This window comes from Sitophilus oryzae, unplaced genomic scaffold (assembly GCF_002938485.1).
Source record: "Sitophilus oryzae breed Bouriz unplaced genomic scaffold, Soryzae_2.0 scaffold_1431_pilon_pilon, whole genome shotgun sequence".
NCBI classification, from domain to species: Eukaryota; Metazoa; Arthropoda; class Insecta; order Coleoptera; family Curculionidae; genus Sitophilus; species Sitophilus oryzae.
In genome coordinates this window covers 323,085-395,173 of record NW_022146095.1, presented here as the reverse complement: position 1 = coordinate 395,173, position 72,089 = coordinate 323,085, and the positions used below count along the sequence as shown (strand labels likewise).

The 72,089-nt window shown below is 32.8% G+C and overlaps 1 protein-coding gene across 2 annotated transcripts; it reads left to right on the top strand.

The window, feature by feature from the left end:
* Nucleotides 1-34,624: 34,624 nt before the first annotated feature.
* Nucleotides 34,625-57,173, top strand: LOC115876337. 2 transcript variants are annotated; one of them, XM_030892070.1, is made up of 4 exons: nt 34,625-34,726; nt 50,793-50,941; nt 51,096-51,288; nt 56,861-57,173. In XM_030892070.1, coding segments are annotated over exons 1-4 (546 nt in total). In that variant the 5' UTR covers nt 34,625-34,724; the 3' UTR covers nt 57,063-57,173. The 2 variants fall into 2 exon arrangements, with proteins under 2 accessions (XP_030747930.1, XP_030747931.1); XM_030892071.1 differs by lacking the exon at nt 34,625-34,726 and adding an exon at nt 49,331-49,456.
* The last annotated feature ends 14,916 nt before the right edge of the window (nt 57,174-72,089 follow it).

Below are 72,089 nucleotides of genomic sequence, written 5' to 3'. Positions count from 1 at the left end.
TCACAACATCTTATTCATATTCAATATACAGGGTCGCTGTTACTTATGGAAACGGTTGATTATTAGGATAGGAGGTACCGCAAAAAGTAAATACAAAAGTTATAATATTTTTAAATATGTATTAGCAAGTAATACATTTAAGTATACAGGGTCGGTCATAAAGTCGTAGCATATCAAAGTTTTTTTTTTAATAGAACCCCCTGTATATTATTACATATCTCAATTCTTCCTTCAATTCTAAGTAAGAATCAAAATACACACAATGTACCTCAAACCAACCAAAAGGTTGGTCAATAACTCGGAAACCCGAGTTATTGACTTTTGAACATCACTTAAACAGTTTGATTTAATTAATTTCGATATGTTCAGTTTCATTTAATGATGCCATTCTGCCGAAACTGTGATAATGTTATAATGAGTTTTTAAATGCCTATTAGCTACTAGTAAATTTAAATATACAGAAAAGTTTTGATTGAAACGAAGATTTTGTAATTTCCACACTTGATATAATCTCATTTTATACATGTGCTATTTTGTCAATAGTCAAATATTATTAAGCTAACCTAACCTAACCAACTTTTGTATTTAACTTTTTGAGGTATCTCCTATATTTTACCCAATAATCGACCGTTTCAGTACATAACAGCGACCTTGAAATTAAAAATAAAATGTAAAGCATTATGCCAGGACAAAAACATTTTCTGATAAAGAATCTAGTGGGCTGCTGTAATTTTTTTAGGAAAAAATCTAGTCGGCCGCTGTTACTTTTTAGGATGTTCCTAATATTATTTTATTTGACATTACTCTACTGCAATACGTTATTATCTAGATGATTATTATTATCGTTATTATCACTAGATTCTTAATCCAAAAATGTTTTTTGTCCTGACATGTAATGCTTTACATTTTTTTTTTAAATTTCAAATCGGTGAGTTTTATCAAAAAAATACAAGAGATAAAAAAGTTTCTAAACAAACTAAACTATCCAAATTAATTTTTTTGTATGTGTTTGATAAGATTTTTCTTTAAATTTCGTTAACAAGAATGATAGGGGTAGTTTATTTCAACCCCTTCCACTCATTTTAAAAAAGTGAAAAAAATACCAGAAAGTGTGTTTTCATAACAGTAATGCTTCCATAAAATTTCATTAGTCTATCTCTTTTCGTTTTCAAGTTAAAAAATAAAAACATTATTTTTCCGCCATCTTTGTACCGCGATATCTCCCTAATGGTTGACTTTTGACCCAACGTTTATAAAGCAAACTACCCTTTATTTTGAACAAGGAATCACCCCCTAAAGTTTTTCGCATTTGTTTTGAAACACCCTGTATAGGACCGCACACTAGCTCCAAGCCAGAAATTTCAATTACAAGATAGATGCCGTTAGGTCGAGAAGTTGCACTCTTGTTTTTGAACAAAAGTACCACTCTCACCTGTCACAGTCACCTCTCCAGATACCGACATAGTCTAAGGTTGCTTAACTTAAGTGATCGTTCTAGAACAGGCGCTTCAATGTAGTTGGAGCATTACCTCGACAAAAAAAAATTAATATACGTTGGATTTCGCTTCAGGTATTAAGCAGATTTCTGCTATGATTATTATTTACAGCATTATACCAATTTTCAAAATATAAAAAGCAAAATATGTTGATATATGCATTAATTAGAGATAAGTGCTGTAAAGCTGATAATAACAGAACTACAACTAATTAAAATATATATTATAATATTTAATTTTATGTCTTATAGGATTAATTTTAACTATTTCCATTAACTCAAAACTGCAACCCATTATAATCCGCCGATAATTAGTATCAATATTACACCATTAGCCAGGGATTAATTCAAGCTGCAAAACTAATTAAAATGTTCATTTCGAAATTATTCAACATATATTTTGAAATAACATTCATTCTGATCTTTTCATTACATGGAAAGCCTCAAAATGCGTTCCACTTTTGACGTAACGTACGATTAAATTATGTTATACCGTAATTAAATATTGGTAATGAAATTGAACACGATCCTTCACAAAATTTAGTATTATGTTCATATGACAAATTATTTATATATCATAATATTTTTTTTCCACCAGTGTATTACTACACAGCATGACATATTCTTTCAAACATATTCTTACTAATAATATACAGGGCTGAGTCTTAAATAATTGCAAATATATTTAGGGGTAGTATATTTCGACACCAGAAACACGTTTATGAGGTTTTTTACGAGAAATAAAAATTTGAAAATTTTGAATTTTTTAAAACATTTTTTGGATATTCTTTTAATGTTTAGTTAAAAAACATACTACCTTCATAATATGGCAACATATATTTTTTTAAATTTAATCTAATATATATATTAGATTAAATTTACAAGAAAGAACATCCAGAAAAAATATTTTTTTTACATTTTCGAAGTAAAATATCTCGGTTATTTTGGATTTATTTGAAAAACGGTAAAGAGAAAATATGCTTTTCTTATTGAGATCTACCAGCTCTGAAAATATTTGCACTTATTTAAGACTCGCCCTGTATAGTTATAATTATACAGGGTCTGAACTGTATTCCGGAAACTTCGGCAGCATATTCTGAGGATAAAAATAAGTAAAAAAGTTCGTATAAATGTATGTCCTAAAATGCTTAATTTGGGAGATGCAAAGTGTAGAAGTAACGTCAATATTTGGATGAAAATTGGTATCTGAGAGTTTTTTGACATGAGAAATTAGATTTTGATGTCAATATGACGCCTACTTGTAAAGGGCGTCACCTACATATTTTCTAACTGGTTTGGAGACTAATAACTTTTCGTCCTTTTTACGTAAAAACCCTTCTAAATGTATATTTATCTCAGCTTGAATGGGTACACCTTACTCCAGTCTTCCCTTCCTGGTATGGTTATATTAAATTTGTTGTTGAAGCTATACCTAGTAGCTGTTGCATCAATTGGTAATCCCAATACTTTGTCTGCTTTTAGCTCTTCGATTAGCTTCTGGTTTGCAGCACTATGCGTTTGGCTTATGTGCTGCTGACCGTGAATTAACCTGTGCATGACAGATCTGGCTTCGCCTTGTATGAAAATATGTAGTGGTGGTAAGTTCAACAAGACTTCCATCGCATTTGTAGGAGTGGTTTTTATGGCCCCAGTTACACACAGGCACGCAAGCCTTTGTGTGGAACTTAACAGCCTTACCGCACCCACTTGCGATATGTTTGTCCACCACGCCACCGACCCGTAGGTTATCATGGGTCTTACTGCCCTTGTGTATAGCCATAGAGTCATTTTAGGGTTAAGTCCCCAGTTTTTTCCACACATCCTTCTGCACCTACCTAAAGAGATGGCAGCCTTCTGTGTTGACTTTGCTATGTGAGTATTCTATGTAAGCCCTTGATCAAAAAATATCCCAAGATACTTTGTTTCTTTGGCAAATGAAATCTCCGTTTCTCCTAGCACTGGTGGTTTTAGGCCTTTTGGTGCTATCTTTTTTGTAAAATTGACAATTTGTGTTTTCTGAGCATTGACTATCAGTCTCTCTTGTTTGCACCACTTGTCAACTTTGTTTAGGGCTGTCTGCATTCTTTCTGATATCATACCAGCAAACTTGCCCCTGACCACAGAGACTCCTTGAGAGATACTTTCAAATGAGATTTTCTCTAAAACAGCCGCTACACTATCCCGGAAATGTTTAACGAAATATTTCTGGAGATATTTCGTTAAAAGATTTCGCAAAATATTTCTGAAAATAGTACGTATATAAGCCCGTGTTATAAAAACTAGATCCCACCTTTTCTGAAATTGACCAGACCCGTCGTGATTTGTTGTTTGTTTTGGGGGGAACGTGGGAGCAAATTTTTATAACACGGGTTTTTATTCATCGTACTATTTTCAGAAATGTTTTGTGAAATATTTTAGAGATATGCTCATTTGAAAGTATCTCTCAAGGACTTAGATAGCACTTAAATAGTACAAGGCAATCAAGATCAACCGTTGAGGTGGCTTCAGAAAAATAAATAAACATGGAAAAACTGATATGAAAACAGTTGATCTAACCTAACCCTACCGATGGTAAATTAAATTGGCTATTCCTCGAAGGTTTCACAAGAATATTTAGTTTTAATCATTGTCTAATATAAACTACAATATAGTAAAAAAATATAAAACAGTGACTAACTAGCGGTCTATCATTTATCGGATTAGAATCCACTGTACTCACTGAATCCTCATGAACAAAATATATATATAAAATTATTTAGAAAATCGTCTAGTTATTTATTATTATTTCTGGTTATGGTAAAGTAACATTTATACTGTAGTCTGTAGCAAAGTTTAGTTTACGAATTTGGTTTTGTTTTTCTAGTTTTAATTTTCTAATTCCCTGAAGCATAATAAATACTAGTTGAATGGATTTATATCAAACCATGCTGGGTATTAATAAAAGTATTATTTTACTGTAGTCTGTAGCAAAGTTTAGTTTACGAATTTGGTTTTGTTTTTCTAGTTTTAATTTTCTAATTTCCTGAAGCATAATAAATACTAGTTGAATGGATTTATATCAAACCATGCTGGGTACTAATAAAAGTATTGTTTATCGTATAGATTTCTCTTAAGAACAATAAAAGAACTCACTTGCTCTTAAATAATGTCCGTGGACCATACTTTTGTCGACACCGGGTCAATTAATAATTTTCCCAAGCGGATATATTGATAATAATATCAGTATTACTCGTCAGGCAATACTCATCATCATGATGAGTACATGACTGAGTACCAGTATTACTCATCAAGCAATACTACTCTTATATTAATCAATTAAGGCCGTAAACAAACATATCATATACAATTTTATATACTAATTCATTATAATTAAAATTAAATCATAAAAATATAGTAATTATATTTCTGCAGTTTCAATGAAAAGTTTTGTTTTTAAATATCTACTATACATATAATAAACGCGTGCTCAAATATTAATTCTGTGGAATCAATATCAATATAACATAAAACGAGATGTAATTAACGAAATATCATCGTAACAACAGCTATTTTAGAAACATCTAGGTTTACTTATTTCACTGAGATGCATGAAAAAAAATCCTTTGCCTTGGATACAGATACCGCCACGTTTTGGAAACAGCTCAAACCAAAACCAAATTGAACGAGACAACAAAAAACGCCAAAAAAAATCCCCCCTCGCTCTCCTCACGAGTAATTTTCAGGCGCTTTTAAGAATCGAAAGTAGGTCGAGGCAAACCGAAGTGGGTCAAGATAACTGAAAATAAATCAAAATGCATCAAAATTGGGCGACGAAATGCGACCTTGACATGTTTCGAATTGTTTCTCGCATAGTGTATACGCAGTTTAATATTCACTACTGTTAACAAACTTTTTTAATAAATAAATGGCAATCAAGTATTTTTCTGTCTACATGTAGTTTATATATCTCTGGGTAGTCTGTGTATCTTGGTTTTAAACAGGAAGGCATTTGTCAGGTTATAATATTTGTCTGGTAAAACTACATCATCGTCAAAGACTCATCGGATCTTCTACTCTTAAATACCAACTCTATAGTTTTGTTAGAATAAAATCATTTCACAAACCAGAAATTTAACCTAATTTATATTTGACGATGAATGGTCGAAATTATTAACGACATAGAATCGAACACACTCCAACCCTATCTCACGACGATAATTCACGAGACAAAAGCGGCTTTAGCCGGTCCACCGCGAAACAAAGATATTCGAAGCGTGTCCATTACCGCCCGGACTTGTATCTCTGCCGTTACAATTTCTACCGTGTCGGCCTCCCTGAATTACCAATGAGCAGTAATGGCTGCCAGGCTGGAAAGTTTAAGGCTAATAGGCGACTCACACGTGGAAACTTTAAACAAAACTAGCTTTTTGGGTTGGCGTCTGTGATGCTATCGCTAATTTTAGGCGGTGTTTTCATTCTTGTAATTAGGGTGGCTTTCTTTGTTTTAGGAAACCAGAATAAATTAAATAAAATAAGTTTAATATTAGTTACGTACTTTGAAACATTAAAATGCCATTTTCTGAAACCGTCATCAAAACATGCATTAATTATACTGACCGGCTAGAAAAAATATTGTGGTGCATTTTTGTAGCTCACATAATAAAAATCTTAGGAAGTGCCAACCACACCTATGTGTTAGGATGTATTTCAGAAAAATATTTTAACTTCTACAGGGTGGCTCAAAAAACTGTGAGTCAATCGGGCTGTTTTTTTTTAAACGGAACAATTAAAGGAGTATTTTTGGAATTTAAAATATTTCAAAATTTTTAACGCTTTCGCAAATATTCGCATTTTTATTACATATGTCTCTTTCAATAGTAAAATACCAGACTGATATTGACACAAGATACAAATTTTGAAATACTTCTATCTTTAGACGATTATACTAAATAAATACGTATAATCGTATAAAGATAGAAAGTTTAATATTTATACAGGTTAGTTAATGTAAAACATGTATAATTACACTTAATTTTGTACACTTACTGATCTATCTTAAAAGTTTGAGTGTCTTAACACATACGTTAAAGAACTTGCACAGAAACAACATCACGTACCAAAGAGTAATGCAGAAACGAATTATGACACTTATCATATGTTGCAAAAGCGATGAAATATTATTTAAAATACGAAATACATTTTGATTTATTAAGATGCGTTTAAACTTGAGCACGCACTAGCTGAGCGTACGCGAACGGCATTCGTTCGCGCTCTCGGCAGTGTTTAATTAAGAACTTACATTTCGACGAATGAAGTGATCCACTTATGCGCGAACAGCAGAGTTGTGTTGGTGAATTTACGCACGCATGCACACATAACAAATTGTCGATGCAAACTGAGTGTTCGCGAACGCATAAAATCCCTTTGAGCACCGACCAAAAAACGACACCAGACGGCTCGCGTTCGTGGCTGCTCGCGCACAGACAGATTCAGGGTGAGCGTGCGCACACAGCCGTTTACACTTGAGCATTCGCGAAGGATCAGTGCGTGCGAGCTGAAGTCTAAACGCACCTTTATATAGGCTTGGTGCATTCTCCGCCGGTGCTGCCACCGTCGGAGAAAATCGTGAACAACTGGATATATAAATACACGGGTTGAAATGGCGAGTATATGAAACATTTATTATATAATTATTCTTAAAGTGTTAGGAAGTACCTATAATTTTTGAAAATTCTAAAAATAAAAAGTAAATATTTTGATATCTTCAGAAAGTCTAACTTATATTATAATTTATTATTGAAGCTAACAAAACTCTTTAGGTAAGTTCAACTACGGCAGTATCATAGTTTTACGCATCGATTTTGCCAGCGAAGACATAACTGGGGCTATTTCGGTTATAACGAATTTTTTTAAAGGTACATAATTATAATTTTAGAAGATGTTCATAAAAAATTAAGCGCTAGTTGATTAAAACAAGTATACCATTAATATTGTAGATTATAATATATCCTCTCAGATTCAATGCGATCAAAATCGGAACTGTGTGAAATACAAATCAAAAAGTTCTGATTTCTACCTATCGAGCGCTGCGGTCGGAATTTTTAAAATCAACTGAATTGCACCAAGTAAGTGAAAGAAGACTGGTACACACTGGCCGATTACTGGTACAGTTTTTCTTTTAGAATTTAGAATGAGTGAGAGGGGGGTTAATCACTGCGACCTTACAGATCCATTGTGTCCCCCTTTCTTGAGTCATAACTCATCATACAGTCCCAGGGCTTTGACAAAAGCCAGTATCTGGGACGGTTTTATAGAGGGTAGTTCTCCATCTCCAATATCAGTCGTACCAAAATAAATTCATGGCACGTATGGTTGTCGTCTCGGCGCACTCAGTGATGAGGTGTACTGGTGTTTCCCCATCTTCCCCACAGAATCTGCATTCGCCGTTTCTTCTTAGTTTCAATCTACTGAGGTGTTCATTGAGGAGACAGTGTCCTGTTAAAAACCCCGTGACAATCCGAAGATTGTTCTTACTTAAACCCAGGAAGATCTGTGATTTTTCTTGATCATAAGCCCTCAGAAACTTCTTCGAGTGTCTTAGACCGTTGCAAGATTTCCATTCCAGGTTGCGGATGGAATCTTCCAAGTTCTTGAGTTCCGCCTTGAGTTGGTTACCACTTGGAAAGCAGAACGGTTCTGGTCCAGTTAGTGGAGTGTTCGCTCCTTTCCTAGCTAGATTATTTGCTTTTTCATTGCCTTCTATCCCTTGGTGAGCAGGCACCCAGAGTAGGAGGACTTTGTTTTCTTTGCCTATTTTATTCAGCTTCTCTATGCATTCTTTGACCAGTTTCGAATTGATTGATACTGAGTTGATCGCTTTTAACGCTGCTTGACTATCAGACAAGATGGCTATTTCTTGTTTCCGATAGTTCCTATCTACGATAAGTTGTACGCATCTTTCGATAGCGTAGATTTCTGCCTGTAGGATACTAGGGTAAGTGCCCATTGGTTCGGAGTATTTAGCTCTCGGCTCAAACACTCCGATCCCTGTTCTCCTATTGGTTTTGGAAGCATCAGTACTGGTACAGTTACCTTACGCCGAATACCGTGGCAAGTAACCGGAAATTCGTAGCATCTCTAATAGTTTCAAACTTCCACGAAAATAAAATTGTCTTCCCTCGTGTAATAAGTAGATGAGAACCTTAATTTGTAACTTAAGATGAGTCTAAAAGTCAAATAATTTAGTTACAAACTGCTTAAAAATCATTAAAATCGGCCCCCTAAAACAAAATACTATTCTTCTTCTCCATGTTGGGTACTGATAGGTGATAGAAAAGAACGTGTCTATATATTTATGGTCTAAGCGGTGCAAAGAGTGCAAAGCGAATGTCGAGACTGTATCCAGGTTATTGACATGTCTATTATTTATTTTACTGCGGTTGAAATTCCGAATAGCGATCCATATATCATAAAATCTATCTCTGGCAAGCAAGTCGAAAAATATTAAATTTTCTTTTTATTTCAAAATTTATTTTAACGCCAAAGTCAAACCGTCTCCAACTCTAAGCCGATATATAGTGGTGTGCTTCAGAACAAATGAAAAAAACTTTAATGGGTAATTAAAAATTATCTAGGGTGGTCCAAAGTGTATTCCGGAAACTTCGGCAGCATATGCTGCACATAAAAATAAGTAAAAAGTTTGTAGAAACGTATATCTTAAAATGCTTTTCATAGATACAGGATGTAGAAGTTTCATTTTTATTTCGTTTTTTTCGAAATAGTTTTGGAACTAATGTCGATATTTGGTTAGGTAAGAACATTGGTATCTGTTTTTTTTTAACATGAGAAATTGATTTTGATCTTGATATGACTCCTACTTGTAGAGGGCGTCACCTCAAAGTTTTTTTTAACTATTTTGAAGAGCAACAGCTTTTCGTCCGCACCTGTATAAAATTACTGAGTGAAAAAATCTACATTTTCGTAATTTTTTACGTAAAAAATATCTCCTGGTAAAAATTGCTACGAGCAACAGTTTTCAAGATATTTGGAATGGAAATAGTCAATATATGTCATCAATGACAAAAATAAACATGTTGATTAGATTGTTATTTGACTGAAATAATAAATTTGGGAACTTTTTATTTCTTTAAGGTAATCATGAATTTTTCTTGAAAAAAAAAACGACAAAACAGTTTCTGTTGAATCTTGGTCACAAAAATATTTCAAATTTATTATTTCAGACTAATTGCTATCCAGTCAACATATATTATTTTTGTCAATAAATATGATTTTTTTTTTCATAATATTATTATATTATGAATATTGACTATTTCCACTCCAAATATCTTGAGAACCTTTATTCGTAGCAATTATTACCAAGATACGTTTTTTATATAAAAAATTATGAAAATGTATATTTTTTCACAACAAACATGTAGTTGGCGCCTCCTAGAAGTAGGAGTCATATTGAATCCAAATAAAATTTTCATCCACATACCTACATGATTTCAAAAAATTTACTTCTACACCCTCTATCTCCGAAACGAAACATATTAGGGATAAGTTTATACGAACTTTTTTACTTATTTGCTATTATTGAATAATATGCTGCCGAAGTTTCCGGAATACAGTTCGGACCACCTTATATATCATATTATTTTTGTCTTATATTCACTAAAACTATAGGCAGATCATCCCTACTCTGATTTGCTTTTACGTAACGATTTGATTCGGCATTGATTGGATGCGTAGGTTTCTAAGACAGGTCTTTTTGTTGTTTTTTCATCCTATTCAAAACGATGTTTCAATTTTCTACAAACCAATAGACCATATGTTCAAGCATCTTCTTGTTTACTTATTTTTATAATGCATCAATAGGAACGCTGTCGAATTCTTCAGGACCCGTTGGCTTTATACCTCAATGGAGAATCAAAACAAAGTTTTTCTACTGTTGCGGTTTGACCCAGTTAAGCTCGCTCCTACGAAAACAAACAAATAAATAAAATTATGTCTGCGATTTCAGAAATGAATTGTACATCGACCGAGGAACGTTTTCGGGATCGATGAGTCCCCCCTATATGAATAATGGCTTGTTGGCTTGTTAAAAATAGTGGGTTATAAATAAAACAAGCGCTGTAATGATAAATCGTAGTTGTACTTTACCGAATGATTTATTTGTTTGCTTATTTAATAATTAATAAGGAAAGCCTTGGATGTATGACGCTAGAAGCTAGGAAATTTCTATAATAATTAGGAATTGTGTGACATAATTGATAGATTATTATCAGAGATTTATGGTAAAAACTAAAATGTAGAATTTTCTGATTTGTTTAACTAAATCAATTTTAATAAAAAATATGTTGTCTAAAATATTATACAGGGTGTCAAAATATAGTATATCTAACTTCGGTGGGTGATTCTACAGATAAAAATAAAACAAAAACTTCCTATGAACATATGCCCCAAAAATGATTGTCGAAGAAGTTACAACCCCCCCCCCTCAAAAGGTTAAATAAAAATAATATATTTTGTTTATTTTCAAGAATATTAAACCGTTTTCCAAAAATTTGATACCCTTACACATATTTTAATTTTAATGCCAAAGTGAATAGCGATTGTGAAAAAATCCGTAACAGTCCTGAATTATTCCATTAGGGTAGAGAGTACTACTAGTGGTACTTCTTTTATTATTATAGATTCAGTAATTTCAACAAATACATACATACATACCGCCATTACTCGCTGACGAGTATTTGACACGCATCAGAAGATGGTCACGCAAGGCGTTTTCTTTCATGAGCTTTTCTGTGACTGAAAAGCCCAATACGTGATGTTATTTGTCTACCGCACTCCGGACATTCAAAAAATCTCATTGCTTTGTCGCCTCTTAACTTTTTGGTTCTCGCTGTTAACTGAGTTTACAATTCTTCTCCATTGAGTTCTATTGTGAGCTGCTACTTCCCACTCGTTCTGCACGTTAATCCCCTTTAAGTTTTCGTGGAAAATGTCCTCTTGCCTTTTGAGTTGTCCACCTGGCCTCCTCTTACCGTCTACAAGCTCACCGTGAAGCAGTGATTTTGGTATGCGGTTTTCTTGCATTCTGCATACGTGACCAGCCCATCTTAGTCGGGATTTCGTAACCAGGACTTCAATACTCTCGCAGTTAGCTTTTTCAAGAACCGATACGTTTGAGACATGATGGAACCATTTGATTCTTAAGAGTTGTCTAAGGTGTCTCTGTTGCAACTTGTTTAATGCGTTCATGTGTCGGCGGTACGGCATCGGCACCCAGGTTTCGCTCCCATATAACATGGTGGGAATTATTATTGCTCGGTACACTGCAAGTTTCGTTTTTGTGCTCAGGTCATGGTTGTAGAAAACCCTGTCTTTTAATTTCCAGAATGCTCTTGAGGCGCTGCTAATCCTGTGCTGAATTTCAGAGTCGATATTGGCCTTTTCCGAAATCAAACTGCCGAGATAATTGAATTCCGCTACATATTCCAGTAGTTCTTCTCCGATTTTTATAGCATTGTTGTGATCTTCCGGGGGGGTGCACATGATTTTAGTTTTGTCGATGTTTAGCTTAAGGCCCAAAGCCTCGTATGCCCAGGTATATGTGTTCAACATTTCTTGTAATTGCTGTACAGTTTTTGCAACTAGAGAGCAGTCATCAGCGTATTGCAGTTCTGTGATGAATTTTGTACGTGTTTTTGCCCTGAGTCTTTTTATGTTGAACAGACCGCCATCATATCTGTATCTAATGCCCAATCCTCTCTCCTGCAGTTTGCTGTCCACTATAATTGAGAGCGCTGCCATGAATATGTTGAATAGGAGAGGCGCTAAGATACATTCCTGCCTAACTCCTGTGTTTGTCAGGAAGGGATCGCTCAGTGATCCATGATGTGACACTCTTGACTGGTTGTTGTTATGGAGGCTTTTACACACTGTAAGAAATTTGTTGGGAACTCCGAACTTTTTCATAATTTCCCAAAGTGCATCTCTGTTCACAGAGTCGAAGGCTTTTGTTAGGTCGATGAATGCAAGATAAAGTTTAAACTGCTGTTCTTTTACTTTTTCCTGTAGTTGACGGATGGAAAATATGGAATCGACGGTGCCGCGGTTAGTGCGAAAACCTGTTTGCGATTCTGGAAGGATTTTTTTCTATATGTGGGTGCAGGCGGTTTGACATAATTTTTGGAAGAATTTTTCCGCCGATAGCCAAGAGTGAAATTCCCCGGTAGTTTCCGCAGTCTGATGCACTTCCTTTGTTCTTAAATATATTCACTATATTTGCGTTACAAAAGTCCTGAGGTACCTCTCCGCTTTCCCATATGACACCGAAGAGAGCCTTAAGATGACCAATAAGTTCTTTACTTGCACACTTATAGATTTCCGCCGGAATCGCGTCACAGCCAGCTGATTTGTTGTTTTTAAGCTGTTTTATGGAAGCCTTTATTTCCTGTTCTGTTATTGGGATATCTAATACATCGAGGCTGTTATACTGAGGTATTGTGTTTAGCGCTTCCATATTGGGGTTATTTTCTTGGTTAAGGATATTTGCTCTTCCTCTCTAAGGATTTGCTCTTCCTCTTTTAGAAGTTCGCCATTTTGTGCCATGATTGGGCAGCTTGCCTTCTTGGTTGGGTCGTAAACTTCTTTTACAGCCTCGAAGAATTTACGGTAATCGTGATGCGTGGCGTACTCTTGAATCTCATTAGCTTTTTGTGACCACCAGTTATCTTTTAGTTGGCGTAGTTTTCTCCGTAGCGTGTTGTTGGCTGCTTTAAAGTTGTCTACCAGCCTTGGGTTGTGTGGATTTGCAGTGACTGCTTGATGTGCTCTATGCTTTTGTTCCAACAAAGCCTGTATATGAGGTTGATTTTCATTAAACCAGTCTGGTTGTTTCTTTTTGTTGGACTTTCCCAGAACAGCTTCGCTGGTTTTATGAATCGCATCTCTTAATTGTGTCCAGACTTGTTCAGCTTCCAAGATTGAGATTGAAGTTATCGGTGGAAGTGATTCTTTGATGGCTTCCCGGAGGGCGTCGGTGGTATCGTTGTTCTATAGACCCCGTACGTTCAATCTGGTCATGTTGTTTTGTTTTTTACAGTGTGGATGTTTGGGTTTTAAGTGGATTTTCACTTTTGAAATTAAAAGTCGGTGGTCAGTACCGCATTCGGCATCTATCCTGGCTTTTGTGAGTCTAACATCTTTTAGATGCGTTTAGTTCGAAAGGGTGAACGGTTTTCAAGATATTTGCGTTTAAAGATTACAATGATAAAAAAATTAAATAAATTAATCAAACAAGCATTGCCATTCTCATTTTCTACATTTAGATGGATTAGGCAATATGCGCTTTCTGCGGGAAGATATACAAGTGATGATTGATGATAGATGTTAAAATATTAATATAGTGTTAAACTATTATATATAAATTAAGCGTTTATACAGGGATCGGCATAAGTCAGGCAACGCTCTGGAAAAATCGGCATATGTCCGGCAACGCTCATAAGTCTGGCAATGCTGTCGAAAAATATTGCCACTTAAGATTGCCGCATGTTCGTGCGTCAGACAGTTGTGTCTACAGTAACCCTTTTTCGAATACGTTTTGTAATTTCTTTTAATAAATATATTTTGACGCTGCATTTTTTTCTCTTAATGCAAATTGGTTGCCTGACGTATCCCGACCACTCGTTTGATACTGATCAACATAACAAATAATTACCGAGGCTAGAGCAATAGGAACAGAGAACTGGAAGACATTGAATTGAATTTTATTTATTTTGACACCCTCATATCCAATTGCCTGTAATTTGAGAACTGTTTAATTTATTTTTACTTATTAACATCTATCCGATGATCTTTAATCAAAAATATGTTAGGCAACACAAGATTTATCTTCTCTATCATATCTTAATTGAACCCTATGATCTTTAAATGTAGCTATTATTGATCTTCTAATTCACCGAACATAATTTAATTACAATTCTTACATGAAATTTCATAAAAACCCGACCTTTCCAGTGGAGGTGTTTTATCTTTAGGATTACCTAATTGTTGTTCTAATTTTAATTAGTGCTATACACTAAACACAACTTTAGTATTGAAATTCTCAAAAATTATTTTAAAACTACTGGCTCTATCAAACTGTATTGAAACATAATTCGATATATCTTTATCCGCTTAAACTTCAGCTACATTCCTAAAATGATTTCTTTCTATTTCATATCCTTCATGAGCAAGTGGAAAGCTAAGTAGCCTATAAACTAAGAACTTTAAAAGAAGAAATAAAACGCGTGCCCATTATTAAGTAAAATATATGATCGAAAAAACGGCGTCAGCGATGGCTATGAAGATCGCTGTCATTTTACACGTAAAATTATGTTTAACTGTTTACTTTTACGTAAAATTATATGGGGAATGTCATCTATCGCATCATTTCTAAGTTAACTGGACGGCGCGCGTTTTTTACGAACATATATTATCTTGATGTATTGTAGTGAATTAGAGCTTTATTCAGCAGCTTTGGTGCTTTTGGATTAGCTTAATGCCCTATTGGTTTGAACAAAGTGAAACCGCCATGTCTCGAACGTATCAGTCCTTGAAAAAGCTAGCTGCGAGAGCACTGAAGTCATGATTACTAAATCCCGCTTAAGATGAGCTGGTTACGTATGCAGGATGCAAGAAAACCGCCTACTAAAATCTCTTCTTTACGGCGCACAGTGGTGTGAAACTGATAATATAACGAAAAAACCCTATATTTCCTAAACCGTTAATCCAATCGCATTGGGACGAATTTTATTCGATTCAGCTTAATAAAATACATCAAATAACATAGTTTAATAAATTTATTTAAAAGTAAACTGAGCACCAATTGAAACGTAAAGTGAAAATTTTTGCATCAAGTTGAACTTCTTGTATTTTCTAAACTATTGGAGGCATTTTGAATTGCTAGCCAGATTCTGAAACACTTTTTTATCGACTGTCGAACCGTTCTTTGCAGTTTATTTAATTATTAGCCAATACCCATAATACAGGGTAAAACAAAAATGCGTGCATTTTTTACAAAATTTTAAGTGACCTCCATTTTGTGGGGGGATGGAGGATTTCCATTATTTGTGGGTATTTTAAAAGAGCTGTTTTATACCTCGGGACGTTTTTGAGTTTTTTTGGGGTATCGCTCTCCATTGCGATGTTTTCCTTTTTTTATGATTTTCGGTAAGGTTTTAATTCTAATAAATTTATCTCATTATGAAATTAATATATTGTATTTTTGAGTATTATGCGTATTAACTATTGATTATACTAAGTGATTATACTGTATCGTTAATGAAAAAGTGTTAAATGCTTCTTTTGTTATGCCAAAATACATAATAAAACCTGTTCATATAATTTAAATATACCAGCTAGATAAATTTTTAACGTCCTGTATAACTGTAACACTTTTTAGTTTTATAAAATTATTTGTTTGCTTTATTTAATTGTACATTAAAATGTATAATGCTTAAAAATACGATATCTTCATTTCACAATGAGATAAAATTATTAGTATTAAAACTCTACCGACAATCATAAGAATATCGAAAACATCGCAATGGAGAGCGATAGCCAAAAAAACTCATAAACGTCCTGAGGTATAAAAACACCTCCTTCAAACTACCCACAAAAATGGATTTCCATCCCCACAAAATGAAGCTCACTTTAAATTTTGTTAAAAATGTGCGAATTTTTGTTTTACCCTGTATTATGGGTCCTGACCAATAATTGAAAAAAACTGCAAAGAACGGTTCGATAGTCGATAAAACAATGTTTTAGAATCTGGCTGGCAAATTCAAAATTCCTTCAAAAGTTTAAAAAATAGAAGAAGTTGTAATAAGAAAATATTACAGCCTACTTCCTTAACACATTTTCTTAATATTTCATATTGATATTTTGTTAAAGATGCGTCAAGAATTAAACCCAAGGCTTTTTTAGAGTCAATATACCTCATAGGATCAGATTGTTTTTCTTTTTTTATTTGTTCTGCTGCTGCGATTATCAATTCATCCGAAAAATCCTCTCGAAGTTTTTTTATTTTATTTTGCTTACTTCTTTTACACAAATCTTCAAAAGGTTTCTCTGGGTGACCTCCGACAGACTTAAGGGATGACTCGTTTTCGGATTCATGATCAGATTCAGGAAAATTAACCAAAAACTCGCCCTGCAACCACTCACTATACTTCCGAAAAAAAATTCGTTTCACATGATGCACTTCTCTCAATTTTTTGGCAAAGTTGGGTTCAAATCTTTTTTTTATGGCTCCAGTTACCAGCAAGAACTGCTCTCCTTGTAATTCTGGATACTGTTCCCTTAAACCTTGCTCTAAAGGGTACTCGCGGTTAAAGAGTAACTCGCACACAACACTGTATGGTATCACAAATTGCGATGTTTATTTTCCAGCTAATAAGACAAATCCAACAACAATACTGATAAAGTTTCATATCAAAATTTATCTAAAATCGGTTTTCGGCATCCGCAAAAATGAAGAAAGTAGTTTTAATTTTTTTTCACACTGTTTATCTTTTATTTTAAATTTTTAACAAACTTGGCCGAATCTGGCGATAAAATTTATAGAATCACTACTTTAACAGTTGCTTTTTAGTCAAATTAATCCGAGACCAAAGCTCGGTAAAGCTTTTTTTTAGTCTTTCTTCTGATTTTAAAGTAAGAAGTAAAAGTAATTTTATTAGAAATAGATTCAAACTAAACTGCACCAAAGGCACGGTATATTTTGGCAAAATGATTTTTACTTTTAATGCCCATGGATAAACCAAACAGTTCCTGGGTAATACCGATTTTTAGGAATTAAAAGAAGGGCTGTAAAATATTACTTGTTTTCGCTTTATTTTTGCGCGTTTCGTATATTAAGAAAATTGTCAAAAAGTAGGTGCTGTAAATTCAAAACTAATAATTAAATTAAAAAAGTAATATTATTATATTGTCTTTGAACTAACTCGATGTAAGATGGGATAATTTAAACCCGATTTAACACCCTCTATTTTGAGGGTTTTTTTCCATTGCCGAAACCACTGTGGCGGCGTACTTACGTAGAATTATAAACTCAATTAACAATAACAACCAAAAAGTAAAAAGGCAACAAATTAATGAGATTTTTGAATGCCCGGAGTGCGGAAGAGAAAACATCAGGTATTAGGCTATTCAGTCACAGAAAAGGTCATGAAAAAAAAACGCCTTGCGTAATCATTTTCTGATGCGTGTCAAATACACGTCAGAGAGTAATGGCAGTAAGTAAGTGGTGTGAGGAGAAAATATTAAGTGAAGTTAAGTTAAAAAAGTACAACTAAAACACCAAAATTATACAAAAAAGACAATAAAGCCATACATCTAAACAAATTAACTAAGTCAATATTCAGTGACTTTCTCAAAACACTCAAAGTGTCGCGTGTGCCACCGTCATTTGTCGCGCTTTCTAACTTTCAAATGTCTTCCAAAGGCCACTCGATATGTCGATTATTGTATATTCAAGGGATTATACCACCGCCGTCTTTTGTTTTCGCTCGATGGGTCTCGGCACCTCGCGACAATGGGCTTAATGGGTCGTAGACGCCTTAGGCGACGTTTCTTCTTCTTTTTGTCCTCAGTCGCCTGGCGTGAAATTGGATTAGGACACGAGACAAAACGGTTTAATCGCAAGACGGACAATTTAAGGTTATGCTGTGGATAATTGGAAGGTATCAGATTAAAAGCGGGTCCTACAGCTTTAATTTAGAATATGGAGACTATTACAGTCTGTGATTTCAGTATCAGTTTTTTGGCAGTCATTACAGTAGCAAGAAATATTATTATTGATTTGATTTTTTTGAGACAAAAATTTGATTCATATTCCCTAAATTATACAGAGTTAGTCTATATATAAGTGCAAATATTTTCAGCGCTGGTAGATCTTGATAAAAGAAACATATTTCCTCTTTACAGTTTTTCAAATAAGTCTAAAATAACCGAGTTCTTTTGAATAATAAAAAAATAAAAATGTTTTTTTTTAATTTTGAGGGTCACCGTTTTTGTTCTGTAATTTGTTTCTGTAATTTTAATCTACTACCGATGTTGTCACGTTGGTGTGAGGTTTAAGTTAACGTCTCCTTTCTGCTGCAATGGCTAAACTAGATGGGACCTACTTTGTTTACGCGGAATCCGAACCGCGGTCCTCGGCCATATCATGGTCAATGGCCTACCGACTTAGGAAGTGTCTAAATTATCTCTTACTCACGAGATATCCGATCTCATCCGGCCTCAAACCGGCGTGAATGAGCAGTGTGTATCAATAGATTTTACACTTTTCCCTTGGACAACAGCACGATGCAAAGTTTTGAACCAGTAACCCGTCCATCCACTAGAATCGCATTATGTCGCTTAACTTCGGTGTTCTAATGGGAACCGGTGTTTCGACGAAGCTGGGCCGTTGCCCTTTGTCAAGTTTGTAAGATATTATATTTTTTAATTGAAAATTTCAAAACTTCACCAAAATGTGTTATTTATTACATGCCACCCAAAGGGTATTACAAGGGCGCGTTTCTTGTTTAATGGTGTTTACCAGTAACCATTAGCCCATTACCCTTATCCCATACAATAAACAGAAAAAACTTTATCTGTCCACAACACAGAACATGGAAAACCAATATCTTTCCACTTTCTTAATTCACGAGACGTACGCATTTACTAACAAAATCTATCTTTGCAAAAACGCCTTCATTAAGATATTGCACCTTTTTTATGTCGGTATATGATATGGGTAGAAGTGTGCTTTTGTTGGATTATTATTTTAGAGACTTGACTCTTGACTGATATGTTTAATTGGGAAGGCAATTTTCACTAAAGCTATTTTTTTCTTTAAATTATAAATAAAAATAAACTGTATCAACTTAAAAACACTTTGAAACTAGCAAACACACCCACTCTAATTTTCAAAACCGTTTGAACAATCTGTTGTTTTAGCTGTTTTACGGGTTTTATTTGCTCTACGGTAGTGACGCTGTTAGGCACAGAAATTGTTAAATCAAAATACCTGTCGATAACCCTTTATAGTTTGAAAACGTGTAAATGAAATAATTGTTGATACAGTTTCTATATACTTACTTATGATTTTTATATTGTTACAGGTTTTTAAAATGCAGTTTTTATAATATTGTACGCAAGAATCATAATTATCGATCTCTAATAAGATTTGTTCTTCTCTAATAAGATATTACATATTGCGTCAAAACTGACAAGCAACAAATTATTCAGTACCTATAACAAAACAATAACAAAACAATGTCAAAACTATTTTAATTTTAAAATAAACGAAAAATAGTTTTTAATTTTGTTAAACTCATTATTTTCTGATTTGAAAAATTGCAATACCACAAGGAGATGTATAGGTAGGAAATGTTTAATTCCAACCACATTATTCGAATAGACGCAAACCTGCAAAAAAATATACATTGGATAGAGATTGGCTTGTGTCTTCAAATTTTATCTGACAAGGTAAGATACTTAAAATCGAACAAAAACAATTTATTACACTCAAAACACACGTTTTATGTGTTAGTTATTAGAGGTATTAAGTAGAGATGCAATAATGTATGCTATAGTACCAAAGCCATAAGGTGAAATTATTGCAGAAGATAGTTCTCGTTATTTCTAATTAAACTTGAAGACGGTTAAAGGGGTGTGTTTTTTCTAGATTTATTTATTATGCGAATACTGAAATAGATAAATTAATCATAATGGAACAATTATTATTACTGTACTTTAAAATACAGGGTATTTTATTCATACATATTCAGCAATTTTTACTTGTTAGTTGCATTTTCTCCTATTAATAATTAGAAACACAGGTTATGTAGGAAATGGCAGTGTTGCACCCATTTTAGTATCGTAACCATGGTAATATCAGATGCGGAAATGTGTTGGTCCAAAAACGAAAAAGGATCTGGCGCAGGAATTTACTGCAGCAGTCCAAAGACTGAGATCTGCCACAGTCTTGGAAAACACCACAATTTTCCAAGCTGAGCTATATGCTATTGAAACCTGTGTGCAACTGCTGGTAGAACAGCAATACACCGGGAAAACAATATGCATATTTTCGGATAGTCAAGATGAAAGCACTTGAGGCAATAAAAAGCACATCTATGACGATTCTTCATTGTAAGAAACTACTCAATATATTAGGAGATAGGAACAAAGTGTCGCTAATATGGATACCGGGACATGTCGGCCTAGAGGGAAACGAACGTGCTGATTCCCTTGCCAAAATTGGTGCAGGCTCGCCATTCGTGGGCCCAGAACCGACACTTAGCGTTCCAAAAAATCTCGTTTGCGACGGGGTGCGACGTTCCGGGACTGGAATGAGAGTCCCGGAATGGAACATGCCAACAAAATTCTAGCAGGGCCATCCAAACATAGAACCGGAGAACTCCTAAAGACCGGTAGGAATGGAGCGCGTACACTCACTGCAGTGTACACGAGCCACTGCCGGCTGAGATCTCATCTACACAGGATGGGACTGGTGGAAGACGCCGAATGCCGACTCTGTATGGAAGATGACGAAACAATGAAGCACGTTATGTGTACCTGCCCCGCTGGGGGCCGGACCAGGTTTGAGATGTTTGGCAAACCCATGCTAGATCTATCAGACCTATAAGAGACATATAACCCTCGGACATAACGACCTATGTTAAAAGGCTAGGTCTTGAGGGTGAACTTTAACGCTCTTTGTATATTAGAGCTTGTAGAAACTGAGCCACAATAGGCCCTCGCGGCCGCAGTGGAGGGTCTCATGGGTCCCTTAGTCAATACAAATACAATGATAATATCAGAGATTAAAAAATTATACCATGGGAAAAGTTGCGGTGAATAAGCAGTAAGTTTCCTAAAATATACAAGAAAATTTAAAAGAAAATGCACAATTTTCAACATCTTTTGTTTGCGAAAAAAATCTCATAGACGTGTTCCTGAGTTCGAAATATACCAGCCCTGAAAATAAACTAGAAATAAAGACTAACCCTGTATAATGGTAGAGTAATCCTCCTGTACTTCATACTCGTATGTAAAAGAGTTTGATTTTAGAATTTACATATTTTTAATCAAAAGCATACAAAAAGTCAAGTCATCAACTAGTCTAACTGATATTAGTTACAAAATTAACATAAATATTACAACTAGCCATGTCTATCGATTTAATAAGTCCTTCAAAAATTTGAAATTCTTTCTTTTATCCAAAGCATTTTATCGACCCCATTTTGCATACGCTACTGCTGATTGCCACTTGTTGTGCTCCAGAGCCACTGTCAATATTTTTCAAACAAGTGCCTGGAAAAATGCTTTATCCATAATTTCGTTTTAGCTTTAATAAGTTTCACCTGTTGATATCCCTTTTAATAGAGAACAGGAAGATGCCGCCAAAGATTATTTCGTTTTATTTTTAATTTTTGAGGTAAAATTTTCAAGATTTTTAAACGGATTTTTTATTGTTTTAATTAAAATCTGTTATGGAAGTAGAGATTAATAAATGATTTAACAAGCATTTGTCTTGTTTTTTTTTGTAAATTTATTAAGATAACTGTAAGAGATTTTTGAACTTGTTTGAAAACTGTTATGCCAAACTTCCGTTGTCTAAAATTGAGTTTTTTGAGTGTCTTTCTTTTTTTTCTCTTTTTTAATTTCTTTGCCCAATACAGAAGCTATGTTAGCATGGAGTACTTATGAAAGAAACTCAATCGTATTCAAATCTAGAATGTCACTTTATCTAAACAAGAAAACATTTGACCAATGTGTACTACCAGTGATGACCTATGCATGCGAAACCTGAACACTCAAAACGAACATCATAAGGATTGATGCAGCTCGCAAAACGCTCAATGGCACGAAATATGCTGGAAATAACTAAAAGAGACTGTAAAAGAACAGAGTGGATACGACAAAAGACCCAGGTAACAGATGTCCTCCAGAGAGTCAAATCCCTCAAGTGGCAATGGAGAGAACACCTAGCAAGAAGGACGGACAACAGATAGACCACAGAAACTACAGCTTGGTACCCACGAAGAATTAAGAGACCTAGAGGAAGACCAAACCTGAGATGGGACTATGATATTAGGAAATTATCGGGAATAACTTAGGCCCGCATAGCCAAAAATAGACAACAATGGGCTCAACTACAAAGAGAGTATCTAAATATGTGAGGAGGACACATCATAATTGGAAATGTTTGAATAAGCTGAAAATGATGATGATGATGATGATATAAATATTAACACCATCAGCAGATGATTAAGACTCAAATGAGTTTTAATCATCTGCTAAAAATGCTACGTCCAGTATTTAAAAGTAAAGTATTTTGGTGTATTGTGGTAAATCTGTGTTTTATATTGATATTGTAAAAAGAAAGATTTCCACTCCCAACTGTACTCTATTTTTTTATGATCTTGTTGTACCAATTGGAGTTTCCTTACGCCTTCTTGTTTCACAGTCGTATCTCATGACTTGCATGAATTGCAATGTAGACTTAGCGAAGACGGAATTTAGCTCAAATAATTTTATTTATTATATTACAGAAAATACTTACGAAAGAAACGAATTTCGACAATATTAAAAGCAACTACCTGTCGATATAAACACTTTCGTCTCTTTTTCCTTTTATTTACGATGCTAATGGAAAAAAGCCCATTTTCCGAGCTTCGGTCCCTAAAACGCTTTTCCTTTAGTCATCATCGTTCGAAAACACGAACTTCCCTCGGCAAATTTCACATCCACGGCTACGAGAAAACTATCAACTCAATGACGGCGTAATTCCCGCTCAAAAACGGTCTCGTATATATTCCTCGCCGAGTATTTTGCCGTAAGATCTGCGAAAATGTAACTGAAATGTACTCCTAGACTAGGTCTGCGAAAGTATCCTCACGGTTTATATACCCGAAAATTAACTGTGTCTGTTTATAGCTGACGTATTTCAGTTTATATGCCGTTTGGAATAGAAATAAATTAAGATTCTTCAATAATATGTTACATTGTATTCTAATAAGTGTTATGTTATTGATGCATAATATTACAAATTAACTCTATAAAAATATTGATAATACATGCTCGTATACAGGGTGATTCACGGCCATGGTACGTTCGACGATTATATATAGAGAACCGGTAATTTTTTATGATTTTTTTTTTAAAATGAACTCTTTCACAAAAAATAAAATACCCAATTCAAGGACAAAATTTGAAATAGAAGACTATTTTCAGTATATTTATAAAAAAAATAGTTCCATGACATGTTCTAAGTTCTAAATTGTTAATTTTTGATAATTTGTTCCATCATGGTCGTACCAGAACCTGGTTTACTACCTGGAACCTATAGCGATGAAAGTGGTAGAATTTTTGTTACTTTGTAGCATTTTGTTAGCATCTTTGTTACATTTTTCGAAACTACTTTCATATCCCATTATTTTTCTATTATACTGACCTATACCTATCTCTGATAGTCCTCGAGGTAAAAAATAAAACATGTGTAAAATTAACAAAACATGATATTGAATAAGCATTGGTTAAATCATAAATTCGTCATATTGAAAACTGAAGTCGAAATATTCGATCTGTCTAAATCAACCGATTGGATAACAAACAGGGAGATTAAAAACAATTTCTCTTTGTTATAGAATCGCTCAAATAATTATTGTTATTTTAAATTCAAGCCTATAATATACCAGGTGCGTCTCAAAAGTGGCTCACCCCCTATAACTTTTTTATTTTTTCAGATAAAACAACGACATTTATATGTTAGTATATGACATAAATTGAGATTGATTGAAGTATTCAATTGTTTTCGGTTTGGTTTGGTCACTTCAGGTTTCACCGGAAATGCCTACAACTTTTGATTTTTAAATGGCACCCTCGGTATTTTTTTACTTTATTCGATAGAAAATGACACTCTGAATCGAATGACATATCATATGTCAATTTTTGACATAGTCACTCAAAACCAAATTTTATTTTAAATTTCAATCTAGAGTGCCATGGCTGTGTTAAAAACACTAATTTTTAATCAAGGAGCCTTGGAAAAAAAGATTTGATAGTCTAATGTTTTTAGTGTCTTGTCCTGGCCGGTTAAAAAATGCCCAAATCGTATTTTTAATCATACCTCAATTTTTTCAAATGGAACGAGGGTGGCTCATTAGCATATTTGGAAAAAGCATTTTTTTACGAATAATTTGATACCACACACTTAGTATTTTGAGTCAAATTCTCGTTATAAACGGCATGTTACAATTTCAAATAAACCATATGCCAAAATGTCAAAAGTTGACATATGATATGTCATTCGATTCAGAGTGTCATTTTCTATTGAATAAAGTAAAAAAATAGCGAGGGTGCTATTTAAAAATCAAAAGTTGTAGGCATTTCCGGTGAAACCGGAAGAGACCAAAAACAATTGAATAGGTCAATCAATCCCAATTTATGTCATATACTAACATACCAAATATCGTTGTTTGATCTGAAAAAATAAAAAAGTTATAGGGGTGAGCCACCTTTGAGACGCACCCGGTATATTATCTAAAAAATCCAAACACAAATAAAATTGCTTTTCATGCATATATCATGTTCATATACCTAAACCTTCTGGTTTCTTCAGTAAAACAATTTAAAAGATAATAGTTCTATTATAGTTGTTTCGTTTTAAAGAAACTCGTTGCCATGACAATTTTCAAACGCTATGAGTATCAATTATACTTTACTTGTTAAATTTATATAATTGTCATGGTAAGGAAATTTTTGAAATGAGGGAAAATAATAGAATTATTAATTTTTAAATAGCTCTAGTTAAGAAACCGGAAGTTTTAGATATAAGAACATAATATATCGCTGAGAATTTATTTTATTAGTCTTTTGATTTTTTAAATACTATATATAGGTTTGAATCTAAAATAACAAGATATAGCCAATTTTATAATAAACGAGAATACATATTTTTTTGCTCTCCCTGTGTAAAATCCAATCAATAGATTTAAACAGATTGAATATATCGACTTTCGTTAACTTATATCCAAAATTTCAACTTGTTCAAATGTTCCATTCCAGATTTTAGCAAATGCTTTAATATCATGTTTTTGTCAATTTTATAAATGTTTTATTTTTTATCTCAAAAACTATTAGGTATAGGTTGGTATAATAGAAAAATTATGAGATATTAAATTAATTGCCAAAAATTTAATAATATGCCGGGTGTTCCATTTAAAATAAGAAAGATGCTACTTAAAATGATGAGGCAACATTGTAACGCTGAAAATATTTTAGATAGATGAAGCAGGTGACTTTATGTAGAAATTCAAATTTTCAAAAAAATTAAAAGTATAAATAAAAGACAAATCTTTTGGTTTTAAATATATTAATTGTATATTCATATCATATCTCCATCCTCGAAATAAAATTGGTTTAAACTTACCGTAAACTAAACAAAAATGTAACTGGAAAATGAGTACTTTTCATAAGTTGTATTTTAGCTTGTCTATAATTTTTTAATATTTCATTGTTCGTCTTAAAATACGTTCAACTTTTTTAATTTCTCACATTTTTAATTAAATTTTTGCGACGTTTAGCACCCGCTACTCTCCCAAAAAAGAAAAAAGCAAGAAGCAGGACGAAAAAAGATTTTCGCCGATTTCGGAACACTGCTAAAGAAAAAGTATTTCCAACGATGCGATGAACAAATTGAAATTAATTAAATTAAGATAAAGTTCTGTAAAAGGGATTTGTTGGATAGGGGGTAAACATAAAACCAGTGGGTGAAAACTAAAACAGACAAAAATACATTTTAAGAGTAAATTTAAAAATGTACTAGATACTAAGATTTAATTGTAAGAAGATGAGAAATCTGAAGGCGAGGACAAAAAGTTTCTCGTTTTTTTTATTTGTTCTTTATTTCATTTAATTATACATTAATTAAGATCTACTACTTATAAACAAGTATACTTCAGACAAATAATATAAATAGACAAACCGTACATAAAAAACGACCGTACCCAAGATATACAAACAAAATTTAAACAGAAATATAGTGGGTTGCCATTTATTCATTAAAAAAGTTTTGGAATAGGGATCGTTTGTGATTATTATTCGGTATGATCGAAAAAAACTGCGTCCAGTTGGCTGGGAAATGACGATCGATGACAATTCCCAAAAATATATTTACATGTAAATATTATATTTTATAGATTATATTAAGCCAAACAGTAAATAAAGAAACGGTTTTTTGATTGTACCATCAACATAATCATCATCATTTTCAGCTTATTCATCCATTTCCAATTATTATGGTGTAGCCTTCCTCACGTATTTAAATACTCTCTTTGTAGTTGGGCTCATTGTTATCTATTGTTGGAAATGCGGGCCCAAGTTGTCCCTGCTAATTTCCTAATATCATAGTCCCATCTCAGGTTTGGTCTTCCTCTAGGTCTCTTAATTCTTCGTGGGTACCAAGCTGTAGTTTCTGTGGTCTATCTGTTGTCCGTCCTTCTTGCTAGGTGTTCTCTCCATTGCCACTTGAGGGATTTGATTCTGTGGATGACTCTATAACCTGGGTCTTTTGTCGTATTCACTCTATACTTTTACGGTCTTTCTTGGTTATTCCCAGCATATTTTGTTCCATTGAACCCGTTATGCGATCTGCAGTTTCATTATAATGCCCGTTTTAAGTGTCCAAGTTTCGCATGCATAGGTCATGACTGGTAGTACATTGATCGAATGTTTTCTTTATTAGATAAAAAAAAAATATGTCTGTATATTAAGGAAAAAAGATTATACCATATGACAATCCATGATAATTTTAGCCCGTATTCTTCTTTATTTTTTAATGGCACTTACTGCCTTAAGAAGGTTGTAATTTATTTTTATATTGAGTAGAAATTATTTTGAAATAGCGTATTTTAAAATTCGAGAAGAAATAATTTTTTCGAGATAGATTTTTGTGTTTGGAAATATTCTATTTCTTTTTAATCTTTCTGTAATTAAAAAAAACTCTTTTAAGTTTTAATCTACTGATAATGTTAACATGGTTAGCGAAACGCGCGTCCAATGCAAAAGTAAAAGTGTTTTGGTGTATTGTGGTGCTTTAATGTTCGTTAGATTAGGTTAGGTAATTATCTATAATTAGTGTTAATATTTGACAAGCTTAATGTCAATTTTAGTTATTTACATCTAGAAAAAAAAGTGGCCGGCCGTAGCTCCAACGTTAGTGCATCGATCTACCGATCTGCGGAGCGGAAGGTACTGGGTTCGATCCCCAGCCAGTACGGTCGCTTTATATATTTAAATAAAAATATTTATTTATCTAAATAGAGCGACCAACGAGCCGCCACCTCAAGGAAGGCAATGGCAAACCACCTTGAGTATATTTGCCTTGTACAGCCTCTCAAATAGTGCCGTTCGGATTCGGTAATAAACTGTAGGTCCCGTGTACTTGTGAAACACTTAGTTTACATCACAAGTACATGCGAGAGGTGGCCGACGCTATATATAGAGTATGGCACTGTAAGAAGACGTCTAGAAAATTACCTCTCTAAAATTACCATAGATTGTCATTCCCCAGCCATTTTTGACGCCGATTTTTTTTCGATCATACTGTAAATTCTAGGACAGAACAATTCATTGTACATTAATTAGTCTATCTTTTATGAATTTCTTCTTTTTATTAACGACATTGCTAATATAAACATCAGTGGTAAAATATGTCTTTTTGCGGACGACACTAGCTTCACTTGGAGTAACAAGGACATCACGGCACTTTATAGGATTATCTTAAATGATTTAATCACCATTAAATCTTGGTGCGATTCGAACCTCTTGAGTCTCAACATTTCTAAAACTAAAGCTTTGTCGTATAAAAACTCGCTGCAACCTTTTGTACTTAACAACACCACCATTGACGTCGTAAAATCTGTAAAATTCTTAGGGCTTGTTATAGACAATTCTCTAAAATGGGATATGCATATCGACGCTTTGTCGAAGAAATTAAACTCTGCCTGTTTTGCATTAAGATCTGTTTCTAAGGAGCTTAACTTGTCTGTGGCTAGAACTGTTTTTAATGCATTTTTTGTGTCGCACCTCAGATATGCCCTTCTATTCTGGGGTATGTGTTGTGCGACTCAATTTGACCGCATTTTCAAGCTTCAGAAGAGAGCTGTTCGATATTCACTGGCACTAAACAGCAGAACTCATTGCCAGGACTTTTTAAAAAAATTAAATATATTAACTCTTCCTTCCTTATTTATATTTGAATCCGTTTGCCTAATACGTAAGTATGTATCAGCTTCTCAAGAAAGGCCATCTCACACTTATTCACTCAGGAACGCGGAGCAAGATCTCTATCTACCTACCCCACGCTCACAGTTAGTTAAAAGTTCAATATTATACAACTCGAAGAAAATGCACAATCACCTGCCATTTGAAATCAAATCCATAACATCATTTTCTTCATTTCGCAAAGGAATGGAATCTTATTTACTAGACAAGGCTTTCTATGCCGTAAATGACTTATAACACCAGTAAACACTGGTCTAATATTTGCTATTACTATATTTAGTATAAACTTACTAAATATTTTTGAATCTTATTTTTATTTTTTTATTCTTTGACATTGTAGACATTTATAAATGTTTCTTTTAAACAATAAGACTGACAATTTAATTTGTATACTTGCTTTGTATTCTCTTTTATTTGCTTACTTTACCTTTGTCCACAAATTGTAAAATTTTTTGACAATAAAGGCATTATTTATTATTTATTTATCTATTTGCTTAATAAATAATCTTTAAATAAAAATTGTTTAATTGTTGTTGTAAACTGAAGCCTTTTATTTTATCGTGTTGTAGGTACAGAAAACCCGTATCGATCCAGTATAAAAGCTGTTTATTTTTATGTCGATACTAGAGAAAAAAATCACTAAGAACGGGGCACATTAATCCAAAATTATTACGTTCTGGCGGCTATAATCCACGATTATCCACTTGGAGAGAATTAGGCAGGTGCATTCAATATGCACAAGGGTCTTTTTTCGTCCGCGGATAAAATATGCAAAGCTTCGGCTGCTTTTATGCACGAATACTTTATTTATATTTTTTAGAGTGCCGAGTTAAAATTTAATAACGGCGGATTTCCAGCTACGAATAGTAGTAAAGGAAAAGGCCGATTTTTGTGTCCGAACTTTTCTTTTTTTTGCTGTAGCTGTTGTTTTTTTTCTGCTTTATTTCGTTCTTCTATTGGGAACAGAAAGAATTTAGTAATAGAAATGTTGCAAAAATGGACCGTTTTTAAAATAGAACAAGAAAAATAATGATGCTACGGGTTATTTGGAGAATTCGAGAGAACTCATAAACTAGATTTGTTGCAAAATGGGTTTTATCGTTGCTGTGCTATGATGATGAAAATAAAACCATACTAGTACTCTAATATTTCTAAATAGCATTTTATAGTATTTTCTTTCGTTTAACTTTAGGAATCTTAGTTAAATTATTACCGGAAAATATCCATATACATCATAGATAGAAACTATCGGAAACAAGAAATAGCCATCTTATCTGATAGTCAAGCAGCGTTAAAAGCTATCAACTCAGTATTAATTAATTCGAAGTTGGTGAAGAATGCACAGAGAAGGTAAACGAATTAGGCAAAGAAAACAAAGTCTTTCTACTCTGGATGCTAACTCACCAAAAGATACAAGTTAATAAGAAAGCAAATAATCTAGCTTAGAAAAGGAGCGAACACTCAAAGAGCAATTAAGAAGAATCAAGAAAAGGGGCGATTAACTGGACCAGAACAGTTCTGCTTTCGGGAAAAAGGAAACCAACTAAAAACAGAACTCAAGAATTTCGAAGACTCCATCCGTAACATGGAATGGGAAAGCTGCAACGGCCTGAGGCACTGGAAGAAGTTTCTGAGGACTTACCTCATCACAGAGTGTGCGGAGACGAAAACCATTCGTGCCATAAACTTTGGTCCGACTGATAATGGATATTATGGAGAATTACCCTCGGTAAAACCGTCCCAAATATTGGCTCTTCTCAAAACTCTGGGACTATATGATGTGTTATAACTCAAGAAAGGGGAACACAATAGATCTGTAAGGTCGCGGTGATTAACCCCCCTTCCACCCATTCTACATTCTACATCCATATTCCATATACAACTCATTTTGATATTAAATATAAGAAAGCAGAAGACTACAAGACAGACACTAATGAGGTATTCTTTAATTATATGAACTGATTTCCGTTGTAATTTTCTAGTCTAAAATTACTCGGGAACTCGAAGAAGGATAAAGGAAAATAACAAAACGAACAGAAAAAAAATGGGAAAACTCGAAGGTTTTAAAAGAACTGTCCAAGTGAAAAGCTTACAACTTTCCTCATTAACCTTTATTTAAAATAACATGAAAAGGAAAAAAAACCTGTCGATATTTCTCAAAACATCCCTGAATAAAAAATACGAAGAAAAAGTTTTCTTTAGATAAGAATTCTTAATAAAACTAAAGCCGATCCAAGACAGCTTCTTCAATTCGTTTTTTTTTCTTGAAGATTTACTGCCTATCAATAGATATTTGGTTTACGTAAATCATTAGAAACATACATATACCGGGTGGTGCATCGTCGTTGGAAACATAGGAAATCCCATGCAAAATTTGAACTGTCTAAATATTGGCTCCCCTGCTGACTTCACAGCGAAGTCGTAAATAGGTTTATTACAGCTATAGACCAGTGTTTGGTTTGGTTTGGCTATAGTTGGCTATAGACCAGTGTTGTCAAATTTGAACAATTTTAAACAAGCCGTTTTTAGTTAATTTAAGAAAAACGTAGCTGCATTTTTAAATTTAAATTGAACAGGTAACAATGCAAACCAAGTAAATGTCAGCATACCTTAAGTTGTCAACCTATGATTGAATGCAATTTTTTGTGCTGTGTGCGCTACTATGTTATAGTACCTACGATTATTGTACCCGATGTGCATTTTTATAATTTAAATAAATAAATGCCTTTATTGTCAAAAAAATTTACAATTTGTAGACAAAAGTAAAGTAAACAAACAAATTAAACCATCAAACAAACAAACAAAAGAGAATACAAAACATTATACCAATAACATTGTCAGTCTTATTGTTTAAAATAAACATTTATAAAGATTTACAATGTCAAAGAACAAAAAAAATAAGATTAAAAAATATTTAGTAAGTTTATACTAAATATCAATGACCTCTAGATAAATTTACCTTGATGTCATTGGTAAATATAGTAATAGCAAACATTAGACCAGTGTTTACAAGATCATATTCTATTATCAAAATATAAGTCAATTACGGCGTAGAAAGCCTTTCTAGTAAATAAGATTTCAATGCTTTGCGAAATGAAGAAAATGATGTTACGGATTTGATTTAAAATGGCAGGTTATTGTGCATTTTTTTCGTGTTGTATAATATTGAACTTTTAACTAACTCTGAGCGTGGGGTAGGTAGATAAAGATCTTGCTCCGCGTTCCTGAGTGGATAAGTGTGAGATGGCCTTTCTTGAGAAGCTGATACATGCTTACGTATTAGGCAAACGAATTCAAATATTATAAATAAGGAAGGAAGAGTTAATATTTTTAATTTTTTAAAAACTCCTGGCATTGAGTTCTGCTATTTAGTTCCAGTGAATATCGAACAGCTCTCTTCTGGAGCTTGAAAATGAGGTCAAATTGGGTCGCACAACACGTACTCCAGAATGGAAAGGCATATCTAAGGTGCGAGTCAAAAAGTGCATAATAAACAGCTCCAGCCACTGACAAGTTAAGCTCCTTAAAAACAGATCTTAATGCAAAACAGGCAGATCTTATTTTTTTCGACAAAGCGTGGATATGCATATCCCATTTCAGAGAATTGTCTACAACAAGCCCAAAGAATTTTACAGATTTTACGACGTCAATGGTGGTGTTGTTAAATACAAAAGGCTGCAGCGAGTTTTTATACGACAAAGCTTTAGTTTTAGCAATATTGAAACTCAGGAGGTTCGAATCGCACCAAGATTTAATGGTGATTAAATCATTTGATATAATCTTATGAAGTGTCGTTACGTCCTCGTTACTCCAAGTGAAGCTAGTGTCGTCCGCAAAAAGACATATTTTACCACTGATGTTTATGTTAGCAATGTCGTTAATAAAAAGAAGAAACGAAATAGGGCCTAGTACTGAGCCTTGTGGTACTCCACATTCTATTGGCTTGCTAGAAGACAACGTGGTATCCACCCTCATAAGTTGACTTCTGTTGCTCAGATACGACTTAAACCATTCGAGAGATGTTCCCCAGAACCCACAGTGCTACAGTTTATTAATTAGTTTATTAATTAGGATTAATAATTTAGGAATTAAAGATTTACACAGCCGAACGCCTTAGAAAAATCACAGAAAATTGTTGCTGTAGAATGATGGTTATTTAGGCTGGACTAAATTTTATTAAGGAGGGAAAACATAGCGTTAATACTTGGTCAAATTAAACAAAAGCCTAAGGTTTAGGATGGGTTTAGGAAATATAATAATTTGACATTGACAAAATTATAAATTGACAACATAAGATATGTTGGAATTTACCTGGTTTTGCATTGTTACCTGTTCAGTTTGAATTTGAAAATAGATGCAGTTTTTCTTAAATTGGTTAAAAACGGCTTGCACAAAATTATTGGAATTTGGCATGCGTTTTCAGCATATCCAAACCTTTAAAAAATCTATTTACCACTTTCCTGGAAAATCAATAGGAACCAATATTTGGATAGTTCAAAATTTGCATAGAATTTCCTATATTTCCAATGCCAATGCACTATCCGGTATATAAATGGTAGACTCTCCAATATACATAATATATGTATTTGCTTGGACCAATATACAGTGTCCTAATATTCCATGGACATAGAACCACTACGTATTTTTAAATTCAAAATGAGTTCATTGGACACAATTTACCTCTATACAAAAGTGCTTCGTTTGTCCGTTAGAGCGCATCAAACTTTAAAAAAATATGTAAACAATTTTTGTCAGATATTTTAAGAACCGTTATTCCGATTTTAATGAGATTTTGGGTGTTTATGTTTTGCTAAGTGCTTCAACATTTGACTTTTACAAAAATCAAGAAAAAGTACGGGAAAGATGAAAACTACCCCCACCCCCAGACAAATTTTAGTATAAATATTATTATTATTTTTATACAGTCTTTGAATAACAAATAAATCTTATCTCTGCAACCTAACCTAACTCCCCCCCTTGTTGAGTTTGAAGGCTTATTAATATTGTAATATATTGACAATATGGTTTATCAATATTATTGTCAATATTGTTGTATTTTTTAATATTTAATCTATTGTACGATGTGTGAATAGATTAACTTAATTATTAAAAAAAAGAGCCGGACTTGAAATTAACTGAAATAAATTGTGTTCAAATGTCCGAAACAAATAAAGTATAAAGTGTGGCATGCATATCATTGTACACAGAAGACCGACTTTCAAAATCTGAAATAAAAAATGCAGGTCCGTATTTAAAAAAATTAAGTTGGCCTCTGTATCTCACAAATTATCGGCTAATTTGAAAATATAAAAATAATATCAGATAGTCATAATAAAGTGCCTAATGAGAATGTGCAATTAGTTTTCTGATTTTCTAAAAAGTAGCGACAGGAAAAAATAAAATTGATTTTCAAAAAAATCCGTTTTCGAAAAGAAACTCAGCGATCCTTGAAATTTTTAAAACTTTTTTGATGGCATCTTGGTGAACATCCCAAAACGCAACTTTGCCCCAATTTAACCATGTTCGTATCTATTACAGTTACCGAGATACCAATGCTCGTACCTCGAATTTGTAGCACCCTGTATATGCTAAGTATCTTAACGTAGTCCATATTTTAAAATGTATATTTCTCTAATTAATTGATTTCCTGTATTCTGCCTGTTACAAAAGGTCAAGTATTTCCTAAAGATAACCTCCGCTTATGGCACGCTGGCAACTCTGGTAAAATACATGATGCTGTCCCGGATTCAACCAATCTGATTGGTCGAGATTCTGCCGCATAAAAGTGGAAACATTCACTGCTATTGAATAATCCAGTGGCGGCGTTATTGTATTGTGTTTTATGCCTTTAACTTAATTTGTGCTTATTGTAATTAGTACACGCGTTTTAACAAATATTATTATATTTGGCAAATCACTAAACAAAATGTAAGTACATTTAAAGTAAAATAATATTATTAAGTTTACTGGAAAATATTATAAAATTCCCGATATATTTTCATAAAACAGCACACTCTCCTGGATATTTTATGAACGAAATCGGGCGTTATTTACCGTTGCCTCAGTGTTTAAGATCCGTTTGTCAGACTATACCTACTTATTTTTTCTTTTACTTCGAATAAGTGAACGCCACTGTTAATATAAACAAAAAATACAACATTCATAGCAGCATATGTACCTACATTATTTAAAAGAATGCTAATGCTGTACAATTATTAATGTTTTTGTTACTTTTGCCATGTTTTAATCCTACGCGTCGGTGAGTGGAAACAACGCGGCCCCATAAAAAAATTACGACATAAAAATTTAACAGTCCAAAGCTCGTATTTTTCGAGAGCTAGTTATAATTTTATACTGCACGTTGGAATATGATTTTTATTAATTAGTTAAAATTACCCAGGCACAAGAAAAAAAAAGGGCAAAACGCCGCTTACCTTTTTATATAATGTATGTTAATGCTAAGTTTTCGACATTTTGCCAGTTTTACCTTGAACAATATTTTTAACATTAACGTGTTTTTATGGTAGAATGACTTTCAGCTCTAATAATTTTCTAAAACATTCGAAAATATATTTTATTATTATAAAAATGCCCAAAGTAAAAAATGTTTAATTGTATATATACAGTATGTCCTCGTATTACCATCTTGAAGGAACCACTTTTTTATTATTAAATATTTGAGAAAAATGCATTTTTCGTAAATGATTTTGCTTTTAAAATGGTTAATCCCGTTTATACTTTTCTAAATGTCCATACAATTTTAAGGAAAAATATCCAAAAATTAGTTTCTGTCGTAATAAAGTAATTTCGGTAATATCAATTTTAGGTTTTCATTCTTTAAAAGACAGTTATTATACCAGGTGCGTCTCAAAGTGATGGGCTACCCCTATATATTTTTTGTTTTCTCAGATAAAAAAAAACGCGATTTCGTATGTTAGTACGTGGCATAAATTGTATTGATTGACGTATTCAATTGATTTAGGTAACTTCTTGTTTCATCGGAAATCACAGGGTTTTCTATTTAAAATATACAACTTTAATATTTGGAAAAGCATTTGGAATTTTTTTTATGAATAATTTGGTACCACACACTTGGTGTTTCGAGTCAAATGGGCTCTTTCACTATATTTTGGAATTAGCATAATTGAATAAAGAAATTAATTCTAGAATTTTCTGCTATCTCACTTTCGAAAAATTTGAAGTCGTTCTTAAGAAAATAAATAAAAACAAAAAAGCCTAGAATAAAAATCCGCACTTTATTTTTAATACGTCACACCTGGCATGTTGAAAAGCGGCAACACGGCCGGGCCACCATGCTGACCCACCACCACCTCCACACAAGGCTATTCAACCTTTTCCAATATGGCGGAGATAGAAGTGCTTTATTTGGCGCGTATTTTAGAACCTGTTTTATTTCCAAATAGACATTTTTCACATAAATGTCGGGTTAGATTACGTAATATTTGACTAATTTTTTAATATACATAAGTATGGAATTTTTTGCATTATTACTTTTATGAAAACATCAGTTACTTACTTTTTGTAAAAAGGTCTGTTTTCTCAGAAAATAGGTAGGTAGTGTACTAGTGTGTAAATATTCAAACTTGATATAATAGGGCATAACTTGAGCATATATAGGGTGTTCAAAATCATCGGAAAAATAAATAACCAAAATATATGACAGAAAATAGCAATATAAACTAAATATTCAATTGCAAACACTTACCTACCATAGTTTAGAATTTACTCTGCACGTTTGATAAATATATACTATTATGGACAGTATAGGAAGTTACTTGTCTTAGTAAAAGCCTTGGTAAATGCTCTTGGAATTATAAACTACATTGGCTTGGGTCAAAAAATATGGAATTATTTTTCCTATGTTTAGCAGCATTACACTAATGGGAATAAATTTAAACTATAATATATATAGGTGAGGATAGTTAAAAAATATAAAACTAAATACCTTTTTATAATGTCATTTCTTTTTTTTGCATAGTTCTTCAATAAAATATTGGATATTCTGAACAAGATGGATTTAATAATAAATTCTGATGTATGTGAGGGGCAATTGTGACTTAAAAAAAGACTTACATCCAGGCAGGCCATTTATATTTTCAAATGTGAATGTTGTCAATATCTTTCTATGATCTTTTTGATGTAAAAAGCTTGATTATTCTTCTAATATTTTACTTATAGTGAGGTAAGTGTAAGCAGTAGCCATAACAACATCCTCACTAGGGTAACAGAGGCTTTGGCCTTTGGCCTTTTTGAGGCATATTTAATGCAATTCTTACCCGAGAACTACTAGTAGGAATGAAATTATCTCTTTTAATAGCTGTCAACCATTTTTTACGAAGCTCGTCATATTTGGGGAATATAAAAGCAGAAACCTTGGGACCCCCTCTATAATTCTCGTGACAATTTGGAACAGAGCATGTAAAAGGTATGCTACAATAAAATGTTAATATCTATCTTTTGATTATTGTAAGTAACCATTATAAAGTACTATGCAGACTGGCGGTGAAGGCTTTTTTCTCATTTAGGTGTAATGTCTTGATAAATACTTCTAGTTCTTACCTTAAAATAATTAATAATAAGTTCCCTATGTGGAATGTCTGGTTTGGATTTTTATTACACTGTTATTTTATCACAATTTTCTGATCACAACATGCACACTAAGAAATAAACAAACGTGTTGCAGAAGCACAATAAACTAGAAATAATTAATTATTTCTGGTATGCAATCGGAACGAGAAACCACTACCGGCTTTTCAGGTTAAAGGTAAACAATTTAATAATGCGCTGTCTTTGCCGCCATATTTGCCTTGGTTTGGCCTTCATGTTGATTGGCCTTGAGTAGAGGTGGTTCTGGTCAAATCAAATCGCAATGTTGCCAGTTGTTGGCTGGCGCACGAGCACGGTTCTGCAATGTGATTGGGCGTATTTTTCATACGTCATAAATTGGCGCTTTAAAATTATTTCAAATTAAAGCAATTTTGAGGACCTATAAAAAAATTATTCAATGTCATGGAACTGTTTCTTTGGATAAATATACTGAAAAAGCCGTCTATTTCAGATTTTGTCCTTGAATTGGGTATTTTATTTTTTGTGAAAGAGCCCATTGTCGTTATGAACCGCATGTTACAATTTCAAATAAACCACATGCGAAAATTACCGAGGGTGTGATTTAAAAATCAAAAGTTTTAGTCATTTCCGGTGAAAGAGGAAGTGACCAAAAAACAATTCAATACGTCAATTAATCCTAATTTATGTCATATAATAACATACCAAATCTCGTTTTTTTTGTGTGAAAAAAGTACGTTAATAAAGTTAGTTAATTAGGTTAATTAAGTTATATGGGTGACTCACTTTTGAGACGCACCCGGTATTACTATATTATTATTAATTTCGATAATGTCATATTTTTGACATCTCATGGAACACAAAATGTATTTAGTTTAATGCTATTGAATAGGTGGTTATAAATTCTGTGTTTCTTTAATATTTTAAATAAAATATATGGCGTTAATCAAAAAATTAATAATAACCATCTATCAAACACATGAAAACGAAAAAATATGATCATAGAAACGCGTTTTGATTTTTGTGGTTCATAAAAATGAACTATATTTTCATATATTTCTCTAAAACTCTCTAAGTTTTCCTCTTGGCCGATTTACCTATAAATATATTTTTCATGTGCATGACTGGTGTACTACCAGTCAGATCTATGTATGCGACACCTGGACACTTAAAACGGACATTATACTGCATTAAACTGCAGATCGCACAACGCTCAATGGAACGAAATATGCTGAGGATTACCAAGTATAAACCAAGTGGGGAACGGCCTAGCTACGTCGAAACACCGGTTCCCATTAGAACACCGAAGTTAAGCGACGTAAGGCGATACTAGTGGATGGACGGGTGACCGGTTTTCCTTTGATGTTTGTCGTAAAATGTATCGTGCTGTTCTCGAATAAAGGCAAAAGTGTAAAATCTATTGACGCACACTGCTCATTCACGTCTGTTCGAGGCCGGATGAGATCGGATATCTCGTGAGTAAGAGTTGATTTAGACACTTGCCGTCGGTAGTCGGTAGGCCATTGACCATGATATGGCCGATGACCGCGGTTCGGATTCCGCGTAAACAAAGCAGGCCTCGTCCAGATTAGCCCTGGCAGCAAAAAGGAGACGTTAACTGAAATCTTTACTTTTATAAACAAAGTAAAACCGTAAAAGAATAGAGTGGATACGACAAGAAAGACCCAGGTAATAGATGTCATCCACAGAATCAAATCCCTCAAGTGCCAATGGGCAGGATATCTGGCGGACAATAGATGGACCACAAAAATTACAGCATGGCACCCACGAGGAATTATAAGAGACCTAGAAGAAGACCGAGCCTGAGATGGGACCATGATATTAGGAAACGAGCAGGGATAATTTAGACCCGCATGCTCAACAATAATAGATAACATTTAGTTCAATCATTGGGGATCAAAAAAGGGGCCCGCTTGGAAAAAAGTCCGGGAGTTTTGAAACTTTTCAGGTTTATAGGTTTTGGGGTCCCTAACTAAAATCCATAAAATGCACATTTCCAGACTTGCCGCCGGCGCCGCCATCTTGGCAAGATGGCGGTATTCGGCCCGAAATCGGTATTTTGTAAATATCTCAAAAACTATGCGTTTTTCGTAAAAATTTGAGAGAAAAATTAAAGAGAATAAAATTTCCTATAAAAAAGGTTCTATGAAAATTTCCACGAAAATCAACCGTTTAGGCACAAAATCCCTGGAAATTTTACAATTTTGCGTGAAGTATGATATACATATGTATAGTCGATTTTCCGAAATCAAATGTCAATTAGGGTTCACTAAAACTAGTTGTAGTTTAGTTTCTTCAATTTTGTCATAAAATATTGGCGTATCATTAATTCGCTCATTAATTTATGAATAATTAATTGTCGTGATGGACAGCATTCATTGCGAACTTACCACAAGGTTCAGCATTGGACTGGTTGTACCAAAGATGCCGAAGAATGGGGTTGGAAGAAAACAAAAACAAACATTATTCCAGTCACAACTTTGACAGATCCAGTTCCAAAATCCCTATTGGCATTTTTATCCTGTAAATGCAAAACCAACAACTGTGATAAATCCTGCGTATGCCAGAAAAGCTGGATTAAAATGTTCAATGATTTGTGCATACTGCAATGGGAAATCCTGTGACAATGTCACTGAAGTGTCACTCGACGAATCCGATGAAGAAGAGTTGGACTTGCCTGTAGATATCCCTCTGGCGGCTGAAGATGAAGAGTTTGACGAATTCAGAGACTACTCTGATGAGACCAGCACAGCAGACACGATCGACTTTACATTAATGAGCCAGGTCCGTCGGGCTTGTGCAGATAAGTTAAAGTTTTTAATTTACCTAGTGGAATAGGCCTCCGGGAAGACCACCTTAAAATAAACGCGCCATGTACTTTATCTCTTGGGTGGTATGGAAACAAGTACACATTTTCAATAATTAAAATTAATTATTCATAAATTAATGAGCGAATTAATGATACGCCATTGTTTCATGACAAAATTAAAGAAACTATACTAAAACTAAGTTTAGTGAACCCTAATCGACATTTGATTTCGGAAAATCGACTCTACGTAATATATCATATTTTACGCAAAATTGTAAAATTTCCAGGGATTTTGTTCCTAAACGGTTGACTTTAGCGAAAATTTTCATAGAACTTTTTTTTATAGAAAATTTTATTCTCTTTAACTTTGCTCTCCTCAAATTTTTGCGAAAAACGCATAGTTTTCGAGATATTTACAAAATACCGATTTTGGGCGCCATCTTGGCAAGATGGCGGCGCCGGCGGCAAGTCTGGAAATGTGCATTTTATGGATTTTAGTTAGAGACCCCAAAACCTATAAACCTGCAAAGTTGCAAGGTTCCAGGCTTTTTTCCAAGCAAAAATCCCCAATGACTGAACTAATTGGGCTTAGTTAAAAAGAGTATCTAAATATGTGAGGGATCATTTCTATAATTGGAAATGGTTTAATAAGCTAAAAATGATGATGTTTTTTTTCATAATATGCAGATAAAAAAATCGTGGGTGTTGGGGAAGGCTTGAAAGGAAACAATGTTTTTGCGACGTTTCGCGGCTTTATTGTCGCTTCTTCAGGCACCAAAACATATATTAATCCACATTATGCCTACAAACATTCATGGCGACTCCAACCGCCAACACTAAGACACATACAAACGAATCGAACAGAAACTTGAAAGGCATTCTTTGGCCCGATATACACCGATGCTCGGTTTGTGTCGTACTGCAGAGTCAACCTGGAATACGACTTAAAATATAAAAATATTTTTGTTCTTTTGGAAAAATTCCGTAAACAAGCCACTTCTGTATAACCCCCTTCTCATACTATGAATAATACCGTATGATCGAATAAAAACGGCGTCAGCGATGGCTGTGAAATGACGATCGATGATATTTCCCATATAATTTTACATATAAAATGACAGCGATCCTCATTTCATAGCCATCGCTGACTTCGATTTTATTCAATCATACGGTACCAAACATACAGTAAAATGTATCAATTTTGTGAAAGTTTGTTTGGTGCAATCGATCATTTTAGCTTTTAGCTGTCAGTCTGGCCCAACCAACTTGCCAATTTCGTTCGACTTTTTATAACAACAAATGTCATCCTGTTTCGTTATGTAAATATAGTGCATCAGCTAAATTCAGTTTGCTATTAATCCAATTTACAATCTACGTGTTTGTTTTAGCCCAATGCATTTCGTGTTCTGTGTGTATTTACCCGCCTAATATAAACAATAACATTTTTTAAACAAATTGCGTCCGTATTTTTACTACCAATTAAATGAAATACAGATAAACATTTTATACATATACAAAAATGACTATGTAAATATTTGGTATTATAGTGTTTCCATTTTCAGAATTAAAATAATGGCAAACATTTTAAAATTTTGATTTGATGTCCGGTAATAAATTTAAAATAAAACAATATGTAGCAAGATGTAAAAAAAATATTTCTTTGCTATGATACTCTCAAAAACGACTAAATTCTAAAAATTTACTAAAATTTTAATAATTTTCTTCAGTAATACAGTATGTCCCCGGATTGTCTTAACAAGAGGATTTTTTCTTAATGACATTTTGAGAAAAATGCATTCTTAAAACATTTTGCTTGATCTAAAATGTCTCCCGTTTATACTTTTTTTACCAAATTTCCATATCGTTTTAGAGAAAATTTAAACTGAATGATATATGTATAATGAAAAAATATGGCTGAATAGTCCTAAAAATCAAAACGCCTTTCTATGGTAATACAAATTCGCTTTCATTTTTTGATAGATTGTTATTCATAAAATTTTAATTAGCGTGATATTTTTTGTTGTTTTAAAATGTTAAAGAAGTACAAAATTTATTTAGTTCAAAGCTACGGTAAGGGTGATGCTAATTATTGGAAAATATGATACTTTAAACAGCAAAGAATATATTAAATGTCATTAATCAAATTTAATAATAACTATCTATCAAAGAATGAAATCGAAATGATATAACCATAGAAACGCGTTTTGATTTTTAGGACTTCAAGGAATAAATTCAACCATATTTTCATGTTTTTCTTAATTTTCTCTAAAACGGTGTGGAAATTTCGAAAAGTATAAACGGGATTAACCATTTTGGAACAAACATTTTTTTATGAAGAGTGTATTGTTCTCAAAATATAAATAATAAAAAAGTTTTTCCTGTTGTAGTAAGTAATTACATGAATGGTAGTAACTGATATGAAATTAAGGATTAAAAGGTAAAAAAGTATTTTAAGTTAACGACTCCTTTTTTTCTAAGGTTAACCTGGACAGTACCTACTTTGTTTACGCGGAATCCGAACCGCGGTCCTCGGCCATATCAATGGGTGGTATCAAAGCCATCTATATTGTCTAACGACAAGCCGTGAAGTACGCATTCTGGCAACATGTTGCTTAGTCCGCTGGTTACGAATTCTGTGGTTAGATTCTTATCGATTTTTCCCAAATTAGGAGGCGTAAACAAGTAAAAACTCGAGGTGAGTTGGTTTACTAATTTAAACATTTTGTATTCTGGAATCTTGCTTCATAAAAAGCGTTCGTTATTCATATTTAATAAAAATATGATTAATTTTAGATGCCTAGACATTGCTGTGTTCCTGGCTGTACCTCAAATTATGCCAGTGCTTTGAAACACGAAAGAAAGAAAACCACAGTTTCTTTTCCAAAAGAGCAACTTATTCGACAGGATTGGATCCGGTCAAGCCATAGGGACAATTTTGAATTCGCCAATAGTTCTGTAATTTGCGAGAAACATTTCGAAAAATCCGAGATAATAAGAGTTGAAATCTATAAAAATAAAGAAGGGGTTTTGGGCGAATTCCCACTCAAAAGGCCAAGATTACGTGAAGATGCAGTGACGCACATTTTTCCTAATCAACCCAAATACTTGTCAAAACCTCTAACAACTTCTCGAGCTGACCCTGAAACAAGAAGGAAGGTAAATTTAGGAAAATATCAACAGGAAACAGAAAATTTCTTGAAAAGTGCCAAAATAAATAGTTTTGCTGAATTTCTTGAAACTTTTGAGTCAAAAGTGTGTCTGGTGTTGTTGTGTTGGTTTAAAGTTAAGGATGGGAAAGTTTTTTTTTTTCTGTTGAATGTGTATATTGATGACTTAGACAGTGAAGATAGTGTTAATGTTTGTCCAGTATCAATTATTGACAGTACATTTAGTACATTTACTGTACAAGTGTTTATCGGAAACTATGAACTAACAGTATGTGAGCTGAGACGGATTCTACCTAAGGACAAGAAACTGAGCCGATAGTCACAATTCGACAATCTACTTGCTAGATACAGGTTTTCAAGGTAGGTACCGAAAGAATGTGAGTACAATGTAGACAAAGCATACGCAAATGTTCAAAAAGCTATAAATTGTTTGTATCAGGATTCTTTTGTATCCAGTAATAATAATTTATTATTGGAATAGGTATTTAATAAAAATAAATGATGTTTTTTTTTGTAATTCTTGTGTCGTCTCTTTTTTACTCATTTCTCCTATAACAATCTATTTAAAAACTATTTTTATCAAAGCTGTGTTTGGAAACCTAGATATAGTAAGGACTTGGTCCTGTTTTGTGTAATTTTTTTTCTTCATCTCAAAGCCAAACCGCTTTCCGCTTTGTTTCGTTAATTTTTCAAATTTTGTCGATCGCCACCATGAAAACAAAAGTTAGGTTAAGTTATGCCGGACCACTTAAATTGAAATATGCGACGTTGCCTTTTTAACTTCACGGCTTGTCGTTAGACAATATAGATGGCTTTGGTGGTATGCATAAAGTTAAAGCAAATGCTTATAGTTCAATTTCTTGAAATAAACTTATAGGATTTCTGAGCAACCGACAAAGACAGTACTATAGTAAAAGTATTTTCTTGTCCTTATGCATATATGTATAATTATTAATGGTCTATCGACTTGGCGAGTGTCTAATTCGGCTCTTATTCACGAGATATCCGATCTCATAAATACCATCAGGGGTGTAAAACCGTGATGAGCGACACGGGTCTTGGGGTCTTGCGGAAAAAAAAAGAAGACTATCATTCCTATCTCCAAGACGTATGCAAGACCAAGACTTTGCATGTTTTTCGAAACATTTTGTAAAGGTGCCACTTTTGTATAACTTCATACTCTATAAATATAGATAGAAATGACCCAAAAAAATAGTTGTTAATTAAGTTTGTTTGCTGCAATCGATCATTTTAGCTGTCAACGCCATTTGCGGTCTTGTATTTTTCCACGTAGTTTAGTTACGAATCATATTTTATATGTAAATACCTAATAATAAAAAAATATCAAATCTTTTATTTACCCTTTTTCTCCATATTTTATTAAATAATAAAAAAGGTTCCTCGGTAAATTATCGCTGGTAAATATGTGATTTATGGTAGACGTCGATAATAACTCATATTCATATAAAAGCTTTATTTTTTTGTCAAAACATAGCGCATATTGCTGTATTTGTTTAGGTGCTTATGCTTCTGTATCTTTTGAATACAAATTTTAAATAGCAGATTATGTTTCTTATTGGACAGTTAAATAGAAGACAATATTTACAAAATATCAGCGCAAACCGCAACTTTCTATCTTCTCTCTAAAGGGAGATATTAAGAGTACAAATCATGTTAGATTAGAGTTGGGGGTTGGAACCTTTGGTGTTACACAGCAAAATAAAACACTAAATCACCACAATACACCAAAACACTTTTACTTTTACACTGGACGCGCGTTTCGCTAACTATGTAGCATCATCAGCAGATAATTAAAACTCAAATGGTTAAAACTAAACTTTGAGTTTTAGTTATCTGCTGATGATGCTAACATGGTTAGCGAAATGCGCGTCCAGTGTAAAAGTAAAAGTGTTTTGGTGTATTGTAGTGATTTAGTGGTTTAAATCATGTTAGGTTGCGCTTAGGATTTTAATGTCTAAAAATTATAGTAGTAGACTAGGAAATAAAAAGTGGTAAATTGGTTACGTCAAAATATCAAAATGTATATTTTAGTTTCATTTTAACGTAATTTAATAATACTTATTTATCCATGTTCGTTTTTGATTCGACCCCATAAAAGAAAACCCAGGCATGTTTAATCCGGTGACCTAGCTGCCATATGGAAATATACCGCTCTAGCGTCTCTCTCTAATAAAGTAAGTGGTATTCAAGAAGTTCCACACATTCATAGCAAAATAATCTGCACAATAATTCTACCAACTGAACCGTCATGCCGAAATGGCAACAATGCAATTACATCATGGCGGATCATCTAACAAAATTGGCAATTCTTCTCTTAGAAATTGTGGATAGTTCATTCCATTCGGATGATAAAAATAGTCCAATCATTCGCCACCCTAGAAATCCTGCCCTAACATTTACCATCCAACGGTCTTGGTGCTATTTGCATCAAGGGTAGATTTTGACAAATAGTGCATATTGTTAACATTCGCACCTTCGTTGCTATATGAAAAGTTACCCGAACAACATAAAGTTAATAATATAATAATAAATAATGCGAACAAAAGAGGTAAAACACGAAAACAAGTGAAATCAGGAACGAACTTAGATTAATAAATAAATGGCATGAAAATAATCCCAACTTTTCGGCCATACGAAATTAGAGCATATATTCCTAAAAATTTAAATAAAATTATTGATTGTCCGAACCCCTTTTGGGAATTTTAATCTAATAACTACCTACATAAAATTAACGAAGAAATTCATAAAATATATATCATGTTAAAAAAAACATTAAAAACGTATGACATTTTTTTCTCGGAAAACGTCCGAAATTTGGATGCATGAAAACTAAACTTAAACGTTTTGATACTTTGACGTAAGCAGTTTACCTCTTTTTGTTTTTCTAGCCTGCTACTATAATTTTTAGACCTTATAACCTGCTTATAACCCCCTAGGCGGCAACCTAACATGATTTGATCGATAGAAAGTTGCGGTTTGCGCAGATATTTTGTAAATATTGTGCCCTATTTAATTCTACAAAAAGAAACATAACTTGCCATAATTTAATTTTTTTATGCAAAAGCTCAATATCTGTTATGATGTCAAACAGCGCCCTCTAGCTACCACGAAAAAATCTATGGAAACAACATTTATACTGGAAGTTATTAATAAAGAAAATCTGTTTTAAAGTCTTAGTTTGCTTAAATCGGCTAACCCAAACCAGAATTATTGTTATTTTAATAAATTCAAGTCTAACCTTCCTCCGTCACTTTTTTTTATGATGCAAAACACGCCATTTCAAAAAAATTACAAATAATTTATCGTATAACTTTTTTTCCAAAGTTATACAATAAGTAGTTTCTGAAATACAGTCAGCGTCCATTCTTAGTTGGTCACCCGGTACAACATTATTGTTTTAATTTATTACAAATGGTGTTTTAAATTTTCTGCCTTTTTTTGTCGACTTTTGCATGAAATTTTAAAGAAAGCTATACTGCAATATTCGAAAAATTTAATTATTTTAACATATGCTCAGACTACAATAAAACTCCTTAATTTAGATTTTTTTAGAGAAGTAGCTAAATAAATTCCAGAATAGTTTGAGTTACATTATATATTTTATTACTAGATAAGTTCTTAATGAAAGGTATGTTTATCTTTTTTTTATATTGTTATGTCTAGAGTGCCACTCATAACTTTTGATTAGAATTGTTTTATTTATATTCCGCGCATCTCTGATTTCGATTAAACCCAGTAACAAAAAGTTAAACGTTATTTCCCCAGCTAACCAAACTACCAGGGTCCGAGCAATTGCTCCCTTTCCAACAATTTTAATCAACTCACGTGATCGTAATGGCGGCATTGGGCGGCTACGTGACGCTGCTCCTAATACGTACCTGGAAAAACAAAAAGGGAAATTAGTTTATTTTAGTTGGAGAGTTGCTGCGCGGCGTCAGATGTTCGGTATACAACAGTTTCGGTCTTAACTTAAGCAATACCGTGTATATTTATGTTTCGCAGACGTGTAAACATTACACGTGCCTGCGTCTAAATTAAAGAAAAAGAAAAATACAAAGTTGCATTTGCTAAAACAACATATTAGGTTTATTATGGAAGGTTTCCTTTAAAAAAAGATGGCTGAATGCAGTGGCGGTTTCTCACTATGTGTGCACGTAAACCCCCAAATTTTATACCTCTTTTTAAGATAATTTTTTTATCGTTCTTTCATTCTGTGAGTTTGTAATCACAATTTATTTTGAAGACATTAAATAAGGAAATAAAAAATTGTTCGCATTTAAATTAATAAACAGCCTCTACACTATGCGGAAAAATCTTCGAAACAGGTCAAGGTAGTGTTTCATCGCCCAACTTTATGTCGCATTTCGGTTTATTTCCAGTTGTCTTGACACACTTCGGTTTGCCTCGACCTACTTTCGATTCTTAAAAGCACCCGAAAACTACTCGCGAAAAGGGCGTGGAAGGATTATTCTTGGCGCTTCTGGTTGCCTTCAATTTTGTTTCGTTGTGAGCTATTTCCAAAACGTGGCGGTATCTGTAACCTAGACAAAAGACCTTTTTTTCATAAATCTCAGTGAAATAAGTAAACCTAGACTTAGACGGTTAAATGATTAATATAAGAGTAGTATTACTTGATGAGTAATACTGGTAACATTATCAATACATATATCGAGCTGATTGGGAAAAATATTGATTGACCCGATGTCATCAAAAGTATGGTCGATGGATATTTTTTAAAAGCAATGTTCCTGTATTGTTCTTAAGAGAAATCTGTAAGCCATACTTTTATTAAGCACCCAGCATGTTTTGATATAAATCCATTTAACTAATATTTATTATGCAGGGATTTAGACAATTAAAGCTAGAAAAATAAAACCAAATTCGTAAACTAAACTTTGATACAGGCTACAGTATAAATGTTACTTTACCATAATCAGAAATATAAGAAATAATTAGACGATTTTTAAATTGTTTAGTGTATATTTTATCCATCATCCGATAAATGGTAGACCGCTAGTTAGTCACTGTTTTATATTTTTTTTACTATATTGTAATTAATAATATTAGACAATGATTAAAACTAAATATTCTTATGTAATCTTCGAGGAATAGCCAATTTAATCCCTACCATCGGTAACTGTTTTCATATCAGTTTTTCCATGTTTACTTATTTTTCTCAAACCACCACAACGTTTGACTTTGATTACTTCGTGCTATTTCACAAAATAGTACGTTAAATATAAGCCCATGTTATAAAATTTAGTTCCCACGTTTCCTGAAATAGATCGACACGAGCAATGATGTTTGTTTTTTATTGTTAACCCAGATTAACAATAAAAAACAGACAACCAATCACGGCGAGTCGCGATCTATTTCAGGAAACGTGGGAACTAATTTTTATAACACGGGCTTATATTTATCGTACTATTTCCAGAAATGTTTTGCGAAATGTTTCACGAAATATTTCCAGAAATATTTCGTAAGACATTTCGGGGATAGTGTAGGGGCTGTTATACAGTTGATGGCAAATTAACCTTGCCATTTTTTAGAATAAGAAAAGTGACAGTGGTATAGTAGAAATTGTTTTTATATATCTCTTCCATTTCATTGAGTCCTCAAACTAAATAAAATATTGTTTTTAATTTTTTTACAACAGTTCATGTAAGTTTTGTGTCACTTATTTCAGACCATCCTCTGTACTGTTATTTTTAAATAAAATAATTAAACTGAATATTAAGTAGATTTTAACACCAAAAATCTAGTTTAAAACAATTTATTTTTCTTGAGACACGTTTAATTCATTTTAACAGTAAAAGAAATCTTCTCGGTACATCTAACTGATGGTACCTACATTTTACGCATGCAAACCAGTTACTGTGCTGGTACTTCTGCAAATACAGTTTGTTTGGTTCGTGTCTTATGGTAAACACGTGTTTTTGAAATATTTATGTGTGCTATTATAGTTTTTTCATCTTTAAAAAATATTTAATTTAATTTAGTAGTAGATATTTTAATAGGTACAGTGTTTGGTGTTTTAGATACATTATTAGTTATGTAAGTATAAAAATATTAAGTCAATAAATTAAAAGTTCCTTATATTATATTAAAATACAGAATGTTTAATTTTTAATTAAAATTTTTAATTAGGACTCTTAATAATTTTAAAATTCCTGTCAAGGGTAAATATTGATTGTTGTAAACAGAAATCAACTAAAAATTGACAGTGGCACTTCTGTTTGTTTGTTTAATTTGTATTTTTTAGTCATCTTTTGGATAATGTCTGGCTCATTGGAAAGACTTTACTCACAGAACTCATCTAGAAAACGAATAAAATTTAAATGGGATTATTTCTAAATATTTTATGTCAAAGACTTTATTAAAGGGTTTAAAATTAGTTGTTCCTAAAGCTATACGGCTTTAATTTCGAATTATTAATTCAAATTTAACCTAACTACTTTAAATGTACAACGTAAAAGGGGTTTTTGTGGGATTAAAATCAAAATAAGTTTCCAGCATTAAATTTTAAAGACAATTAAGTTTTTTGAACTGAACCGATTGCTGTGTTTGAAATCTAATAAAATATATTTTTGCATTTTTCGAGATATCCTTATACCGAATATTTTTCTCCGCAGAATAAAATTCCTATAACTATTTTAATTTAACGAAAAGGTATATTATTACACTGCTATACAGGGTGTCTCAGAAATGAGAGATTTCTTGATAGTATATTTCAACCGCAAAAACACGCCTATGAGTTTTTTTTGCGAAAAAAAAATGTTGGAAATTTTATTTTTTTTTAACATTTTCTGGAAAATTTTAAAATACTTTATAGTGCCAGTTGTTTATTTACATGAGATTTCACTACGGTGTATCTAAACCTTGCATTGTTGCCACCTCCTACGTTACCCACATTCTACAAATTTCTATATTTACAAATTCACAGCAATTTTAAATTTCTAGACAAAAAATTAGGGATGATAATTTTAATCTTTTATCAGTGCACATTACTAATAATTCTAGAAAAAAAACCACTTTAATTATTTTTAGTACTTACCCTTTCAATGAAACCCTAACAGTAACAACCTAATACTAACTAAAACATTACTGTTATGAGGTTTTCGAAAATCTGATTTTTAAAGGCGTTTTGAACACAGGGCGTCAAATTACCTGAAAGTCGGGTAATTCTATGGTAGTTGACGATATTTGGCAGAGGTTCTCAAAATGTTGCCAGTATTTTTTTTAATTTTCAAAGTTGAATAACACGGTTATTTTCAATTTATTTTAAAAATGGTAAAGAGAAAAGCGCCCCTTCATATACTTATTTCTGGGACACCTCGTATAATTTCAGACTTTATTATTTTGAATAATATTATTTTTAATGTCATTTTAGGTTTTTCATTAGTTTGTACATTGTAACAATTACAACATTTATATTCAGCGGAAACGATGCAAAAGAAATTATATCAACAACTTCATGTAAATGCTGGGAAAACTACAGGGCAGATGTTGGCGAAAATGGTTTGCAATGTGTCGCCTTAGGTAAACAATTTTAATTAAATATATTTTCTAAAAATAACATTTAATAAAAAAATACGAATATCAGTAATATATCAACATTTTAGGAAAATTTAATGGAAACATTATTTTAATTTGCGTAATGGGAATATTATATCATCTTTGTTTTTTATTTTAGATCAATTCCATATTATGCCTTGCAATATGCCCAAATCTCCAAAATGCATTTGTTCTGGAGGCATCAGCAGCATCCTCAAAGACGAATCTGGTACTTGGTGTACTAAATATAGTAACGGAGAAGAACTGAGACGCTGGCCTTGTGAAAATCGTCAGGAATGGGATGATTTTCTCAAGAAAAACCCTACTGTTGTGTAAGTAAATTCTCTAAAAGTATTGGGAATATGATGGTAAATCTTCCACTAGGAAAAGAAAAAACTACAAGAAATTAGAATTAAAAGCATTACACTAATTAATACAGGAGTACCTCGTTTTACACGGTATATTTATATTCGGATTCGCTTATATGCGTTTGTATATTTTAAGCGGTTCAGTTATACGCGGTTTCATTAATTATACCGGGTGCGTCTCAAAAGTGGCTCACCCCAATAACTTTTTTATCTTTTTAGATAAAACAACAAGATTTGGTATGTTGTTAGTATATGACATAAATTGGGATTGATTGACGTATTCAATTGTTTTCGTTCACTTCCGGTTTTACCGGAAATGACTATAACTTTTGATTTTTAAATGGTACCCTCGTAATTTTTTTACATTATTCGATAGAAAATGACACTCTGAATCGAATGACATATCATATGTCAATTTTTGACATAGTCACTCAAAAACAAATTCTATTTTAAATTTCAATCTAGAGTGCCATGGCTGTGTTAAAAATACTAATTTTTTATCAAGAAGCCTTATAAAAATTGATTTGATCGTCTTATGTTTTTAGTGTCTTGTCCTGGCTGGTTAAAAGCTGCCCAAATCGTATTTTTAATCATATCTCAATTTTTCAAATGGAAAGAGGATGGCTCATTAGCATATTTGGAAAAAGCATTTTTTACGAATAGTTTGATACCACACGCTTGGTATTTTGAGTCAAATTGTCGTTACCGCATGTTACAATTTAAAATAAACCATATGCCAAAATGTCAAAAGTTGACATATGATATGTCATTCGATTCAGAGTGTCATTTTCTATCGAAAAAAGTGAAAAAATACCGAAGGTGCCATTTAAAAATTTAAAGTTGTAATCATTTCCGGTGAAACCGGAAGTTACTGATAACAATTGAATACGTCAATCAATCCCAATTTATGTCATATACTAACATACCAAATATCGTTGTTTTATCTGAAAAAATAAAAAGGTTATGGGGTGAGCCACTTTTGAGACGCACCCGGTATATTAGATAAAAAAGACAATACGAGAACAATCTAACGAGTTATCGAGTTGTAACATACAGAAATTATTGACCCATGCTCAGGTGCTTGGTATTTGCGTGAAACAGAAGTAAATGACTTACTTGAATCACATACTATTGAACTCACTGAAGAAGAAAATCAAAGAATTGGAGAATAAGAATGAAACTGATGAAAGAAATGAAGATGTACCTGGGTTGTACTATCACCACTGAAGTTAACACTGAAAATACTACACAAACATCTTATCATGGCCCATGATGTTTGCAAATTGTAGAAGGAAATTGAAAATTAAATAAGAGGTTTTTGCGACATTGACATCGTACATTTACTTAAGTGTTCATAGTATTTTTTATATTCATACATACATTTTATTATAAATGTTATATGTAATTATGAATACATATAATGTTTTCACATACATACTTGTCAAAATATCATCATCATCATTTTCAAATTATTCATTAAAAAATTAATTGGAAATTACCATTTCCAATTACGGTGTAGCCTTCCTCACATATTTAGAGACAATGTTTGTAGTTGGGCTCATTGTTGTCTATTGGTGGCTATGCGGGACCAAGTTATCCCTGCTAATTTCCTAATATAATGGTTCCATCTCAGGTTTGGCCTTCTTCTAAGTCTTTTAATTCCTCGTGGGTACCATGCTGTAATTTTTGCGATCCATCTGTTGTCCGTCCTTCTTGCCAGGTGTCCTACCCATTGCTACTTGAGGGATTTGATTCTGTGGATGACATTATCTGTTTTTTTTGTCGTATCCGCTCTATTCTTTTCGGCCTTTTTAGTCGTTCCCAGCATATTTCGTTCCATTGAGCGTTGTACGACTTGCAGTTTCTTTATAATATTCGTTTTAAGTGTCCAGGTTTCGTATATTTAGGTCAGGACTGGTAGTAGATAGACATTGATCGAATATTTTCTCCTTTAGATAAAATGGCATTATGATTGAGTTTCTCCCATAAGTACTCCATGCTAACTTAATTCTTCTGTTGATTTCTGGTAGTAGAGATCCCGAGCTGTGTATTAGTTGTGTGTGTGTGTGTCCCAAATATATGTATAGCAATATTCTTCTACTATTTCCTAGTTTTCTACTTTTATCTACTGTACTGTATCTTAAATAAGTGCAAATATTTTCAGCGCTGCCGCTGGTAGGTATCGATAATCGATAATAGAAATATCTTTTTTTTTCGCCGTTTTCATGTCCAATTTTTCTCAATATAATCCAAATTTCAGTTCCTTACAAAAATTCTTAAATGTTGAAATTTCGAAAACTACCTTTTCCTTCGTCAAAATTACACCACCAATCTTTATTGCCTAATTATTAAAATATATTTTTTAACAGAAAATTTAAACATTTTCATAAATATAAAACCTCCGTTTTGTTTTCACGAAAAAAACCTCATAGACGTATATCTGGTCTATAAATATATCACCAATAAAACATTTGCATTTATTTATGACTTATTCTGTATAATTTAGGTAATAAAAAATTTGTTTCAAGATAGGCGATGTTTACAAGGAACTACTATCTAATAAGACTCAAAAAATTAAGGAGGCTGTTCTGTGATACAATTCAATGAATTGTTTTCGTTTAAGTAACTTAAAGCAAAATCAAGAACCTGTAAGACTCCATCCGTAACCTGGAATGGGAATCCTTCAATTCCTTCAATCGTGCCATAAACTTTGGTATGATCAATATCAGAGATGGAGAGCTAATCTCTATAAAACCGTCTCAGATACTGGATTTTATCAGAGCCCTGAGATTGTATGATGAGTTTTAACTCAATATAGGGGGACACAGTAGATCTATAAGGTCGCGGTGATTAACCGCCCTCCCACCCATTCTACATTCTACATCCATATACAACTTATTAGCCGACCATATTAACAGGTATGGTAGGCTATTAAGATCGGCAATTTTTTTTTAAATTCACTCAAAATGAGTTATTTGGCCTAAACACAAAATATTTTCATGGTTTCTGTCTGTCTGTCTGTCCGTCTGTCCGTCTGTCCATCTGTCTGTAACACGATAACTCAAAAACCGCTAAACCGATTTAAACCAAATTTGGCACAAAAATACTGTGGCACCCGAGAATCTGGCTATTAGTTTTTGGTGGGGGTAAGGGGGTATGGGAGGGGGTTAAAGATTTTACAAAAATCCTAACTCCAAAATTACAGTAGCTAGCGAAACGCGGTTTTCAATTTAAGATTAGGAATAATATTTGCAACAAAATTTGTAATAATAACAAAATCAGTCAAAGTCGCAGTTTTTGAGATAATTGAGACTAAAAGAACTGCCTACCAACTTTTTATTAACATATTTTAGTATGGGCGGCTATATGTGCCTCCAGGCGCCAATTTTTTTGATATAAAATATAAGAAAGTAGAAGACTACAAGACAGACACTAATGAAGTATTTTTTTAATATTATATGAACTGAATTCTGTTGCAATTTTTTAATGTAAAATTACTCGGAAACTTGATTAAACCGGAAAACCAAAGCAGAAATTCGTGTAAATATAATGTGTAGCTTAGGATAATTAGTTTTAGTGCCTAACTTGATAAAATAAATAGAATAAAAAACATTTTTCCAAACATTTTTAATTCATTATTCTAAGCATATTCATACTAAAGATGCCAGTTAAACATTCAAATGTTCCGGTGGTCCTCTCTTTTTACATATTTCATACAGGACCATTTCGGAAATAAAATCTATGTTTATTAGATGTCTCACGTATATAAAATACTTCACGTCCACGAAATCAAATTCTGTGTTTTGTTTTTCCCTGTTTTCCCTCGGTTTTATGTGTTTTTTATTCATAAGGGTGCAGAGGTGCCAGCATACATTACCTTGTGTATGCGGAAGGTTATTGTAAGTTACAGTGACAGTCCTGTATTATATTGTTAAGCAAATAAGCCGAAATGTGTCAGATGATATCTTTTATTTCCTTTTTTAGAGAATGAAGGTATTTTGCAAATATTTTTAAAGCTTTTTCTCTATTTTTTGTTATATTGATTTTAAATGTGGCATTATTTATGCGTTATAAAATAACACAAACAAACTTCAATTTCAAAGTATATGATGGAAAAAACAAAGCCAATAACTTTTTAATAATAGGAAAATATCATTATTCAAATATTTTAAAAATTAATTTATTGGGATATATTAACAAATTAACCATATTTCTGACGACAAAAAATATTAAAAAACAAAAAAAAAGTGTTTCTATTTAAAAAAAGTACTTTTTATAGTTTGTTAATGTTATATTTTAACATTTTTATGTGCATCCTTGTCCAGATATTGACTCCCCTGATAATTTTACAGCAAAGTTGTAAATAGGGTTTTAGAACATCTGTATGCTGAATATACATGCCAAATTTGAATAATTTTGGACAAGCCTATTTTACGTAATTTATGAAAAATTGGAACTAGTTTTAAATTAAAACTGAACAGGTAATATAATAGCAGACCCTTAAAAAACCTGTTGACGACTTAGTTATAAGATTAATAAGGGAGCCAAAATTTGGACAGTTCAAAATTTGCATGGGATTTTCTATGTTTCCAACGACGATGCCAACACGCGGTATAACACTATACACGTATATTTAGAATTTCTTGTATGATTAAATACTCCAAAAATGTAGAGGGTATTCTATTTAAAATAAGCAACATTTCCTGTGAAACCGCCAGAGAACGGTTTCCAATTTTCGGGATCGGGATTCCATTTTAAAATCCCGCGATTAAAACTTATAATCCCGGGATCCCGGGAATGAACATCAGAATGAGAAATTTAATCTAAATAAATACTTAATAAAAATGCAGCTACATATATCAAAGAAAGTGAGAAAAGAGCTTTAATAAAACAGACAAAACAAACTAACATTCATATTTAGTAAGTAAAAAAATAAATTTTTTATTGTTGCAAAAAGACAAAATATAATAAACACCGAAATATAACTTTTAAATATTGGCGTTCGGCTTAGTACAAATAAAATATGATCTTTGAAAGACTAAAGTGTATAAAGTCGAATCACTTTAGATTGGGCATTTAAATATTTGGACATTTTCGGGATCCCGGGATTTAAAATTGGGATTTCGGGATCAACATACGCCTAGATCCCGGGATTTCGGGATCCAGGTTTGAAAACCTTACGCCAGAGGGTATATTTGTCAGAAAACGGAAAATATTTTAAAAAATACACCTGGAAATATTCTTAATTCCTAAACATTCAAATTTGTATCCAAATTGGGCCCTAAAATACCAGTTGAGTGAATAACCCTGTTTATTGCATTGTCATTTCCAAACGAATTCTGACGCCCTTTTTTTTCATCGTATGGTATTTATTTGTTACATCCAAAGGAATATGCATCAATAATAGTAGAAACTTTGTTTTAATTTGATAAATTTTGATAAGTTAATTTGATAAGTGATCAATTTGATAATTAGTCTCTATTATTGTACGTGCTATATCAAATACCTAATAAATATATTTTCCTTTTACCTATAGAATGGATCGCTACGAAATTTGCAAAAGTGTCAGACCACCAAACTGTATTTGTTCTGGTGACCTAGCCAGTGTTGCCAAAGATACCACAGGAATTTGGTGCATCAAGTATGACGAGAATATGGATGAGATCCGATGGCAATGTGAAAATATACAAGAATGGAGTGACTTTAAGAAACAACATCCCTATTATTTATACTGTTAAAATAAATATCGCCTATTGTTGATAAAAATTTGCTTGTAGTAATATGTAATGTGTTATTATTATCATTATTATAGAATTGATACTCTAAAAGTAGTGGTTGTATCTGTAATATTCTATTCTTCATCCACATACACTGCCTGTGTTTATTTAACAATAAAATGTTCATTTTAATATTAGGTATATTATTAGTTCAAATAAATTTAATTCAGTTATTGTCTCTCTTCTGGTATTAATATATTATCTAGATAGAATTCCATTATCTTTAATTCTAGGGTGTCATTCAGTTTAAAGAGAAAGACTTTCAGTAAAAAAAAATCAGCATTAGCAATCATGAAATGTGTCTGTAAAACATGGACATAGAAAGAGGACTTCATCGCAGAAGCTTCAGGTAATACAATGATCTAATGAATTTATACTGGGAATAACAGAAAAGGGGATATATAGGAGGTATGAAACTAAATTCCTCAAATATCAATTTACAGATCACTTAGCAAGAAGAACTGACGAAAGAAGAACCACCAAAATTTTAATATGACACCTGGAAAATTAAAAAAAAATGACGAGACTACGATTAGAAACTCAATCATATCAAAGCAGCGCAAAACAAACATGAATATGCATGGAATGCCATTACCGCAATCTACTGTAGAATAGAGCTAAATAAATTTGATAATAATAATAATAATTCTTATAGTACCTATCATCATCATCATTTTCAGCTTATTAAACCATTTTCAATTATTGGTGTGGCCTCCCCCGCATATTTAGATACTGTCTTTCTAATTGGGGCCATTGTTGTCTCTTGTTTGCTACGGCTTTTTTTGTATATATTGGCGAGAGTTTTTATATAAGGCCTGTCAATACTTTGTTTCGCCAGTGCTTCTATTATTGCCTTAGGATATATCGAGTCGGAAGTCTTCTAAAAGTCTTTAAAGTCTATGGCTAGTAGAAGTTCGTATTCTTTTGTTCAGCTGATAGTTTCTCTTAGTGCATGTATGTGATTGATTGTGCTGAAGCCGTTTCTAAAGCCTGCTTGTGTGTTTTGTATTCTGTTGTTTTATTATTTTCGTGAATATCTTGTATGTTACTGGTAATAAGCTTATTGTTAGTAATAGTTTCTGATATCTGCTTTGCTACCTTTCTTCTAAATTTATGTTGGCGCTATTCCAGTACCTAGGGTATAAATAATATTATAAGACCCTCACTTTTACAATTCAAAGGCTTGAGAACATACCCTAGGAAAAACAGATATAAAATATTAATACAGATAAATTGGAGTCGATTAAATAGCGACAATTTAATTCCACTTTGGTCATTTCTCTCATCCCCTAAAATGACGTTGCGCGACCCCATCAATTTTGCCCTTTCAACCTGACGCGATTGACCGCATTTTTTACACCCGCTTAAAAGGGGTCGTTTTTTCTTTCACCTGACGCCATCATAAATTTAAATGGATTAAACAGGCTAAATTAAAAAAGGCAAATTGGCTTGATGAGTCTGGAGGTGTGATAGAGGTAGAGGGAGGAATAAAGACCTGTGTGAGATGAGGTTGCAATGTAAACTTTTGGACAACCAGCTATGGACAATTTGATATTTTTATGAAAACATTTCCAAAGAACCTTTTTACGTGGAATTTAATGGTTGAAGTATAATCTTTATTAAATTAATAATTTAATTGATTTTTTATACGGGACACGCTGTATATTTTTAATTCATTGAAAACAATTTAAAATTACCTTTCCAAAAATATAGCATACTTTGATATTTTGCTCGATTCCTCGAGATATAAAATTTTTAAAAATTTGCCCACTTTAAATAACTAGGCTTTGAACGGCGCAGGCCGTAATGCAGAAAAATGCTAGCTGTGAGCAGCATTTAAAACAAAAATAATATTTGCAATGGGAGATGCAGAATTTTATAACAATTTAAACTATATTAACAACAAAAACACATGTAAACCATATCTTATAATGACATTTGCTATAGTCTGTCCAACGACAAGATCCTTGATAGTGATGATTATTGTCTGTCATTTTAATTTCAAAGTAGTAGTTTATTTTATTTTACAAAAAAATAAGTTGGAACAATTGGAATGCATAGCAGGAAATTAATATATTTAAAATTTGAGTGACAAGTGATTACTTCAAAATATTGTGAAAAAAACTGTATAAAACTGAAAAAATCTAATTGAGTTATTTTATTTAAAAAAACGATATGTGTTAATACAAAAAAAAACAAGAACAAAACACCACCTACCAAAAAATAAAATAACTATTACTTACTTTCAAGCTTCCCGCATTTATTATTATATTTATCAATATAAGTTATGTACAAATACAAATTTGTAATAATCCACAGGAATAAATAAAACAACACAAATAAAACAAATTATTTTATTAATAATAACTTACCGAATTTTATACCTTAAAGGTTGATTAATTAACTTTAATTTTAATTCTTTTAAACCAGTACCTTTTGACATTATTTTTCTGCAGTATTAAAATCCATTATTTACTTATCGTGTGATGTCGTTATTTTACAACTACTCCAGTTTTTAATATATGTTTAGAGTATGGTCCTTGTACCATATATGAGATGTAAATGGTATACAAACTTTATGATGGTAACTTTATTGGTGTGTAAGACTTTCTGCCTGGGCACCGAGTATTAACTAATATATATAAAGCTCTGGGTCTACAGTTAATTTTTCCTCCACTTCTTGACTTCAAAAGACACAAAACACGTAAAAACACGAATCAACATGCATCATCTTCCAAAACGCAAGGTATTTGACATAAGTTGACAACGTGGTTGACAAAAAATTATACCCTATAATTTGGCAAGACTTTGACAAGCCTCAAAAATCTAAAGGCGAGGTCATACGCATCGGCGTCCGTTTATCGTTCCGTCAAACCAATAAAACTGAAATATGATCTGTCATTTGTGAAATAAACCAATAAAACTGATTTAAAACAACAAGAGACGACGCATGACGGATTTATATTTAAACTATCCTTAACTATGGATGGTTAAAAAATATTAGAAACTTTTTTAGTAAAATAAGTAGATTGGTACGGTCGTCATCTGCTTTTTTTTTGTCATCGTCTGTCAAAGTCTTACCTGAGAAAAAAAACAGAGTATACAGGAAGTGTTCGAAATGTCGACCATCTTCTGTTATGTACAGACGGGACCCTTTCTGAACATTCCTCGCGAAATTCATTAACTCAGTGAGGGTGAAAGATACCCACGCATAACTGCAAAGTACTTCTAATTCTTGTCTAGATTATATGGACAATTTAAAAATAAGAAGCTTTAGTCTCCTGCAGAGATAAAAATCCATAGGTGCTTAGTTCGGTGTAGAGGTGTGTAGTTCGTGAACGAACTAGTTCCAATGAACTATTCCGACCCCGGAATGAAAGGAACTAGTTCCTGGCTTCTCAAAGGACTAGTTCCTTAGGACCTATTCCGGGATCGAGACTGTGTCCGATATAGAATTATATGCGACGGCGACGGATCGGCTAGCGCGCGTACCCCGATGGTAGGCAGGAGTGGGGAGTGCCAAACGTACGTTATCGGATCCGGACGTAGAGGAACTAAACTAAATAGACAGTTAAAGCACGGCCAAAGACGTAGACGTAAACGTATCGTTTGACATGTACGCTTGCGCAGTGTGAAATTCACTTGCGTTTACGGATACGTGATACGTATCTTTACGTGCCTTTACGTACGTACAAAACGCAAACGTATCGAGCCGAAGGAGTTTCGATTTTCACCCGAATGATGCCGAACGTACAAATTCACAAACAACTCGTTTCCACAACTGGCTAGTAATTAAGTTATTTCATAAATTTTGGGGCCAGTGTCACAGAACTGGGCCTATTTTATTACAATAAATTAGTATGAAAATATTAAGTATCATAATAAACTCATTTTGAAATCTATTTAATTAAATGCTAGTTCTTATAGGCAAAACCATAATACGAGGATTCTAAAAGATGGAATCTAATAAATAATCATAAAGCTGTGTCTGTTTTCCAATATTTTTTTTATTACGAAGAGCATTTTAAGTTGTAAGGACTACTTTCTGTAATAAAATAATTTCCATTTATAATTTTCTTCAGTTTTCGATAATACTTTTATAAATTTAATGTGGAATCAATGGAGTAATAGATATCCATTTTCAATTTTAAAATTAAATAAATTGTTTCACAAAATAATTTAGAATTACAAATGTACCATTTGCGTTACGTAAGTCAAAATACTTGCTTTAACTCTTGTTTACACGACAACGCAACGGCAGACGTAACGTAAGTTTCTGCGTTACGTGTCGAGAGATACGTATACGTATTGTGCCTTGCTTTAACTGTCTAATAAAAGACTAGTTTACGTACGAACTGATCGGGCAAGCGCGATCGATGCTAGGCAGGAGTGGGGAGTGCCAGCCTTATGCCGTATGTTATCGGATCCGGACCTAAAGGAACTAGAGGAACTAAATAAAAGACTAGTTTACGTATGGATCAGCCAGCGCGATTGATGTTAGGCAGGCGTGGGGAGTGCGAGCCGTATGTTATCGGATCCGGACATAGAGGAACTATTAAAAGACTAGTTCACGGGAATCTATTCAGTCGGCAGATCCGACATATAATACAAGCCAACGACGATGGATTCGGCCTTGTCTATTGCCGCAGCCGGCGCGACGTAATTACCACAGAAAATTGTCGTGGATACTGTTTTTGATTTTAGTTTGTTTTTTAAATATTTTATGGGAATGTTTCACTTTAGGTCCCTAAAATTAAGAAATATCTTATAAAATGAAGCAGATATTCTGAATTTTTAGACAAAAAAAAGAGATTGAAGTGAGGAAAAATGCATTCGTAAAATTTTTGTAATATTTGCTCCAATTGATTTGTGATATAGTTTTTTAAATTCTGATTTGAGTTTTTTTTAAATTTTTTTATCTGCTATAAAACTTACCTATATGTTTTTAACATACACAATTACACGTCTCGTTATATCTCCGTACATTATGAAAATTATACAGATCATACTGTGAATAGTTCTGACTGACAATGAAACGCATTAGCAAGCAAGGGGGATGTCAATGTTAGTCGGGAACTATTGTGAACTAAAAACCTAGTTCAAGGAACTATTCCTCTAGAGGAACTAGAACTAAGGAACTAGTTCCTCCCAAGGAACTAGAATTCCCATCTCTAGTTCGGTGGTCTCGATGGTCAAGGGCTGGGATCTTAGCTATTCAATTATTCGTCGAAAATTACTCATAACTTCAGAGTTGTGAGGTTGTGCCTTGTCTAGCTGGAAAAATAGATTTTCGAGTTCCATAAGGGGCAGATCATCAATAAAGGGTTAAGCTTACTATTTAAAAGTGCCGAACTTTTAAAAATTCTGTATTTCTAAGGGGACTGGAACAAAATATCAAGTGTACTATATTTTTGGAAAGGTAATTTTAAGTTAATTTCAGTAAATTAATATACCGGGTGCGACTCAAAAGTGGCTCACCCCTATAACTTTTTTATTTTTTCAGATAAAAAGACGAAATTTAGTATGTTAGTATATGACATAAATTAGGATTGATTGACGTTTTCAACTGTTTTCGGCCACTTCCTGTTTCACCGGAAATGACTACAACTTTTTATTTTTAAATGGCACCCTAGGTATTTTCTTACTATATGAGAGAAAATGACACTCTGAATAGAATGACATATCATATGTCAACTTTTGACATTTTAGAATACGGTTTATTTGAAATTGCAACATGCGATGCATAACGACAAATTGACTCGAAATACCAAGTGTGTGGTATCAAATTATTCATAAAAAAATGCTTTTTCCAAATGAGCCACCCTCGTTCTATTTGAAAAAATTGAGATATGATTAAAAATACGATTAGGGCATCTTTTAACCGGCCAGGATACAACATTAAAAATATTAGACGATCAAATCTATTTTTCCAAGGCTCCTTGACTAAAAATTAGTGTTTTTAATACAACCATAGCACTCTAGGTTGACATTTAAAATACAATTTTGTTTTGGTTAATATTTTGTTTTGGTTGCCAAAATGTCAAAAGTTGATATATGATAATATGTCATTCTATTCAGAGTGACATTACCTATCGAATAATGTAAAAAATATCGAGGCTGCAATTTAAAAATCAGAAGTTGTAATCATTTCCGGTGAAACAGGAAGTGGCCGAAAACAATTGAATACGTCAATCAATCATAATTTATGTCATAAACTAACATAACAAATCTCGTTTTTTTATCTGAAAAAATAAAGTTATAAGGGTTAGCTTAGGTTAGGTTGTAGAGCCACTTTTGAGACGCACCCGGTATAGGGTGTCCCAAATAAAAAATCAATTTTTCTGTTGACAAATCTTAAATTATTAATTTAAAAAATAATTTAAAGCATTTAATTCTACCTAAAAAGGTGCTTTGGAAATGTTTTTATTAAAATATCAAATTTTCCATAGCAAAAAAGTTACAGCGTTTTGTTAAAAATATACATTTTTGAAAAATACCCCGTAACTCCGAAACTGTCACAGATATCTATATGCGGTTTTTACCATCATGTTTATGATAAAAATTCAGCTTTAGACACCGATATTAGATATATATATAGAAAAGGGTGTTTTCCCTTAAAAGTGTCCAATTTGATACACCCTGTGAGAGGTCGCCTATGCCCTGTTCATTTTATAGCACTGTAAGATGGGAAGAGCTTTTATCTAAGAAATATGGAATTTTTTGGAGTACGTTTCTAAATATATTTTTTTAATTTTAAGATTTATGTAAAATTGTATAACAAAGACATTCCTGCTTTGTATTGTTTATTATTAGTTACGAATTTTTCTAGAGTTTTAATAAAACCGAACAATAACGACTCTCTTTCAAATTAAATTAAACAACCGAAAAATTAAATAAAAGAAAGGTGAAAACGCAAGTCTGGAGCAAAAGCCGGAATAATTCAATTAACTCGAAGCCGGTGTCTTTGAGAAATCCACTGATGGATAAGACAAAGGGAGAGGGCGCAAGGTACGAGTCGAGTTAACTAGAGTGTTGATTAAACTAAGCCGCCGCCAATTTACGTCATACGTCGCTAAAGTATTATTGACAACGCTAATTCTCCGGATGCCGCTTCGTCTTTGACAGACGACTTTTTCGATTCGATATTGGAAGCTTACTTACTGTTCGAAACCAGAGCGCAGCTTATTCAATATTGACTAATTATTTTGTGGCTGCTTGCTTTGAAGTTGAATTGCGTCAGTGTTACTTATAATAGATGTTAGTTGTAATAGAAAGCCAGTATGGAAATAAAACGGACAACAAATGTATATCATTATCATTCTACACAAAGATATTTAAACTCAAGAGATACAATTGGTTTACCTTTTTCCTTCATCGGTCATTATTCTATCCTTATTTTCCCATCTCTCTTACACCGAAAACATTTGCCAGATTTACCTGTATATTGGTATTAGTATTCGATTAAATACCACAACCAATTATTAAGTAATAAATAATTTCGTTATATTTCTATAACATATCAAGTACATTAATTTGCTAACGTCAATTTTTTCATTTAATGCTTAACTGCTTAACTATTTTAAATTTTATAATGAAATAAAATATCATGGTCGTGTTTCTTTTAATAATAAAAAGCAGTTTGGCAACGTCAATTTTAGAAATATGCCGGCGTAGTACAACGGATTTCGAGGATGAATGAAAATTCCTAGATTCTCATGTTGGGATGTTGCTATGCCGCCGATCAAGCTCCGTATTCTTTATTTGCAGTATTATAATATTTTTGCGTTATTTTGTGGACTTCTGTGGACATTAATTTGAAAACATGGTGCATCCTTGTATTGTGTACAAGAGAGTGAATCATTTAAATCGAAATTTAACTTGTCACCAGTAATTAAAAATAAGTAGAGTTAGGTATATTATTATATCCTTCTGTCTGTCGATCAGAGGCGTACCTAGACATAAAAAATAGCAGATTTCTAAATTATATTTATTTTTAAATTTGTTTTTTAAATTATATATTTGTATAAATTACTTGTAGGAAAAAGGTATGTACCTTGCTGTTACAATTTTATAAAGTTTTTGTTTTAAATTTTGGTTGCTATAATGTAAATGGACATCTTTTGACATAGATAAAATTAATGTACTCATTACATAAATTTTATGACTTTCTTACATTTTGTTGTATTTTTATATTTCATTGCACTGAAATTATTTGCACATGCACTTTTTATTATTTATAAACCATATGAATTTACCTTTACAAACAAGAGAAGTTCTAAAAGAAACTAAGACAAGAACCACATATTATGGCTTACCATTTTATTTTTCGTTCGTCTCCGGCGAATGAGGGAGCCTCATTCCTAACCTAAACGAACAAGTATTGACAAACGAAGGTTTAGAACAAGATATTGAAACTGCATTTAATAAAATAAAATAGAAAAACACTTACTGATTTTTTAATCGTTATTCTTATGTGAAAAACCATCTTGTAATAAAAAACTATGCCGGTTTTTATTTATTTCACTATCCTCCCTCAACTTATTTTTTTACAATGCGTCAAATATGTAAGTTTTATCATTTTTTTTTAATTTTTAAACAATTATTTTAATTTCCTTAAAATACTGTCGGTTGATCGGCACGCCACTGGAAATTAATGACCTCAAACGTCTAATCTTTGAACACACCTACATTGTTGCCATCGCGCCGATACCCTATTTCCTTCTCTATCCATTCTCACTCGCAGTCGTTGATTTTCGCGAACCAATGTGTGATGAAGTTTTAGAGCGTTTTATGAATGGATCGTTGTATCTTACGAGTTTAAATATATTTGGATGCGACGCAATACCCGCATTAATGGAGGCTTCGCAGCTGGATTCTGTAAAATAATATTCCTTGTTTGTAGAAAAAAAAATCAGCCTTGCCATGAATTTGCCCATTAGGTTGCGTATCTTCGCAATTCTTTCAATCAACGGTATTATATTATATGATTCGTCTGGAACGAAGGAATATGATGAGGTATCTTTCTTTCACATTTTGTTGCCTTTCTGGTCTTTTATAATACCTCTACTGTATAGTATTTCCAAAGTTAATTGAAAAGTAACGGACATAATTCGTTTGTCCAGACGATGTCGACTATGGAGCCAACAAAGACAATGCCGAAATTAAGGGTGTCAATCTATTCCAGCTGACTTCAGAAAAACTGTATCTAGCTACTCTCTAGGGTCATAATTAATTTTCATATTATAATGCGTAATTTCCTAACACGCTGCTTCTTCTTAATCATTTTTTTTTTCAAACTTAAAATAATGGAAAACCAAACAAAGACGTATGTACGGACCCCCTTCCGGCATGAATATTCAAAGACGTCTGTCTGGTTTGGTACCAGGTAATTCGTCAAGATCCACCGCGAACTGAGGTAAATATAATTACGGTTGGAAAGAGGCTCTTAAGTATTCCATGAATATTTATGTCTTTCAAGAATAATAGCCAGACTTTTGTTTGTTTTACGACAATTGCCTATGAAACAATGACTAATTTTCGGCTTACAAAAACTAAAGAGGATTAATATTCCTTCAAGTTTCTTCAGAAAAAATAAGTTTCTTTGTTTCTATTTCAGAATATGAATAAACTTATTAAAACAAAAATAAATTGTATACACATAAAATTAACTGCGGGTATTATAAACTGGAAGGATAATAGGGGACACATAGAATGAAATGGAGAGAAGTTGTTAAGAAATATGGACAACAGAATCTATTATAAGTCCAGTCTAGAAGACAGGAACTGCTCATTTGGTATCGACTTTGGCAGAATCTAGAACATTATAAATATATATTCTATTATAACATAAGACATTTCCAACAAAATTCACATATATCCAAAATTATTGCATATCATATCACTGTTGAAAATAAAGTGTGAGAGTGAGACTGGAGGACTCTCCTTCAGTTCCTTAAATACCGTCTCAGACTACCACTTTATTTTTAACAGTCAACAGACACATACACTCATTACTCTATTCCAAGATGTAGCCTTAACAAACATACTCTCTTTATTTTTCGACAGTCCCACTTTTATTTTCTACACGCTCTTGATTTATAGACAAGCTCTTTATTTCTCTAAGATCCACACAGTTTACAGTTGGCAATTTTTGTATTAAATTAAAGGTGCCCGGTGACGTAGAGGTACAGGCTCTCGTCTACCAATCTGAAGGTAGTGGGTTCGAATCCCACACCCGGCATTTCATCAGCCGACTATTTTTATTAAAATAAAAATAGTTTGGGTACTTAGGTCGACTCAGCCTTAAAATGAGTACTTGGGATTCACAATCCTGAGGTAAAAATAGGCGGTTGAAGCGTAGTGCTAGCCACATTACCTTCCTTGTATACCGAAAGACTCTAGTATACTCCCAAGGCGTTAAACGCTATATACGGGAGCTATCTCGGGAGCTATTACACAGGGTGGTCCGAACTGTATTCCGGAAACTTCGGCATCGTATTCTGCAGATAAAAATAAGTAAAAAAGTTCGTTTAAATATATGTCCTAAAATGCTTAGTTTCACAGATACAGGGTGTAGAAGTTTCATTTTTATTTCGATTTTTTCTAAATAATTTCTAACGTAACGTCAATATTTAGATGAAAGTTTGTTTCTGGGTGTTTTTTGACATGAGAAATTTGATTTTGATGCCAATATGACTCTTACTAGTAGAGGGCGCCACCTACATGTGTTTTAACTGTTTTGAAGCGTAATAACTTTTTGTCCGTACCTGTATAAAACTACAGAGTGAAAAAATTCATTTTCAACACTTTTTACGTAAAAAATATCTCTTTGTAAAAATCGCTACGAGCAACCGTTCTTAAGATATTGAGAATGGAAATAGTCAATACATGTTATTATTGACAAAGAAATAAACATGTTGAGTAGATAGTTATTTCACTGAAATAATAAATTTCGGAAATTTTTATTTTTTTAAATTAATCATAAATTTTTCTGCAAAAAATGATGATAAAACAGTTTCTGTTGAACTTTTGGCACAAAAACATTTCAAATTTATAATTTCAGTCTAATAACTATTTAGTCAACATGTGTAATTTATGTCAATGATGACAGGTATTGACAATTTTGATTCCAAATATCTCGAAAACCATTACTCGTAGCGATTTTTACCAAGAGACCTTTTTCACGTAAAAAACGTCGTAAATGTATATTTTTTTACTCAGTAGTTTCATACAGATACGGACAAAAAGTTATTACTCTTCAAACCAGTTAAAAAATAGGTAGGTGCCGCCCTCTACTAGTAGGAGTCATACGGACATCAAAATCACATTTCTCATGTCAAAAAACATCCAGACACTAGTTTTCATCCAAATATTGACGTTACTTCAGAAATTATTTGGAAAAAATCGAAATAAAAATGAAACTTCTACACCCTGTATCTCTGAAACTAAGCATTTTAGGACATACATTTATACAAACTTTTCTACTTATTTTTATCTGCAGAATATGCTACCGGAGTTTCCGGAATACAGTTCGGACCACCCTGTATATTATTATATAATTTTTGTATTAAATATTACTTAATTAAATTTTAAAACTAATTGTTAAAGTTCTTCTCGGTTCTTCTTAAAATAAAGTATTTAATAATTAAGAAAAAGAAGCAGTGATTCCATAACCTTTTGGTGGCAAACGTGGTTCAATATAGAACCACAACAATTGGTGGTAGCAGATTCCTTAACATTGGTGGCAGCGGTGGGATACAACGCCTCCCCCCTTAATAAGAGTCTTCAAGAGGTATAAGTGATATGAAATTTCAAAAACGGAAAAAGTTTTACATAATTAATTAACATAATATAACGAAGATGAAATAGAGAATATACATAGATTTTGGATGTAGAAAATATGTATGGATGGAACTTATGCTATATCTAATTATTATAATCGAAAATAATCAAAATAAATAAAATAAACATGATATAAATTATTTAAGTTTAATTTGAAAACAATTATTTTATGTAAGTTAAAGAAGTAAATGTAATAAATAATAAAGGTATGTTAAAAGGTAGGGTTACAACAGTAAGAGATGAATTAATTGATGAGTTATTTCATACAGAACTCTTCAGGTTCTCTACTTAAGTGAAGGAAAAATCTGACTTGGAGATTACAAGATGGGAATTATATCATCTTTAACACAGAAATGCTTCAACTTCGTCTAAAAAATTAGTCAATATAAGACTAAAAAACCTAGACATCAAAGCTTAAATTAAAATACGTGAATACTACAGTGGAAAAAGTGTGCAAAAGTGGACAAGAGAAAAAATCTATGTAACAGATGTGAATTATCTCTCTCCAATGGTAATAGATAGACAGACGCAGGTCCCTTAGCAAGAAAGACAGTCAAAAAAACTGATCACCAGTTAAAAGTAATAGTATAAATATATACATACAAAGTTCATTTACTAGAGGAAATTATAATAATAGTGTTAAATGGTAGATAATATTGTATATGATCGAAAAAAGGCGTCCAGTAGACTTGGAAATGACGATCGTTGTCAGTCACCATATAATTTTACATATAAATTAACAGCGATCTTCATTTTATAGCCATCTCTGACGCCGTTTTTTTTTCATCATACAGAACTTAACTCTGATTACGTTTGCTAGGCATATTAGCAAATAAAAACATATATTCGAAATAAAAACTAATACAACCGGTTACAAAGTTTATATTTTTTAACAAACCTTTAGGATTAAAATGGCGTTGGTATCGCTAGGAAAAGATATGTGTACGAGTGTCGTAAGACGGCTACAGCGGTAATGATAGAGCGGATTAGTGCTCCCGAGGGAGCGCTAATGCCACCCCTAAGACGCTCACGATGACCCTTTACACTGCGTATATTGAGATTTATGTGGACGCTTCCGTTCAGTGAATTCCCCAATTTAAAGGGGCACCTTGGCAATTTCCAGCGATGCTCCACGTTTTCACGAGTATAATTTACCGCCTTTTTACTGGAAAGTGGAATCTCGTTAACTTAAGAAGATAGATCCAGTACTTTTAGTTATACAGAGTGGTCCGAACTGTAGTCCGGAAACTTGGGCAGGATATTCTGCACATAAAAATAAGTAAAAAAGTTCGCATAAACATATGTCCTAAAATGCTTCGTTTCAGAGATACAGTGTGTAGAAGTTTTATTTTTGTTTCAATTTTTTTGAAATAATTTTTGAACTGATGTCGGTTAGGTTGTAGACCCCAGATACCAATTTTCATGCAAATAGAAAATTGGTATCTGGGGTTTTTTAACATGACAAATTTGATTTCGATGTCAATATGACTCCTACATGTAGAGGGCGCCACCTACATGTTTTTTTAACTATTTTGAAGAGTAATAACTTTTCGTCAGCACCTGTATAAACATACCGAGTGACAAAATATACATTTCCGTAATCTTTTACTTAAAAAAGGTCTCTTGGTAAAAATCGCTACGAGCAACCGTTTCCAAGAAAGATATTTGGAATGCAAATAATCAATACTCCTGTGTTATTTGGCTGAAATGATAAAGTAAAATAAAACACCAAATTTGGACCAAACACTGGACGCTCCTTTCGCTAACCATGTTAACAATGATGATGCTAACATAGTTAGCGAAACGCGTGTCCAGTGTAAAAGTAATAATGAAATAACTTTAGGAACTTTTAATTTTTTTAAGATAATTATGAATTTTATTGTTTATTTATAAACTACATCTTATTGCATACACAAATAAATATGTTTGACATGTTGGATGCAAAATAAGAAAGCAATGAACACTAAACTTTTTCTCTAATCGAAATTCAAAAATGAAGGTTATGTTATCATTTCGAAATGAGTTCGTCAGAATGGAAGGGCTCAAAACAGTAATGAATTGGTGGTCGGTGGGCCTTAAAGTTAGGTTGACGTCTAAGTATAGCTTTAGCAATCAAGACACGCTGTACGCTGTTTGAATATTTTGATTTCAAAATTGAATGTTTTACATTTTTTTTATAATTGAAGGGTTCAGAAGTGAACTGGAACAAGTCCTAGAAGACAATTATGTTTCTTATTTAAATTATTACTTAATTAAAATAGAACAAACTGGAGAAGAAAACTTGACACAATGCTTTATTATATTTTAAATTGTATAATTGCAAACTAAAATAACTCAAAATATAACTGTGGTCATATTTAAGAATGTTTGTTTATACTTTTTTGGACTTGTATCATTTAATCTCTGAAAATATTTGAAATGTTAGATATAAATTAGTTCATCAGTACATTTTTGTTCGTCATTAAGGGACTTGTTGATTCCACATTGTCTATTAACAGTGTTTTCTTCGATTTTTATAAAAATTATGGTATATAGGCAGGATGAAGGAAGAAGATTTTTCATGTGTTGCCTTTTAGAGTGCGTTACGTTACGTCTATATGAAATGATACGATTTTTCTTCCTCGTGCAGTTTTATTTAGATCAACATGTCAGATATCTAAGTATTTGTAAGAAAATTAACTTAACTTGTATGTAATAGTGAAAATAATGACAAATTAAACTATACTTTCAGAAACGATAGAATCAGACCTTTCAGATGGCTGATAATCTGATTCACTTGGTACAAATGGTTCAGATTTTTTTTCGTTGTCATCCATTTTATAAAAAAAATAGCTCTAAACTTTAGCACGTTTGTTAAAATCGCGCACAGCGTTAAATTTTATGGACTTCATCCAGTTCACTTCTGAAAGAAATTAAGAGAATATTCAGAAACCAAACAGAAACAGGCTATAGTTGCTTAATGCGTGAAGTATGACTTGATTCATTTCTCTACTGGAAAAAACAATATTTTAAAAATAAAATAATATAAAAACGATTAATTATCTTAAAATAGTAGGAAATTGGTCTTGATCAATCTTAATCCTGACCACTCCAATTACCAAATATCAACGACAGCTCAATTCAAGTCAAAAAATGAAAATACAAAGA

Excerpts from the sequence above, each read along its gene's own strand:
- LOC115876337 (XM_030892070.1), top strand. Across the intron at positions 50,942-51,095 it reads TTTGCAATGTGTCGCCTTAG|ATCAATTCCATATTATGCCT; the intron begins GTAAACAATTTT and ends TTTTTATTTTAG. Across the intron at positions 51,289-56,860 it reads AAGAAAAACCCTACTGTTGT|AATGGATCGCTACGAAATTT; the intron begins GTAAGTAAATTC and ends TTTTACCTATAG.